Source organism: Sorex fumeus, unplaced genomic scaffold, assembly GCF_029834395.1.
Source record: "Sorex fumeus unplaced genomic scaffold, SorFum_2.1 ptg000122l, whole genome shotgun sequence".
Classification (NCBI taxonomy): Eukaryota; Metazoa; Chordata; class Mammalia; order Eulipotyphla; family Soricidae; genus Sorex; species Sorex fumeus.
Window position 1 is genome coordinate 48235391 of NW_026606179.1, and position 72089 is coordinate 48307479.

General features: G+C 44.3%; 2 protein-coding genes across 2 annotated transcripts; one reads left to right on the forward strand and one right to left on the reverse strand.

Moving 5' to 3' along the window:
• Positions 1-21707: 21707 nt before the first annotated feature.
• Positions 21708-22990, forward strand: LOC130044370 (ly-6/neurotoxin-like protein 1). Its single transcript, XM_056137089.1, has 3 exons — positions 21708-21822; positions 22016-22117; positions 22554-22990. Exons 1-3 carry the CDS (start codon positions 21762-21764, stop codon positions 22802-22804), a joined length of 414 nt encoding a protein of 137 aa, XP_055993064.1. The 5' UTR covers positions 21708-21761; the 3' UTR covers positions 22805-22990.
• Positions 22991-38131: 15141 nt separating this feature from the next.
• Positions 38132-39177, reverse strand: LOC130043704 (lymphocyte antigen 6B-like). Its single transcript, XM_056136120.1, has 3 exons — positions 39129-39177; positions 38827-38928; positions 38132-38434 (listed from the first exon to the last, which is right to left on the reverse strand). The coding sequence occupies exons 1-3, from the start codon at positions 39175-39177 to the stop codon at positions 38202-38204; spliced, it is 384 nt and encodes a 127-aa protein (XP_055992095.1). The 3' UTR covers positions 38132-38201.
• Between the last annotated feature and the right edge of the window lie 32912 nt (positions 39178-72089).

Here is a 72089-nt window from a genome sequence, read left to right on the forward strand (position 1 = left end):
CTGAACCAATGCAATGGAATATTATTAAAGGGTTATGTTTTAACACTAGTGAGAACCATCTTCCATGGGGAGGAACTGAACAGCAAGTAAGATAGAAGTAATTCAGAACTGTGCTTTCTGTGCCATTAATGAACCTAGTGGAAATCCTGAGCCTCCTCTCCTAACACCTGTTCAGCATCAAGGAACTTAGAGGTGAATCGGCAGCTTGACCTTATACAAATGATCAAATGTTCATATGTTCAAGGTATAAATATATGTTGGTTCTCATTGATAGCTTCAGTATATGGGCAGAAGCTTTTCCAGTCTGTACTGAGAAAGCCAGAGAATGGCTTGGTGTTTCTGTGACCATTAGAAAAATCTGAACACAGGAAGTTATATTATCAACCAAACCTGTTTGTAGAGTTAATCCTTTTCATTGTTTTAATGATAGAGATGGGTATGGCATTATGTTGCTTTGGTTTCTGTTGCTTTAACTCTTTTTAAGACCTCATCGAGAAATCTCTCACATCCCTGTTCGAGATAGTCTCCCAAAACCTGAGAGGACTCGACCTTCGACCTGTTGTTCCTCAAGAACAGAGGGCTTTGCTCTGATCTGGTGGAGGGATGCTGTTTCTACGCAGACCACACTGAGGTTGTCAGAGACTCTATAGCCAAGCTACGGGAAGGCCTTGAACGACGTCGGAGAAGCCTGGGAGAATTGGTTTGAGTCTTGAAGATCCTCCTAATTCGGGGCAACAATACCGGACTCTACCCACTGAGGGAAGCTACTCTTAACCACGGGTCCTTGAATTAGGCCCCGACCCCCCCACGATCTCTAGGATTAGAGATGCTCATGAAAAGAAGTGGGGAATGAAAGAATCCATATTAGGGCATCAAATTTTTGTGTACTTTAGCTAACTTGCAACATTGCTTTCTGTAAAACTGCTTGGCTGCTTTGCACCTGGGGGAGAGGGGACTTGGAAAGTGAACAGGGCATAACTTCTTTCTACAAGATTCAGGTGTATTTACTGTCCCTGAAATGTATTGTCTCAGTAAAGCACCCTGCAGATTTGGGTAAAGGCTAACTCAGGATGCTGGTGGTTGGGGGAAATTGCCCTTTCCTGGAATGTATTGTCTCACTAAAGCACCCTGCAGACTTGGGTAACACAAAACGAGGATGGTCAAGGGAGATTACCTAAGGCTTAATGATTCCAGCTATAACCTTGCTTGTGCTGACAATCGATGTACGTAAATGCTGATCTTTGAATCTATAGGCTAAGGAGTGAGGTACTTTTAAATGGATTGGTTAAGAAAGTATATGTTGTTACAAATCTATTGGCTATGAAATGCGCGGGCTTTGCTGTAACGGCCAGTGAAGGCCTATATAAGATCCCCTTTGAAGAAGTTCGGGGCTCTCAGCCACTGCCCATTTTTGGGGTATGCTGCGGAGCCCCAGCATGCTGGTCTAAATAAACCCCGTTTTTACTCCTGCAGGAATTGTGTCTATCTGGTCTCTCCGTGCCTCCCAGGGCCAGGGAACTCCCGATCCCAACACCAGGAGTTCACTCTGTGTCTTGGAGGCCAGCCACACATGCTGGGGGAGAAGAGGGGAGCACCAAGTAAAGGGTGTTGAGAGCATCCTCCAAGGATGAGAGATTCATGCTGAAAGTAGACTATAGACCGAACATAAATGCCATTCAATGCCTCTTTTGCAAACCACAGCACCCAAAAGGAGAGAACAAAAGGTAATGCCCTGTCATAGGAGTAGGGTGGGATGGGGGAGGGGGGTGGGATGCTAGGAGCATTGCAGGTAGGGAATTGTGTAAACACACAAAAAAGGGACTGGCAAAGGGACAGCAGTGGCCTGTCTCTCCCGCCACCTGCGTTCAGTAGTCTCAGGCCGTTTTCCCACTGCAGGGAGGTCGATGGCGATGGTCAGGCAAAGGAGGGAATCGAGGGCCAAGCTCGTTGGTCTTAGTAGCAATTTATTACGTGGAAGAAATGTATGTCATGGAGGCCCCAGAATCTCTCAAACACGTGCTCTTTGTTCTCTCAGCTTCTGTCCCATTCTCTCAGCCTGTGTTACCCATCCTCTCAGGCACCTGTTCCCAGGTTCTCTAAGGCATGTGTTCCCCCAGAGAGCCCTAAAATCTCCCTTACATAGATCATGGTACCCCTAAAGGGAGCAATATAGTGATGTCATCAAAGGGAGTTACAGAAAGAACACTGAGGCAGCAAAACATACATTGTTTCTTTACATCTGCAGGACAGTAATCTTGGCCTCACCTTTCACAAGCTATGAGCACTTAGATTTGCATACCAAAGACCAGTCTGCTAGAGCTTGGAATCTACATCTCAAAGACTAGCCTGCCTAGAGCCAAGCATCTATATCCCCAAGATCAGGCCTGGCTAGCACCTGAGATCTGCATATCTAAGACCAGCTAGGTTTCTGTGAGATAAGGGAAGCTGCCTCTAACAATATACTGAAATTACTGAAGCAGTTTGAAGGGGAGAAATGTTCAGTCTCATCCAAACTAGTCAGGAAACACGGAAAAGCTGCTTCTAGGACAGATTCTCATTTTAGCAGATCAATCCACACTAGAACAGAATTCCCTGGGTGTGTTTCTCTTCTCCTTGTCCAACAAACATATAAGCAGACATAATATAAATCATTTTGTATGGACACAGTAAGAAATACCTTAAGCTTATAGAATTGCTCTCCTAGGGCCATCTTGATCTCAGACTGCAGTGCTCAGGCCAGATATCTTTCCTACTCCTAGCAGCAGGGTCCTAGTCTTGTCGTTATTTTTGGATCATGACAGCATTTGCCTATGATCAAACTCTTAACCTATAGTTAAGAATCATGGCACCTTGGCCTGGCGCATCTCGATGCCAGGGTAGCACATAACTTACCGGCTTGCCCTGGTTCCATCCAGTCCCACGTCGGGCCCCTGCCTTTGGGGGCGCTAGGAAGTGAGGGCAACTGAGGCTTAAGTTGAGAAAGCAGAAGCCCGGGAATGAATAACATTCAAGGCCAATTAAATCCTAAGATATAAAGCATAATATTAATCGTCTTCCTGTATCTATACAAAAAGGACTTTGCGTTAAACTATTCAAAAGACTTAAGGAGAGGAGAAGGGCAATATTAACTTACAGTACAGCTTCAGTGTCTAAGAAGGATGAGACCGTACAAATTGGTTGGGGAGGAGAGCACAAAGAAGTAGCTACAAACATAGTAATGGTAATGACTCAGGAGCACAGTGATGGATGCAACCTGATAAACCTAAGATTATTGTACTCCAACAGGGAATGGGCACTGGTGGAGGGATGGGTACTCAATCATTATATAACTGAAACCCAAGCACAAAACTTTGTAAGTTTCCAACTGTACCTCATGGTGTTTCACTAATAAAAATTAAAAATAAAATGTTTTCCTTTTAGCATAAAAAAAACTATTACATCAGTCCTATAGATGTTTAGTTTACAATGCTCACAATTAAAGATCTTATAACATATATCTACATAGCAGGGAAACAGATATAAAAGAATTGAAATCTTCACAGAAAATAGGATGGCTATTTCATTTGAGCGTCACCACAGTTACTGGGGTGGCACAGGGCCATGCGCCTCACTCATGCACTTACCCATGTTCAGAAACCACTAAAGCCAAACGGGCTGTTCTTAGATGCTTGAATTTTAAAAATCACCCTTTTTTCTTTCTCTCACTCTCTCTCTAAAGCAAAAAGAGAGCTGGTCTGAAGCTCCAACAGGAAAGCATGATAATTTTAACTTTATCAAGGCACAATTCTGTGCTTTCAGTAGCTCCTGATATGTAGGTTACCAACAATCTCAGAAATCAAATAAAACACTGGTAGGGTAAAAATTTTGCAACCAATCTTATAACTTTAAGAACACACACTTTAACCCATTATTCTTTAAACTTGTTTTTATGTACCACAATAATTTCAACTCACATTCCAATAATCCAGTTCAAATATAAACAAATATATACATTAATATGCCAGCATAAGCTATAGCACAGCGTTAGGGCGTTTGCCTTGCACGCAGCCAACAAGGCCGACCCGAGTTTGATTCCTCTGTCCCTCTCGGAGAGCCCGGCAAGCTACCGAGAGTATCCGAGAGATACTACCTGGAGTATCTCGCCCGCATGGCAGAGCCTGGCAAGCTACCTGTGATGTATTCGATGTGCCAAACACAGTAACAATGAAGTCTCCAATGGAGATGTTACTGGGCCCACTCAAGCAAATCAATGAACAACGGGAAGACAGTGATTTGATGCCAGCATAAGAAAACTCTTAAACCATGAATGTTAGGAAACATAGAAAACCTCCTGTGATTTAGATTTAAAAGTTCTTAGTTATCTCAAATAGTAAGGATTTTACACCACACTCTTTTCACAATTTCACAATTCAAACATGCTTTTAGATACAGAAAGAGGACATTGATTTCTTCTTTGAGAATGTTTCTGTCCATTTCATCGCCCCATTTTTGGATGGGATTGGATGTTTTCTTTATGTAGAGTTCAACCAAAGTCTTGTATGTCCTTGATATTAACCCCTGTTCAGATGGGTATTGGGTGAATATACTTTCCCATACTGTAGACTGCCTTTGTATTCTGGATATTTTTTCTTTTGAGGTATAGAAGCTTCTTAGTTTAAGATAGTCCCAATTGTTTATCTCTGTTTCCACTTGCTTGGTCAGTGCCCTGTCATCTTTGAAGATACCTTTAGCTTCGATGTCATGGAAGGTTTTGCCAAGCTTTTCTTCAATGTACCTTATGAATTCTGGTCTGATGTTGAGGTCTTTAATCCATTTTGATCTGACTTTTGTACATGGTATTAGGTAGAGGTTTGAGCCCATTTTTTAACTTGTAGGTGTCCAGTTTTGCAAGCACCATTTGTTAAAGAAGATTTTCTTGCTCTACTTCACATTTCTTTCTCTCTTATCGAAGATTATATTGTGGTATATTTAAGGGTGGGTGATAGAATATTCAACCCTATTCCATTGGTCTGCAACTCAGCCTTTGTTCGATACAATGCTATTTTCATTATTACTGCTTTGTAGTAGAGTTTAAGTTTGGGAAACCTGATGCTTCCTATCTTCTTTTCCCCAAGAATTGCTTTAGCTATTCTTGGGGGGTTGTTGTTCCATATGAATTTCAGGAGTGTTTGATCCATTTCTTTGGAGAATATCATGGGTATCTGTATAGGTATACCACTGAATCTGTATAATGCTTTGGGGAGTATTTTCATTTTGACTATGTTAATTCTCCCAATCCATGAGCAGGGGATATGTTTCTATTTCCTCGTGTCCTCTTTTATTTCGTGGAGTAGCTTGTTGTAGTTTTCTTTGTACAGGTATTTTACCTCCTTAATTAAGCTGATTCCAAGGTACTTGATTTTCTGAGGCATTTTTGGGAATGGGATTGCTTTTCTTCTCTGTCATCACTCCCTTCTCGCTCATTATTTGCATTTAGGAAAGTCATGGACTTTGCAGTATTGATTTTATAGCCTGTGACTTTACTATACAAGTCTATAGTTTCTAGGAGCTTCTTGGAAGAGGCTTTAGGGTTTTCTAGATATAGTGTCATATCACCTACAAATAGTGAGAGTATGATTTCTTCCTTTCTCATCTGGATGCCCTTAATATATTTTTCTTGCCTAACTGCTATTGCAAGAACTACCAGTACTATCTTGAATACAAGTGGTGAGAGTGCATATTCTTCTCTAGTCCTTATCTTAGAGGGAAGACTCTTAATTTTTCCCCATTGAGGATAATGCTTGCCATACGCTTCTGGTAGATTGCTTTGACTATAATGAGGATAGTTCCTTCAATGCCCATTTTGGTGAGAGTTTTCATCATAAACGGGTGCTGAATCTTGTCAAATGCTTTCCTATTGCTATGATCAAATGAATTTTATCTTTTCCTTTGTCGGAGTGTTGGGATCGGGAGTTCCCTGGCCCTGGGAGGCGCGGAGAGACCAGATAGACACAATTCCTGCAGGAGTAAAAACGGGGTTTATTTAGACCAGCATGCTGGGGCTCCGCAGCATACCCCAAAAATGGGCAGTGGCTGAGAGCCTCGAACTTCTTCAAAGGGGATCTTATATAGGCCTTCACTGGCCGTTACAGCAAAGCCCGCGCATTTCATAGCCAATAGATTTGTAACATATACTTTCTTAACCAATCCATTTAAAAGTACCTCACTCCTTAGCCTATAGATTCAAAGATCAGCATTTACGTACATCGATTGTCAGCACAAGCAAGGTTATAGCTGGAATCATTAAGCCTTAGGTAATCTCCCTTGACCATCCTCTTTTGTGTTACCCAAGTCTGCAGGGTGCTTTAGTGAGACAATACACTCCAGGAAAGGGCAATTTCCCCCAACCACCCGCATCCTGAGTTATCCTTTACCCAAATCTGCAGGGTGCTTTACTGAGACAATACATTTCAGGGACAGTAAATACACCTGAATCTTGTAGAAAGAAGTTATGCCCTGTTCACTTTGCAAGTCCCCTCTCCCCCAGGTGCAAAGCAGCCAAGCAGTTTTACAGAAAGCATTGTTGCAAGTTAGCTGAAGTACACAAAAATTTGATGCCCTAATGTGGATTCTTTCAGGAGCGATAGCACAGCGGTAGGGCGTTCGCCTTACAAGCGGCCAACATGGCCGACCCAAGTTCGATTCCTCCACCCCTCTCGGAGAGCCCGGCAAGCTACAGAGAGTATTCGATATGCCAGACACAGTAACAACAAAGTCTCCAATGGAGACGTTACTGGGCCCGCTCGAGCAAATCGCCGATCAACGGGAGGGCCTCTTGTCAATATGATGGATTATGTTGATTGATTTACAAATGTTAAACCATCCTTGCATCCCTGAGATGAATCCTACTTGGTCGTGGTCTATGATCCTTTTGACAAGTTGTTGGATTCTATTCGCTAATATTTTGTTGATGATCTTCACATCTATTTTCATCAGGAATATCAGCCTGTGTTTTTCTTTTTAGTGGTGTCTGTTTGCTTTTGGTACTAGCCAGATATGTGCCTCATAGGAACTGTTTGGGAGAGTTTCCGTTTCTTCAGTTTCCTGGAAAAGCTTTAGAAGGATTGGCAATAGGTCCTCTTTAAATGTTTGGAAAAATTTGCTAGTGAATCCATCTGGACCTGTGCTCTTGTTTTTGGGAAGACTTTTGATTACAGTTTCAATTTCCTTGATAGTAATTGATCTGTTCAGGTATTTGGCAGGTGAGTTGTTACACACTCCTTTATTAAACTAAGTAGGCAAATTTTATGTCTGCACTGTTTCACAACACTCTTGTTTTTAACCAGGCAGGAGGTCTCTCAACCAGTTCCTGCCAGCCCTGGATGTAAGGGATCTGGTCCGGGTATCCTCCCGGTCCTGGAAAGAAAACCTTACCTTTAACTTTTTAGAATGGTCCCCAGATCAAAAGTATCTTCCACTAGCCAGCTAACATTGAAGACTGGCCATTCTTCAAAACAAAGAGTTATTATCAGTGTTCTTTTCTTCATGTGTACTGAGAGGCTGCAGCTCCTGAACCTGAAATCGCCGAAATGGTAGGCACAAGGGAAAGCGGAGATGACTGGTTCTGACCCACGACTAAGTGATGAAAAAGAGGACCAAAAACCCAGAGACTGAGATAAAGGTGACTGACACAAAAGCTGACTAGATAAACAGGAAATGATGAAGCCAAAAACAAATTGTCTGACAGCATCCCTCCTTGTGCCCCTGCCTTTCTGTGTTTTCTCACCTATCAGCACTTGATAGTCCTGTCATGACTTATCTGGCCATCATCCAACACCCTCGATTTGACAACTTGGGGGAAGTGGGAACGTCTCCCACACACCCCGACCAGCGACCCTTCAGTGTGTCCACCTAGGTCCTTTGCTGGTCCTCTGTTCTGGGCTCTACTCCAAGACCCTGCATCAGTCTGTTTCTCCTGATCAGGAGCCAGGGCCACTTCCTGTGGCCAGTCTCACTGGTTGATTCCTAATCAACCCGGCTGCCTAGGTCCTATTCACTGATCAAACTGTGGATGGAAATTTCAGGGGGACAAGACCCCAAATGTTATAACGGGTTTTGGGTTTTTTCTTCACAGAGACCATTTCCACAAGTAAGAATGCAAAAGCAAAGGAACCTTTATTACTATCTTGAGCCATTTCTAGCTTAAGCTAGGGTCCAAGTCTCATCCAGCCCAGTGGAGTATTGACAAGGACCCCAACTCCAATTCTCAGGAGTTTTATATATGTTTTGGTTACATAAGCATTGCAACGTCTGTTACAGAACAGTTTTTCTAAGAACTAACAGGTTTTTTCTAACGTGGCTGTGTGCCGGGTGTGGGGTGCTTGCTGATTAGTCCCAACCACCTACCAGACTGGGAGACTTCTACCTAGGTTTGTTGAGATCGGGAGTCCCCTGGCCCTGGGAGGTGCGGAGAGACCAGACAGACACAATTCCTGCAGGAGTAAAAATGGGGTTTATTCAGACCAGCATGCTAGGGCTCCACAGCATACCCCAGAGTGGGCAGTGGCTGAGAGCCCCGAGCTTCTTCAAAGGGGATCTTATATAGGCCTTCACTGGCCATTACAGCAAGGCCCGCACATTTCATAGCCAATAGATTTGTAACAACATATACTTTCTTAACCAATCCATTTAAAAGTACCTCACTCCTTAGCCTATAGATTCAAAGATAAGCATTTACGTACATGGATTGTCAGCACAAGCAAGGTTATAGCTGGAATCATTAAACCTTAGGTAATCTCCCTTGACCATCCACATTTTGAGTTATCCTTTACCCAAGTCTGCAGGGTGCTATAGTGAGACAATACACTCCAGGAAAGGACAATTTCCCCCAACCACTGCATCCTGAGTTATCCTTTACCCAAGTCTGCAGGGTGCTTTACTGAGACAATACATTTCAGGAACAGTAAATACACCTGAATCCTGTCACACTTGGTTTAGAAAGAAGTTATGCCCTGTTCACTTTCCAAGTCCCCTCTCCCCCAGGTGCAAAGCAGCCAAGCAGTTTTACAGAAAGCAATGTTGCAAGTTAGCTGAAGCACACAAAAATTTGATGCTCTAATATGGATTCTTTCATTCCCCACTTCTTTTAATGAGCATCTCTAATCCTAGAGATCGTGGGGGGATTGGGGCCTTATTCAAGAACCCGTGGTTAAGAGTACCTTTCCTCAGTGGGTAGAGTCCGGTATTGTTGCCCAGAATTAGGAGGATCTTCAAGACTCAAACCAATTCTCCCAGGCCTCCCTTTCTCTCCAGCGTCGTTCAAGGCCTTCCCGTAGCTTGGCCATAGAGTCTCTGACAACCTCAGTGTGGTCTGCATAGAAACAGCATCCCTCCACCAGATCAGAGCAGAGCCCTCTGTTCTTGAGGAACAACAGGTCGAAGGTCGAGTCCGCTCAAGTTTTGGGAGACTATCTGGGACAGGGATGTGAGAAGTTTCTCGATGAGGTCTTAAAAAGAGTTAAAGCAACAGAAACCAAAGCAACATAATTCCATACCTATCTCTATCATTAAAACAATGAAAAGGATTAACTCTACAAACAGGTTTGGCTGATAATATGACTTCCTGTGTCCAGAATTTTCTAATGGACACAGAAACACCAAGCCATTCTCTGACTTTCTCAGTACAGATTGGAAAAGTTTCTGCCCATACACTGAAGCTATCAATGAGAACCAACAAATATTTATACCTTGAACATATGAACATTTGATCATTTGCATAAGGTCAAGTTGCCGATTCATCTCTAAGTTCCTTGATGCTGAACAGGTGTTAGGAGAGGAGGCTCAGGATTTCAACTAGGTTCATTAATGGCACAGAAAGCACAGTTCTGAATTACTTCTACCTTACTTGCTGTTCAGTTCCTCCTCATGGAAGATGGTTCTCACTAGTGTTAAAACATAACCCTGAGTCTAAGAGAAGGACCACATGGAGGGTGCGGGAACCACAGATCCCGGAGGGGAAAAAAAAAAAAAAACAGGTTCCAAAAAGAGCCGAGGTCACCGGCAAGTTCCAGATGGAGTAGGTGCCGCATCCCGCCTCCCCCAGATGGAACCCCAGTGACCAGAAGCCTCTACAAACACAGCTCGAGTATGCGGGAACGAGGACTTTTTCTCAAATCTGCCGGACTACACCTCCCAGGTAACCTCTGATTCCGGAAGTAACACCCACAGCCCGCCCCCCAGCGCCATCTTTGAAGCGTTCAGTCTAAGAGAAGGACCACATGGAGGGTGCGGGAACCACAGATCCCGGGGGGAAAAAAAAAAAACAGGTTCCAAAAAGAGCCGAGATCACCGGCAAGTTCCAGATGGAGTAGGTGCCGCATCCCGCCTCTCTCTATATACAAAGTGATCAATGAGAAGTAAACCACCCAATCTTTCTCCCTGAAAATCAGAGTTAAGTTAAGTTAAGTTCCAGATGGAGTAGGTGCCGCATCCCGACATCTCTCTATATACAAAGTGATCAATGAGAAGTAAACCACCCAATCTTTCTCCCTGAAATTCAGAGTTAAGTTTGGAGCACGGCCACAGCCCCAGAAACACAAGGACTTAATGCAGAACCCAGCAGCTTAGAGCAGAAAAGTGAATGGACGATGCGTTAACCCAGGCCATCATTTCTGCCCAGAGGGGAAAGGGTGTTGCCCCATTCGCCCTCTCTTCTCTGGAAAGAAGGATGGCGGCCGCATGGGAGCCTTGTGGACAGCAGGTATGAGCCGGGGGTATGGGGGCGACTAAATCCTCATGGGAAGGGGGGCGTTCCGGTCCGTCCTTCACGCCCTACCGAGGTCACCAGTTGCCCCCCGCGAGCGGCTCTCCAGCACGGCCACAGCCCCAGAAGCACAAGGACTTAATGCAGAACCCAGCAGCTTGGAGCAGAAAAGTGAAAGGACTATGCGTTAATCCAGGCAATCATTTCTGCCCAGAGGGGAAAGGGTGTTGCTCCCTTCCGCCCTCCTCCCTCTGGAAAGAAAGATGGCGGCCACATGGGAGCCTTGTGGACAGCAGGTATGAGCCGGGGGAGTGGGGGCGACTAAAACCTCATGGGTCGGGGGGCGTTCCGGTCCATCCTTCACGCCCTACCGAGGTCACCAGTCGCCCCCCACGAGCGGCTCTCCAGCACGGCCATGGCCCCAGAAGCACAAGGACTTAATGCAGAACCCAGCAGCTTGGAGCAGAAAAGTGAACGGACTATGCGTTGATCCAGGCCATCAAGTCTGCCGGAGGGGAAAGGGTGTTGCCCCATTCGCCCTCTCCTCTCTGGAAAGAAAGATGGCGGCCACATGGGAGCCTTGTGGACAGCAGGTATGAGCCAGGAGTGTGGGGGCGACTAAAACCTCATGGGAAGGGGGGCGTTTCGGACCGCCCTTCACGCCCTACCGAGGCCACCAGTTGCCCCCACGAGCGGCTCTCCAGCACGGCCACAGCCCCAGAAGCACAATGACCTAATGCAGAACCCAGCAGCTTGGAGCAGAAAAGTGAAAGGACTATGCATTAATCCAGGCAATCATTTCTGCCCAGAGGGGAAAGGGTGTTGCTCCCTTCCGCCCTCCTCCCTCTGGAAAGAAAGATGGCGGCCACATGGGAGCCTTGTGGACAGCAGGTATGAGCCGGGGGAGTGGGGGCGACTAAAACCTCATGGGTCGGGGGGCGTTCCGGTCCGTCCTTCACGCCCTACCGAGGTTACCAGTCGCCCCCCCGCGAGCGGCTCTCCAGCACGGCCATGGCCCCAGAAGCACAAGGACTTAATGCAGAACCCAGCAGCTTGGAGCAGAAAAGTGAACGGACTATGCGTTGATCCAGGCCATCAAGTCTGCCGGAGGGGAAAGGGTGTTGCCCCATTCGCCCTCTCCTCTCTGGAAAGAAAGATGGCGGCCACATGGGAGCCTTGTGGACAGCAGGTATGAGCCAGGAGTGTGGGGGCGACTAAAACCTCATGGGAAGGGGGGCATTTCGCTCCGCCCTTCACGCCCTACCGAGGCCACCGGTTGCCCCCCGCGAGCGGCTCTCCAGCACGGCCACGACTCCAGAACACAGAAACCAATTTCTTAACTATCTGACTTTCAGTAGAAATACCTCCAGGGTCAATAGGTAAAATAGCAGAAATCCAAAACCAACATTTAATTCTTGAACCCAGCTGTAGAAAGCAAATCACTTCACAATGCTTTTTCAGCATGTCTGAATTGGGGGGGGGGGGGGGTAATCTCTAAAAAATAGTGGTGAATCTTTTATTGAAACAATGAATCTAATCAAAGCAGATAGAGTGTTAACTAGAATTCATCTGCCTCACAGGGACGGGGAGGGGTGGGGGGTGGGGCTTTATTGGGGTTCTTCATGGTAAAAAATAAGTATTGGTAAAGGAAATGTGTTTGATATTTGCATGACTGAGACATAAACCTGAAAGCTTTGTAACCTTTCCCACAGTGATTCAATCAATCAATCAATAAATAAATAAATAAGAAAAAAGTAAAAAAAAAAAAAAAGAAAAAAAACATAACCCTTTAATAATATTCCATTGCATTGGTCCAGGAGTTAGCAACTTTCCTTGTTGGCTAAATCCATCCATCAACGTCCTTTTGGAAACCTCCAATGTCCATCGTTCCTCTTCTGCAGAGCATTCTGGTTTAGAGGAAATATTCTCTGGTGTTAATCCCATGATGCAACAGAAATTAAGAGCTGATAATATTCTTGTTCTCTCCAAATGACTATTCACAGAAAATGAGATGCAATAAAGTATAGAAAGAAAATTCACAGTAGTTTAGAACTAGATATTAATCTATTCTAATTTAACCAGTTTAGATGCCCTTTCTTGACACTTTGGCCAATTCACAGACTAGGGGAAAGCAATTCTGCACTTTGAGATGAGCTTCACCCTACTAAAGCTCTGGCTTCCAGTGCTCTGATCAGACTAGTGACAGCATGTACAACATTGAGTTCCTTTATAGATTAAGTTGTTTGCCTACAGCCAGTAAACCAAGTTTTATCTAAATTTCCCAAATGAGGCGGTACCTTTTAGATCAAGATTAGGATACATTTAATTAACCACTTCTGTAGAATTAGAATCTGATTCTTACAAAAAACAAGTTACAGAAACATGGTTTTTCTCTCCACCTTCATTTTAAAACTTTGCAAGATAGCTTAACAAATCTGGCTTGTTCTTTTGCATAAACACAGTAAGATTAGAGAACTCTCCACTTGGGATACCCCATTATTTACTGAGAAGTCCTGGGGATCGACTAAAGACTGGAGACACAGCAATAGTGGCATTAATCTTATCTGACACGTCATAGCTACCCAGGCCTGGCCAGAATATGTCCCGCGATGAACTGGATGGATGGCCTCGAGCCTTCAGGTCGAGCTGGATGTGGCTTTGGGCCTCATTTTCCACAGAGATGTCCTGGCAGAAAGGAGTCCATCCCATCCCTTCTTCAGGGCTGGGAGAGATCCTGGTTTCGAGGTTTTTCCTTGATTCTGAGAGTATGCCCAGACTAAGTTAGTCATTGCAGAGTCCTAGATTCCTCATTCTCCATAGCAGTGATGATTTCCAGTCTTTTCTCGAGCCAGCATGCCTCTAGGGTCGCCCTGAGGTTTGTAGGGTACTTGAAACAGTACCTGTTAAATCCCTGCTCCTGTCATTTAGACAGATCCCCTGACTTTTCCCTGGAAGAGGGCTTTGGGGTCCCATAGTTGGTTTTTCCTGTCTGCATGAGGAGTAGACCCTAATACAGAGAGGAAAGACTTATCTGGTTTTATGCAAACCAACATAGTGCCATGAAACATCAAAAACATACTGAAGGTACAAAAGAAGAGAAAAGCAAGCATTTACTTTACTCACAGAGATGTAATATACCTGTTTGCTGTGGGTCCTAGTCAGAGAAGCTAAAATCTGTAGAGATAAAGCATACCGTTCGTTTAAAATGTTTTCAATCCCATGTCAAAACCCTTGATTTCCTGCAACTTTTGAAAAATTCAATGATCTTAAGAGCACTGTAACAGGAGTCCAGATAATCCATCAATCATCTTTTCCATAGATCTTACCAAAAAGGCACTAGAACAATTCTGCAGGTTTACTTTAAAGTTTCTTATAATAATACAGTTTGATTAGTCCCTTTTCTTAAAACACAACCTCAAATCTTCTGCACATTCCTTAACATTCATTCTGTCCTGTAACATTCCTTCATCTCGTTTCAAAATCATCTTCACTTTAACAGGATCCCTTTCCTTTTTCCCACTGACGATATCTCCATCCATTATCTTTCTGACTTATGACATACATCTATAGTGTGAGGGACAGACCCAAAATGGACTACCACCAGAATTAATTTAGCTTAGCTTAATAGGAACCTGCATTGCAAAATAACTTGTTTTTCAAGGAACAGGTCTACATAAGCTTTTTCAGATCTGCTTTATAGGAGCCTGCACTGCAAAATAGCTGGTTTTTCTGCCCCTGAGCAAGGAATTCAGATACAGGTATTCGAAGGGTGGGGGTCAGACCAGATAACCGGAAGTCTCTCACAAGACCCATGTTGCAAGACCCAGGACTGCCTTAAAAACCTGTCAGTTCCAAAGCACTGACGCAAAATGCTGATCTTTAAACTATAGGCTAAGAAGTGATGTACCCTTAATTGGATTGGTTAAGAAAGCATATGTTGTTACAAATCTATTGGCTATGAAATGCGCGGGCTTTGCTGTAACGGCCAGTGAAGGCCTATATGATCCCCTTTGAAGAAGTTCGGGGTCTTGCCTCACCTAACTGACCTGCTTGTCTGTGTAGGCGGCTTGACCCTGGCTAGCCAGTCTTACAATAAACCTTGCTTGCTGTTTGCAGTCTCTGGAGTCTCTTTGTCGTCGTTAAAGGAAGATCACGATCCGCGCCCTAACAATACTAGTACAATGTACAATGTGATCTCCCAAATTTAGACACAAGTTACCAACCATCTCACTTAACATAACAAAACTGTACTCTGCAGTGCTATTTCAAAAGCATTAGATCAGTTCTATAGATATTCAAAAAGCCTTAAAAATGCTCACAATTAAAGCTCTTACAAGGTATATCCACTGGGCAAAAGATCACTTTACATAAGAAATTAACCAGGAGATATCTTAAAATTCTGATTTACAGGAAAACACAAATACAAAAAGATTAAAACACTCATAGATTATCATGAAACAGAAAGCATTTCACACTTAGGTACAAAGTTCTCAGGTCAGATACCTAGTGGTTGATACCTGAAGACAAAGCTTGGCATGAAATAAAATTATCAAAATAATACCATGCACTTTTAAGCAATAGACAGGCTGATTAACAACATAGTAAAATTTCCCACATTTTCCATGCAATTCTCCATTCTCAGAAAGTATTACAGAAGGCTGACATCTGAGGTGAACCCATTTTATAACTCTTAGTAGTTCTAGAAATTTTAGTTACCAAGAGTCTCAGAGATCATATAGAGCACTGGTAGGACAAACTTTGCAACCAATTTTATAACTCTAGAAACTCATGTTTAAACTAAACCATTACTTTTCGAACCTGTTTTCATGTGTCATAGTTATTTTAACTCCTTCTAGGTCAAATATTCTAATCCAATGCAGATACAAATATGTACATTAACATAACAGCATAAGACCTATAAACAATCAATTTTTATAAAACATGATAAAACCTTCTTTGGCTTAATTTCAATAATTCTTGTACCTTAATTATTTAAAATCATGAGCTTTCTACACCAGATACTTTTAACAATTCCATGAGAATACAAACATGCTTTCAGAAACAGAAAAAGCCCTTTGGATTTTTTGTTTTTTAACCAAACTTTGATATTAGCATAAGAAAATACTTAAACCTTTCAGAAGTACTTTCACAAGCTACAAGCACTTGGGACCAGTCTGCTAGAGCTTGGAAACTACATCCCAAAGACAAGTATCTGAGCTTTGTATACCAAAGACTAGCCTGGCTAGAGCTGCAAATCTACATCCCAAAGATAGGGCCTGGCTAGCACCTGAAATCTGCATATCTAAGACCAGCTAGGTTTCTGTGAGAAAAGGGAACTGCCTCTTACAAATTTTTCATAAAAGTTAACTGAGGCTTGTAAGATAAGTTCTTGCTTTCTCTGAACTCTATTTCAGTTTAGTTTCAGGCTCTAGTTCCATAGCTCTTCTAGATAGCACAGATTCTTAAGTTCAAAAAGGTTTTCAACTGTTAATAATATAATCATCAATGTTCTTCTAACAAGAAATTTAGATTGAGAATTCTGCTTTCTCTGTAGGCTCAACCTTCTGATAAGGATTAACCCTTGTTTAACAGGTTCCTAAAACAACTGCATTTCTTAAATCACTGGGTTGCATGTCACTAACTTCTCTAAAATTTCTACTTCTGATTTCAGCCTGGTTCCAACACTCGAGTGTTCCACATAGACACAGAGACAGACAGACAGACACAGTCAGACAGACAGACACAGACAGTGAACTGATGAAAACACCACACGTATATGTGCACACATCTGTAGTTGATCGATCAATCTGACCCTTCAAAAAATGGCAGGGAGAAACTGATGGACTGAGAAAGGAAAGGACAGTCCCCAGGGCGAAGAAACCTTATCGGCTGATTGGGAACTCTGCTCCTCATTTCCCAGCCTAACCAGCCAGTCTCCCACCTGTTAAAAATGGGTCAAGAAAGCTCTTTTGTTGATATAAGCCGGCAAAATAAACTATGACAAAGATGTTACCATATTTTCGCCAAGGCTAATTCTGAGGCAGGGAGCTAGTATCTTCTTATCAGACATGGGGATAGGCTTCTTTGTTTCTGATGTTTCCTGCCTCCTCTGCTTTGATACTCTCCTATTTCTTTTGTTACCTGCAAAGATCTGACTGCAAAATGATCTGGTAATGCAAACTGCCATTCACTGGCTATCTTTCCCCCACTATACTCAGGCCACATGGTGTTACAGAGGTCAATAAGATCTCCTTATCTAAAACTACCTAGTTGGAAGCTCCTCAGATGCGTTCCTAATTGCAAGCAATAATCTATGACAAAGGATGGTTCCTTGGCAAAACTTTTCTCCAGGTCTATCACTTTGGCCTCTCCTAAGGGAACTCTAACCTCCCTTAAATTGGCCTTTATTCAGAGGCTCATCTCCACCTGGGTGGGCCTGGCGTTGGGCAGACCCACAGCTGTGTGCCCGAGCCGAACTTAGTGCTGTGGTCTTAAAAACTCTGCTCCTTAAAAAAAAAAACAGTTCTGCCTTTCTTAGCTTTCTACTTTTCCCACTTTTTGCTGGCTTGCAGCTTCTCTCCGTTTACCCTTTATTTTTTTTCGGCCTTACATCTGAACTGCCTTTTTTAACATTTCAATTGACCTCTCTGCCTGGAAATTGATCTGCCTTCGTTTCCCAGTCTTCTCACTAGTGGGCTTTCCTCCCGTCCCTCCCATAGTGGACTGTGACACAAAACAGACAAAGGAGGGGTGCCTCTTTGCAGAGACCATTCAGATGCTTGCCTGGCCAGTGGAGAACTTAGCCTTAGAAGTTCAGCGTTGTGACTTGCGACCAGCAACTATGCCAGTGCCACCATTGACCATATGTTCTCCGTGGAGTCGCAGGCAGCCCACTCGAGCTCCATGACTTTAGAGGGACTTTAAGAGTGCCAGGTCGTGGAGCTACAAAATCACGCCCGATAGGAGGACCTATCAGGGTGCTCATACACACACGCATTCACACAGAGGTTATCACATTCCTCCCCCAGTCCCCCTAGAGATTTCCAAGGGAGCATACCTTCACAGCAGATCTTCCACAGATTACCTCCTTTATCTGAGCCACAAGGTTTGGAGAGATGGAACCTCGTGGGGGCCAATCCACACCGAAGGAAGGCCATTCTGATGAACAAAAAGTGTCAAATTTAGTTTTCTTGATCATCAAGCCCAGATCCTGAGCTTTCCTGTGGATCTCAGAGAAGTGATCAATTCTGACCTGCATTAAACAATCTTAATAAACGGAATTAGGAGAAAGATAATAAATACACACACTATGGACACACGCACAGATCACACTCCTGCACTCGCTCAGACCGGTCCACTCTTTCACATAGGTGCGCACCACAGTCACCAGTCACCCTGGGACTCCCGAATATGCCCAAAGGGCGTGCACATGATTTTTCACTTTCGGAGGGTTTAGTTCTTCCAAGTGAAGAGATCGGAAGTAGGGAAAGGCCAGTGCTGGCCCAGGAGTGGCATTAGAGAGTTTGGGGTTCAGGGGCAGAGGAGGAGCAGAGTCGTCTCAGTGGGGGCCCCTTCTCCCACCCGGGACTCCCGCCTAAGGCTCCTGGTCCGGGTGCCCTCGGGGAGCAGACTGGTAGATGACTCCCTTGACCTGGAAGATAAGCGGTGAGTGGAATGATCCCTCAGGGGGGCAACCAACCTGGAATGTAGGCCATCCTGCAGAGCAAAAGGTCTGCCATTTAGGCTTTTTTTAATGATCAGAGAAAGATTCTGAGCACGAGAAAGGACCTCTGACCAGTGGGAGAGAGTGAGTGAGAGAGGAGTGGACGGATATTGTCCCATGGTTCCAAAGACGGTGTCTTGGAAGAGAAAAAGGACGAGCGTGATACAACCTACAAAAAAGAATGACGCAAGCGCAAGGCCTTTTGGAGAGGAAAGAAGAATAGAGAAGTAATAGAGCAGCCGATGATTCCTTCTTTGACTCACCAGATGTAGCCTCTCCGAGGCTACCACATACCACAAAAGAGGCCTCCAGGCATCCCTGGTCCTCACCCGCCTCCAGGGCATCCCCCAGGGCTGCGGCCAGTGTCTATTCCGGACATGTCTGTCAGACACAAGGCTCACACACACACAACAGTGCCACCCAATCGGGTACCAAAGTGAAACGGTACCAGAGAAGCAAAGAGAGAGAAAGAGGCGCCTTAACTTACCCCGCGGCTCAATCCGGCGTCCCTGGGGCAGGATCCTCGGATATCTCGGTGGAACCTCCAAATGTTGGGATCGGGAGTCCCCTGGCCCTGGGAGGCGCAAAGAGACCAGACAGACACAATTCCTGCAGGAGTAAAAACAGGGTTTATTTAGACCAGCATGCTAGGGCTCCACAGCATACCCCAGAGTGGGCAGTGGCTGAGAGCCCCGAGCTTCTTCAAAGGGGATCTTATATAGGCCTTCACTGGCCATTACAGCAAGGCCCGCACATTTCATAGCCAATAGATTTGTAACAACATATACTTTCTTAACCAATCCATTTAAAAGTACCTCACTCCTTAGCCTATAGATTCAAAGATAAGCATTTACGTACATGGATTGTCAGCACAAGCAAGGTTATAGCTGGAATCATTAAGCCTTAGGTAATCTCCCTTGACCATCCACATTTTGAGTTATCCTTTACCCAAGTCTGCAGGGTGCTATAGTGAGACAATACACTCCAGGAAAGGGCAATTTCCCCCACCCACTGCATCCTGAGTTATCCTTTACCCAAGTCTGCAGGGTGCTTTACTGAGACAATACATTTCAGGAACAGTAAATACACCTGAATCCTGTCACACTTGGTTTAGAAAGAAGTTATACCCTGTTCACTTTCCAAGTCCCCTCTCCCCCAGGTGCAAAGCAGCCAAGCAGTTTTACAGAAAGCAATGTTGCAAGTTAGCTGAAGCACGCAAAAATTTGATGCGCTAATATGGATTCCTTCAGGTTGTGGTTGGATGCCCTTGCCTGTGGTTTTGGGGTGTTACTTTCATTGGTACCAGTCCTCCTCCCCTGGGAAACTGAAACTTAAGCTTTGGGTTACCAGTTTCCTGTTAGTTTCCTGTTAGTTTCTTAGCATGACAAGAGCATGTTTTGGCATTTCTCTTGTCCTCACAGGGGAAGATGCTGTGTGTAAACACACATAAAGGACGGGCAAATGGATGGCAGCGGCCTATCTCTCCCACTACCCTCGTTCAATAGTCTCAGGCCTTTTCTGGAAACAAGGGCCAGGCTGGTTGGTCTTACTAGCAATTTATTACGTGGAAGAAATGTACATCATGGAGGTCCCAAGATCTCTCAAGCACATGCTCCCACATTCTCTCAGCTTCTTTCCCCATTCTCTCGGTCCCATCTTCCCAGGTTCTCTAAAGCATATGTTCCCCAGATTCTCTCAGCCTGTGTTCCCCATTATCTCAGGCATGTGTTCCCTCAGAGAGGAATCTCCTTTATATAGATCGTGGTACCTCTAAAGGGCACAATACAGTGAGGTCATCAAAAGGAGTTTCAGAAAGAACATTGAGGAGGCAAAATATATATTGTTTCTTTACATCTGCAGGCCAGTCATTTTGGCCTCAGGAAAGAAGATACAAAACCAATACTGAAACCTTTCACAAGCACTTTCACAAGCTACAAGCCCTTGCATTTGCATCCCAAAGACCAGTCTGCTAGAGCTTGGAATCTACATCCCAAAGATCAGGCCTGGCTAGCATCTGAGATTACTGAGAGAAAAGGGAAACTGCCTCTTACAATGTACTGAAATTATTTACTGAAGGCAGTTTGAAGTGGAGAAATGTTCAGTCTCATCCAAGCTAGTCAGGACACACAGGAAAGCTGCTTCTAGGACAGATTCTCATTTAGCAGATCAACCCACACTAGAACGGATTTCCCTGGGTGTGTTTCTCCTCCCCTTGTACAACCAACATATAAGCATACATAATATAAATCATTTTGATGGACACAGTAAGAAATACTTTAAGCTTATAGAATTGCTCTCCTAGGACCATCTAAATTTCAAACTACAGTGCTCAGGCCAGATAGTCTTTCCTATTCCTAGCAGGGTCCTAGTCTCGTCGTTATTTTTGGATCATGACAGCATTTGCCTATGATCAAACTCTTAACCTATAGTTAAGAATCGTGGCACCTTGGTCTGGTCCATCTCGATGCCAGGGTAGCACATAACTTACCGGCTTGCCCTGGTTCTTCCATCCAGTCCCTCATCGGGACCCTGCCCTTAGGGTGCTAGGAAGTGAGGACAACTGAGGCTTAAGTTGAGAAAGCAGATGCCCGGGAGTGAATAATATTCAAAGCCAATTAAATCCTAAGTTACAAAGCATAATATTAATTGTCTTCCTGTATTTATACAAAAAGGACATTGCATTAAAGTAAGCTATTCAAAAGACATAAGGAGAGGAGAAAGGCAATATTAACTTACAATAAAAGTTCAGTGTCCTAGAAGGATTGGACCTTACAAATTGGTTGGGGAAGAGAGCACAAAGAAGTAGTTACAGAAAAACAAAGTAATGGGAATGACTTGCAGGCACTGTGATGGGTGCAACCTGATAAACCTAAGATCCTTGTACTCCAACAATCCTGCTTCAAGGTCACCTGAAATCAGGGATCTCACTCAACCAATGTGAGTTGCCAACACAATCACATGAGGTGGGGATGAGAGGAGACTATGCAGACCCTACATGGAGTTGGCCCTGGGCTCAGCGACCCCCGCAGGGCAATGCTTCGGTCCCAGCCCTAGCCCAATTCCAGTGGAAAACTTGAAGGAAAACCTGCCAATTCCCTTCTGATCTCTATTTCTGGAAACCTCTGAATCTGGATGAGTTCAGAATGGGGCAGATGACAAGAAGCTATTTTGGACAGGGGAAATTCAAAGCTTAAGTTTCAGTTTCTCAGTGGGAAATGTTACAGGAAGAGAGGGAGGGGCCTGCAGGCAGATACTTAAGGCCTGAATCAAACTCTCTGTGTTCCCCCAGGCTGATTGATGGGCAGGATGAGGACTGTGGCACTGCTGTTGCTGCTGGCCTTTCAATGCCTAGACGGAGGTGAGTAGGGGGTAAAGGGGATGCAGAGGGGCTGTGGTGGACCTTCCCAGTTGCAACTCTCTCCTCCCAACCCACTAGCACCAGAGTAGCTTCCAGCCACAATTCTCCTGACTCTGGTGCTGAGTCCACGCTCCTTCTTGGTTGTCGGGTGGGGCCTGAATCTCCTGTTTTGTGTTTCTCTCCAACCCTCTAGTCTGGGCCTTGAAATGTCACACTTGCCGTGCTGACTCTGAAACATGTGCTGGCCCAATGCAATGTGCCTCCGAGGATAAAGCCTGCTTCCAGCAGAAACATAGTAAGTAACCTGCTCCAGGAGAAGCCAAGAGGTTGGAGAGGTGGGGTGTGGGGCAGGAAGCCGGGAGGGTGGGGGGAGGCAATACTTCCTGCCAAGGAAAGCAGGGTCTTCCCTTGCTCTATGAGCAACCGAAATGGAAAAGGGGTCCCGGGGAACTTCCCTACAAATGGCTTCTGTGGGTGAACTAGATGCCAGCCATCATTCTAAGTGTCAGTTATTCTACGTGACCACTGTGGTCAGGGATGCTCCTCCAGGTTCCTAAAGGCCAGCACCCTGCTCAGAACTGCTGTAGAGGTTGAGGGGATGTAGACACTCCTGACATTGGGGGCAAAGACACAGAGTATCACAGGGCACTGAGTCCAAGGAGGGTTCACCCTGGGCCAGGTTAGGTGAGCCTCCCCTCAGGACACCAACACTGTGTCTTTTCCCATGACAGCTATCGTAGAGAACCAAGCAAAGAGCAGCCACACAAAAGTGGTAAAGACGTGTGTGCCATCCTGCGAAAATCCTGGTCCTATTTCAACCGGCTTGATGCATCGCTTTGGTCTTCTGGAGTTCAGCTTGCGTACCTCTTGCTGCACCACTGACCTGTGCAACGCAGCACCAAGCCAGGGGATTGGGGCCGCCACGGTAGGGATGATGCTCTTGGCCCCAGTGCTAGCCGCACTCCTGGGGGACTTCCTCTGACTGTTGAGCCTTAAGAACACAAAGGAGGCTCTGACAGCTGCCTTCAGTGATGTACTCAGGTGTTGAGTTGCCCACGACTTGTGTGGGGTATGGGGTGCCCCTCCCTGAGCCAGGGAGTAGCAAGTATTCCACTGATGCCAGATGGTCCCGGTCTGCCCTCACCCCCAACTCTAAAATAAAACTCGTTTGCCCATCTGGGAGCTGCTGTCTTTGTGCTGTTACAGTGTCGTGCTGGTGGGGGTGCAGGGCACCAAAGTGGAGTCTCAAGGGACCAAAAGGCTACAGAAAATACTGAGTGGCCCTACATGGACAGGATGGCCACAAGCAAGGGCATCAGATAGCCTGTCAGCCTCCACCTACTCAGGTCCAATATTAAAGTCTTGTTCACTGTTCAGACAGCTCCCTGGGAGTCCCAAGCAGAGCTGCTTCCTATCTACAGCCCCAGGCCACACTCAGGTATCACTCCCCGGCTGAGCAGGGTGAATAATCTGAGGGTCCCACAGTGACGCCTGGCCCTCCTGGGGGTGGGATGAGGAAGAACTTCTCAAAGACTATGAGAAGCAACGAAAGACCTTCCTTCAGGAGAAGACCCCGCTGGGCTGGAGAGAGCAGGCAAGGACACAGTCTACACATGGATGCCAGGATGGAGGTCAGAGGAATGGATGCCACTGGCTCCCTGTGTCCTCACATGGGTGTTTCTGTGTCTGGTCCTGATCTCCTGACCTGAATCACTGCAGTGAAGTGTCCAGCTCCGAGCACATCCAGGTCTCAGACCCGGGACAAGGTTATATAAACAGATTGAGGGGACTTAAACTCAATCCAAGCAAAGGACAACCAAGGAGGAATGCTGGTGCCAAAATTAGGACATGGGGGGAATAGATTAGAGACAGCCACTGAATTCCAAGGCCAAAGCTCTTCAGTAGACAAATCTCAAAACCTACTTCTGGGTTTTGAGCATGCTGGAGTCCTGCTCCCCAGGGGTGCTTATTATCACCAAGATCAAGGGTCATGGTCCTGTTACACCCACACCCAGCTGCCCTGTGTTAGCACAAGGGGAGGGGAGTGCAGTGCACAAGGGGATAGGAAGGACTCGTGCAATCACAAATCAGGGGTCCTGTGTTGGGTAACATTGCTTTGTCCTTCAACAAGAAGCTTAGGTTTTATCTGGTTACACCCATCAATCTGGTTACACCCATCACAGTGCTCCAGAGGCACTTCCACTTCCATTGTGTTTACATGTAAACATGTAAACAGTCTTCCCTACATTCTCCTTCCCACCCAGTTAATCAGCTTTCCCCTTAATCAGACTTTGTTAATCTGTAAGATCAGTTTCCCAGAAATCTATGATTTTATATGTATAAGTGAAATATTGCCTTTTTCCTCTCCTTATGCCTTATGAACAGTTTACTTTAAAGTAATATCCTTTTTGTATAGATACAGAAAGACCGTTAACATTATGCTTTGTAACTTAGGATTTGATTGGCCTTGAATATTATTCACTCCCGGGCATCTGCTTTCTCGACTTAAACCTCAGTTGCCCTTAGTTCCTAACACCCCAAAAGCAGTGTCCCGACGAGGGACTGAATGGACCCAGGGCAAGCGGTGAGCTACCCTGGTAGCGAAATGGGCCAGGCCAAAGTGCCATGATTCTTAACTATAAGTTAAGAGTTTGATCATAGACAAATGCTGTCATGATCCAAAGGTGACGACAAGACTAGGATCCTGCTAGGGGTGGGAAAGACTATCTGGCCTGAGCACTGTAGTCTGAGATCGAGATGGCCCTAGGAGAGCAATTCTATAAGTTTAAGATATTTCATACTGTATCAATACAAAATGATTTATATTATATTCTCATTCTTATATGCTTGTCGGACAAGGAGAGGAGAGGCACGCCCATGGGATTATGCTCTAGGGTGGTTCCTCCCGCTGAGGAAGGATCTGTCCTAGGGACGGTAGATTGGGCGGGGGTGGGGGGGGGAGCAGAGACAGAAGGAGAGATGAGGAGAGAATCAGAATAAACTACGACTAATACCTACCAGCCTGGCCCTCGTTCCTTCCTCTGCCTGACCATCGCCATCAACCTCTCTGGGGTGGGAGAAGGGTGAGACTACCGAACGCGGGCGGCGGGAGAGATAGAGCCACCGCCGCTGTGGGTGCCGAGCCCACTTTGTGTGAGCTTACACATCTGGCGTCCCTGGGCCGGCGCGAGCCTCCAAGCAGTGCACAACTAAAGGTAAGAATAGCGTTCGGTACACCCCGACTCTAAAAAGTTTGGTGAAAGAACTAAGATTTTGTGGTGCGGTGAATTAAACTGCTAGCCGTACTCCCCACTAACATGGGACAAAAACAGTGTCGAGTGAAGTCCTTTCAAAATGTTTCGCACCAAAGTGAACGTGACCAGTTTTTCACTGAATTGATTAAGCATTTTGCAAAGAGAACTGGACATCGTGTTTCTCGGGACCAACTCCGGTCCTGCCTAAAAACTGTTTATAAATATCATCCTTGGTTTCCAGATAAAGGTACTTTGGAACCTAAGGTTTGGGAAAAGATTAAGAGTAATGTCTTCAAGGAATTTAAAGAAGGGGCTCAGATCCCCAAACAGTTCTGGGTAACTTGGGAAATTGTTAACTCCATTCTTAAGGCTTTGGAAGATACCTCGGAGGAGGAGGATGTTAGATATACTATGGGAGGCTTTCCTCCGGAGTTAAACAGAGAGGATTTTAAGATCAAGGATGAAATTAAGAACGTTCCTACTACTGAGAGAGCCATACCTTCAGCTCCTCCCATGCCCAAGCCTAGAAAGAAGCCTGATGCGCAATGCTTGACTGCTCCTATACCCAAGCCCCGAAAGCAGCTCAAGGCGTTTCCAGTACAAACACGTTCTCAGAGCCAAAATCTCTCTGTCACTAATGAATTAACTTTCCCTACTGGTATCATGCCAGAGAGACCTCCACCTCCACCTCCTCTGTACGACTCTACTGCTAGTACGTCAGAGGAAAGTGATGCATATGATGAGCTAGCTACCATTTCCTCAGATTTTGAGTCTGAGAGTCACTTGGTACAGGAGGCTTCTCACAGGAGCCGCCGCTAAGCCAAGAGGCCTCCAGGCCGCTCAGGACACGCTCCCGATAGAAGCTTACAGCTGAAAGCTCTCGACCGTAAGTGGTCAATCCCACCCAGACCCCATGAGCTCCGTCTTTTTTTCCCATCCAGCTGGAGGAGAATCAGTCTCCATCTTATGAAGGGTTAAGAATGGATTCACTCAGTAATTTCAAAAAGGCCTGTGCCTTGTACGGACCTACATCTCCATACTGCAAGGAGTATCTTACAGGCTGGAGTAATAAGGCTCATTGGGTACCTCAAGATTTTCATGTGGTTGCTAAGATGTGCTTAAGCCCTTCTCAGCACATCCAGTGGAGGATGTGGTTCAGTGATGAGGCCAAGGCAAAACTTCAGAGCCTAGGCCATGCTGGACGAAAATTTTCAGGGATTAAATTGACTTACGAGATGTTAATAGGTGAAGGGAAATGGCACGACCCTAAGAAGCAAGTCACCTTGCCTCATGCTGTTTTTGCTCATGTCCGTGATGCCACCCTGTGGGCCTGGGAGAGGATTGATGCAGATGCTGAATTTAAGGGAAGCTACGCAAAGATTATTCAGGGTGCCACAGAACCATATGCAGATTTCATAGGGAGGTTGATGGAAGCCATTGAAAGACAGGTTAAGGGTAAGGAAACCCAGGAACATTTGACTAAACAGTTGGCTGTTGAAAATGCTAACGAGGATTGTCAGGCCATCCATCCTGCGTCCCATTAAGGAGAAGGAGGACATAATGGGGTACTTGAAGGCATGTCGGAATGTTGGTTCTATCAAATATCAGGCACGCATTAATGTTGCCGAGGCCTATGCCATACAGAGACAAAATCAGGGCAAATGTTTTAATTGTGGGAAATCAGGCCACTTCCGTAAGGATTGCAGGGCACCTCCCAAACGTGCAACTGTGAGGCCACCACCTGGACCTTGTCCACGATGCCATAATGGAAACCACTGGGCCAGAGATTGCCCCTTCAATCTTGGTGTAGCTGGTGACCCTAATTCGGGAAACTTGCAGTGGGGCCAGCCCCAGGCCCCGTAAAATCAGGGGACATTCCCAGCTGCAGCTCTTCTCCCCAGTGTGGAGCTTCAGAGCTCCAGTCAGTAGATTCACTGCAACCAGCCACGGCAGGGAACGCCGCCTTGGATATTCCCTGCTCTGATACAGTTAGTATTTCTCTCACCCAGAGTCCCTGCAGATTACATTCTGGTGCAAAGGGACAAGATTTGAACCCCCAGGTAGAAAGGGAGTTTGTCAAGCAAACGGTACAAGCAGCACATCAGGTTTTCATGGTTGTCTGGAAGACTTCCTGACAGTGCAAGGAAAGGCATCTCCTATCCCTGACTCTGTTCCTCATGGAGCGCATCTAGAGTCTCACCGACAAGCGGTTGAGTTCAGGGAAGAAGCTATCCCGTGTATGGGACATGCGGAGCTGAGTTCTGCACCTAACGTGCATCAGGTTTTGAGCCAGGACAAAACTGAGAAACTCTGGGATCAAAGCGTTGTGTCTATTGGTGAATTTGCACTGGCAAACCAAGCAGAACTTTGTGTAAAAGGGCTCAGCTACCCTGAGATCCCTCCGTCAGGTCAGAGGTGGAGAAAGCCTTCTCTAGTTTCTAGTCTTGGTTCCCAAGAACATCTGCCAGGAACTCAGTCTGGACAACCGACTCTCAGGTTTTTTATCAGAACCAATGGTGAAGTGCTAGTTCCAAGGAAGGTTATTCAAAGACTCAGGCTGGTACAGTTTAATTTTTGGAGAAGTGAACTTCTTCTAGTTCATGAGATGCCACCTCTGGGAAAACGGCTTCAAGGCCAGTGGGTACGTGGTTATTCTCCCACTCAGCCATTGCTTATTGACCCAGGAGGCACAGAGACGCCTCATTCCTGGGTGCTCACCCACTCAGCCATTACAGACGCTGAGTCTGGTGAGGGACAAAAGGCATTGTCACTAGGATACTTCTGCTTGTGTGTGTGTTTATGGTTATGAAGCTAATTATTTCTGATATCAGAAAGGGCTTCCAATGAAGGCTACAACTTATTGCCACATTGGTTTTTTCACTCGCCCATGTGCCAGGGCCTGCTAGTAATATCTCAGAATCAGCATGTTGTTGGTCTCTTCCCTGGTATTGTGACTGAGTTTCTAAATACATCAAATGTTATATAGCTCAACAATTGCTTCAGCAGCAACAGGCTCTTTTACAAAAGTGTTCTGAACTTGTTTTTATTACTGATATTAGATCTCATTCTGGTCTTTCTGTACCTATGAATCGGGCATAGTTTTAAAAAAAAAGGAGGTATGCCCCGTTTGACTCCTTGTCCTTGACATTGTTTTCTTTAAAAATTTTTGAATTTATTTCAAGGGGAATCATATACAGCAGCTGAAAAGCATTTTCAGGAAGATGCAGAAGCTCAGAAAACTATTAATTCTTCTATTTTGATTAAAATTGACAGAGACTGGGCAGCAGGGAGATACCTTATTCGAGGAAAAGGCTATATTTTTCTTTCAACAGATAACCCCACCAAGAAACTTTGGGTCCCATTGCATTTCATCAGGAGCCGAATTCATCTGCCTGCATTAACTTTCAGACCTTTGCAGTCTTACAACTCTCTAAATTCCAGCTCCAAGCCATCACCAAGCTGATTTCAAGCTGATTTCAGCTGGAATTCACAGGTAAATCAGAGAAGCCAGCATCAGAAGGCCTGCAGCAAAGGCTTCCAGCTCCTTCAACATATCATGAGATCAAATTAAGAGCATTCCTTATTCCCTTCTCTTACAGGTTATGGATTGAGCAACTCCAGAACCCTATATTTTGGATTAACAATTCTTTACTTTTACCCTCTCCTTAGAATTCACAGGTGTCTCAGCTCTCAAAGGAGAAAGGAATGACTTTTAATAGGAACACCTTTTAATTTTTCTCTAGGAGAACTGTCTGAGTTCCCCCCTGTCTCTTTCTCTACCCACAGGCATGGAGATGTACCAAACCCCAATGGTTGAAGCATCTGATAACTTTTAAAAAGTGTTTTTTCCAAACATAAGCTAGGTTGCACATATATGACTGCCAGTGAACCTGACCAGAGAATGACTGCATTCCCCTGCTGAAGAGCTCCTGACAGAAATTGTGATGCTCCTGTTCCAGTGCTCACTGCCTGATCCAGTGCTCCCTGAAGTTCATCAGACTCCTATAGCTGCTCCCCGGGGACTCAATTGCTGTGACCACTACTACTCTTCAAATTGTGATCCGGACACTTCATTTCTTCAACATGTGACTAAATGACTCTGATCACCCTTGAACAGTGCAGGACCATTGGACACTTTGCAACAAGCACTGCTCTGGGTTCAGGGGTGGACTGAAGTTTTACCACAACAAATGAGGCTTTTGTGTTTGTAATTGTTACTCTTTCTATTTCAAATTTTGTGTTTTGTAAACAGAAAAGGAGGAGATGTTGGGTAACATTGCTTTGTCCTTCAACAAGAAGCTTAGATTTATCTGGTTACACCCATTAATCTGGTTACACACATCAATCTGGTTACACACCCACCACAGTGCTCCAGAGGCACTTCCACTTCCATTGTGTTTACATGTAAACATGTAAACAGTCTTCCCTACATTCTCCTTCCCACCCAGTTAATCAGCTTTCCCCTTAATCAGACTTTGTTAATTTATAAGATCAGTTTCCCAGAAATCTATGATTTTATATGTATGAGTGAAATATTGCCTTTTTCCTCTCCTTATGCCTTATGAACAGTTTACTTTAAAGTAATATCCTTTTTGTATAGATACAGGAAGACCGCTAACATTATGCTTTGTAACTTAGGATTTGATTGGCCTTGAATATTATTCACTCCCAGGCATCTGCTTTCTCAACTTAAGCCTCAGTTGCCCTTAGTTCCTAACACCCCAAAAGCAGGGTCCTGACGAGGGACTGAACGGACCCAGGACAATCAGTGAGCTACCCTGGCAGCGAAATGGGCCAGGCCAAAGTGCCACGATTCTTAACTATAAGTTAAGAGTTATAAGTTAAGTTATAACTTAACTATAAGTTAAGAGGGCTTTGTCCCTCTGCCAGTACCTTCAGGTGTGCGGAGAGTGGTCTCAGCATGGTGGTGGCTGGTCCTGGAGGTCTCCGGCTGCCGTAGCCCTGGCCGGGGCGGGGAGGAAAGCTCAACCCGCTCCCCTCCAAGGGACTCCGGGAAGGAACACCGAGGCGCGGGGGCAGAGACTGCACTGCTCTCGTCCGGGATCTGGATTTTATAGTCTCTGAGTCTTGGCCGCTGATGGGATTACACGGCACCAGGGGGCCAGGTGGTGGGTGTGACCCCCGCCTACTGGAATTTGGAGGATCTGGGTGGAAGATGCTCGACTCCAATTCGAGTAGGCTTGGAGGTCTCGGCCCCGGAACCCGCGTGGCTTTGTCCCTCTGCCAGTACCTTCAGGTGTGCGGAGAGTGGTCTCAGCATGGTGGTGGCTGGTCCTGGAGGTCTCCGGCTGCCGTAGCCCTGGCCGGGGCGGGGAGGAAAGCTCAACCCGCTCCCCTCCAAGGGACTCCGGGAAGGAACACCGAGGCGCGGGGGCAGAGACTGCACTGCTCTCGTCCGGGATCTGGACGATAATCTTATTATCTCATTTCTACTTTGGACAAACTTGCAGGCTGTCGAATGTAGCCTGCCCACAGGGCAGAGTCTGGCAAACTCCCCGTGGCCTACCAAATATGCCAAATACCAGTAACAATGATGGGTCTCATTCTCCTAAAGAGCCCTGAATATAATCTCAGGGCTAGGATAAAAGAGACGTTACTGGGGCCTGCTCGAGGCAATCGACGATTAACAGGATGATGAAATGAAATGAAATGAAAGTTAAGAGTTTGATCATAGACAAATGCTGTCATGATCCAAAGGTAACGATGAGACTAGGATCCTGCTAGGGGTGGGAAAGACTATCTGGCCTGAGCACCGTAGTCTGAGATCGAGATGGCCCTAGGAGAGCAATTCTATAAGTTTAAGATATTTCTTACTGTATCCATACAAAATAATTTATATTATATTCTTGTATGCTTGTCGGACAAGGAGAGGAGAGGCACGCCCATGGGATTATGCTCTAGGGTGGGTCCTCCTGCTGAGGAAGGATCTGTCCTAGGAGCAGTCTTCCCTGAGGCTAAGATTTCTACCCCTGTTGATCTCTACCCCTATTGATTGTGACCGCACCTATGTAATTGTTTTCCCCAATTCCTCTTGGAGGGAGATATAAGGAGATGGTAGATTGGGCAGGGGGGGCAGAGACAGAAGGAGAGATGAGGAGAGAATCAGAATAAACTACGACTAATACCTACCAGCCTGGCCCTTGTTCTTTCCTCTGCCTGACCATCGCCATCGACCTCTCCGGGGTGGGAGAAGGGTGAGACTACCGAACGGGGGTGGTGGGAGAGATAGAGCCACCGCCGCTGTGGGTGCCGTGCCCCCTATTTTGTGTGAGTTTACACATCTGGCGTCCCTGGGTGGGCATGCTGACCCTGATGTATCCCACCACAATCATCTTTGTGGCTGGTGAGCATGTGTGGAACGAATCACCACAACAAAGGAGTGAAAACTTCAGTGAACCAGTTGTGTGAGCACAATTACCAGCTGGGTGAATCCTGGTGGGCACCATTGAAAAAAACTGCCCTGCAAGCCATCGAGAGTATCTCGCCCGCAAGGAAAAGCCTGGCAAGCTACTCGTAAAGTATTCAATATGCCAAACACAGTAACAATGAGTCTCACAACGGAGATGCTACTGGGCCCCGCTCAAGCAAATGGATGAACAATGGGAGGATAGTGCTACAGTGCCACAGACCATCATAGCCATGGCCTGGAGGCATGCACTCAAACTGCAGTCACTGAAATGGCAACAAAGAAGAAGGAAGGAAGGTGAGGAAATGAAATTAAATATAAACACACACACACACACACACACTTATGGGTACTCCAGACATGCACACACACATACACATGTATACCTGCACATGCAGATACTTTGCACAGACCCACATGGGACTCCACAGACCATTGACAAGAACAAGTAAGAGCAGAGATAGTACATAGTTCAGGTACCGACCTGGCACCTGGTCAATCTGTGTTCAGTCCCCATCACTGTATATGGTACCCTAGGCACAGCCAAGAGTAATCCCTGAGCAAAAAGCTAGGAGTAAGCCCTGAGCACAGCCATTGTGGCACCAAAAAAAAAAAAGCAGACAAAACAAAGTTTCCTGTTTCAACAAAAGCAGTTTCCATGCTAAGATTTGAAAAGTCCACTTGAAGTGGGAGTGACGATAACCAAGTTTCCTGTTTCAACAAAAGCAGTTTCCATGCTAAGTTTCAAAAAGTCCATTTGAAGTGGGAGTAACCATCAGGGATGTAGGGTAACCCAGCCAAGGGCATGACTCACACAGAAGAGGATCATTGCACGGGCTAAGGAGGGAAGCAGGAAATCCAAACACAAATGGAGAAAGCTGCTCTATCTGCATGGAAACTGTGTTCCTTAGGTCCTTCTACTCCACTTCTGCAGATAAAAGGACACCTCAATTACCCTCTGATAGGATTTGTGTCCTTGCCAATAAAAGGGTAAGGGAAACATGGGAAACTCACCATAGGAGACATCCCCACACAGGCAGCTAGAGAAGCAAGTAGGGTAGCTGCACAGGATACAGATGTGGTGTTGGGGGGGAGGGGTTGAAGTGGGTTGTTTGCAGGAGGGGTGTCTTTAAGGCTGTGGTGTAGTGGAGGTGTGCTGGCTGAATCCAAGACAAACATAGGGTTTCCAATCATCATCCTTGGGGCAAGTTCCTGCCTGTTTAGTGAAAGAAAAAGAGAAAATAGTGGGGAACAAAGGGACAAAGTACCATCAGAAATTAGGTAAACCAGGAAGGCCATTCCTAAGAACAGAGGACTTGGCGAGACAGTTCACAGATCACAGTTCACAGTTCACAGTTATCCATTAAATTTTCCCCGGCCTGGGGAGGGTGTTTGCCATCACACATCCGATCCGGGTTCCATTCCCAGCATCCCATATGGTCCCCTGAGCACCACAATTGGTAATTCCTGAGTGCAGAGCCAGGAGTAGCCCATGTGTATCGCTGGGTGTGACCCAAAAAGAAAAAAAATTTCCCCAGCCCACAATAACTCTATTCACCACCATGGTCTCTTCCGACTATCTGCTCCACCCACCTACCACTGCCCATCACCCCACGTTTGGGCCATCCCCTGGCTTTCAGCAGTTCATAATGCTGAGCACACATCTCCCATTCATGTTCCAACACACCTCATACCCAGCCCAGTTCCACTGACTGGTCAACATGCTAAGGCACATTCAAAAAGACATATGCTCAGGTCCAGGGAAAGAGCACAGATCAGTAGAGAATCTGCCCTGTACATGTATGGTTATGAGTTAAAACCCCCAGTCACACACACAGACACAAAGCAGCTCTGCCATTAGTGCCAGCGTCAGCTCTGTGGCTGTGATCTCCGGAACCATGAGAGTTTTCTGGCTACACTGCAGCCAGGTGTGTGCACACACCACAAAAAGGGCGCAACCCTTGGTGAGCACCACTGTACCACTTTAGCACTGTCCTCCCATTGTTCATAGATTTGAGCGCGCCCAGTAACGTCTCCATTGTGAAACATGTTGTTACTGTTTTTGGCATATTGAATATGTATCACGAGTACCTTGCCAGGCTTTTTGGGGGCAAGATACACTGGGTAGCTTGCCCGGCTCTCCAAGAGGGGTGGAGGAATCAAACCCAGGTCGGCCAAGTCAGCTGCGAGCAAGGCAAACACCTTACCGCTGTGCTATCACTGCAAGCACCAAGGTCAGAAAATGTAAACTCTGGTGAGCACATGTGTGAGAACTACAGCGACCCTGGTGTGTGCCACAACCATAATTTATGTGGCTAGTGAGCATGTGTGCAACCACCACAATAATGGAGCGAAAACTTCAGTGAGCACCGATGCCAGTTGTGTGATCACCACCACCTGTTGTGTGAATTCTAGTAGCCACCATTGCTAAAACCTGTGACCATCACAGCCACAGGCCGAGGCTTCTATTCAATCCCAGTCACTGACATGACAACAAAAAGAAACAAAAGGGTGAGGGAATGAAATGAATAAATAAACTCTCATGGGTGCTGCACACAGGCTCACATGCACACACACACACACACACACACACACACACACACACACATCCATGTACCTGTACTCATAGAAACTGGGCACAAGTCGACTCAATACCTCAAACTGATAAACCAGGCTGAGATTTCCCCAGAGAAATCACACAAAGACAAGTTGTGATCCAACAAGCAAAGGGTCTTTATTGGCTAGTTGGGCTAGCTCAAGCTAGGGCACTCATTTGGCTCACAGACACTGTGGCAGTCTTCTTGGAACAAGCAGCCCTGAGTCTTGGCATATAAGTGAGAGGTATATAAATGAGGTATATAAGTGAGAGGCTTATATACCATAACATTTTATAACAGGGATTTTCAGCGGACCACCCTTTTGGCCACAATCTGAGGGGCTTTCCACTACTTGTACTTACCCTCAGTTCTCTGTCCCTTCCTATAAAAACCCCTCCAAGTGACCAGGCACATGGGATCATGCCTGTGAGAACATGAATCTGCCTTGTTCCAACCTGCCACATGTTACCCATAAAGCTCTTCCTCCACCTACCCCCATGTCTCCAGTTTGAATGAACTCTAAGTGGTAGAAACCGCACTTATGGTAACTGGGGGTCAGGCCTGCCCCTACAGGCATGAACCCACCATCTCCTGGGGCCACACCTCCAGCACCCATTCAGTAAGTTCCTGGACATGGGCAGGTAATCAGAGGCTCTCTTTGACACAATTGATACCAAAGGTGAGAAATAAATAAGAATATGACTCACCCTTAGAAAGCAAAGAAAATGCTTCCCATGATCAAAACAAATAGCTTAGCCAAGTCTAGCTGTGTCCCTACACCTCCTTCATACTAGTCATTCTGTGATAAATAATAAATGACAGAGGCAAAAGGAAAAAGGAGGGCTGAGTTGAATGGTATTTCCAAACCAGACGAGCCCCAGCATCCCTCTGCAAGCCTACCCTCATTCTCTCTACCTCCCTGATTCCTCAGTTTGAGAAGAGAAAATGGTTGCATCCAGCATTCTTATTTTTTTTTTCAATTTTTCAATACTACACTAAATTTTATTTTATACTTGGATCTCATTATGGTAATTATCATGTCTTACCTCGTGCAGTCCAGGACGGTGTTGAGCCAGTGGGCTATGGTGAGGATGGTGCAGTCGTGGAACTGCGTCCCGATACTGGACGGGGTGAGGTCATCTGTCTCCAGGTTCCCGGCAGCCATGGCTTTGTGGCTGCCGGGAGAGAGGAGCAGGGGTGCCGGGGGTCATCCTGGCTCGGGGGTGGGTACTCGGCACCGCACGAACCCCTCCTGCGGACGCTCCAGCATGCACCCCTTCTCCCCCCCCCACCAGCTAGAGGCTCAGCACAGCTCAGCGGGGGCATTCAGAAGCCCCCACCTCCGGACAGAGCTATAGGATAGCGACAGGGGACTGGCCTTGTAGGCAGCATCCTCACACCCCTCAGGGTCCCCCCCACGGCTGCCGGGAATGACCTCTGAGTGCAGAGCCAGAGTCAACCCTGAGCATTGCCGGGTTTGAAAACAAAGCCACCTTGACCCCCAGTTACCATAAGTGCGGTTTCTACCACTTGGGGTTCATTCAAACCAGAGACATGAGGGTAGGTGGAGAAAGAGCTTTATGGGTAACATGTGGCAGGTTGGAACAAGGCAGATTCATGTTCTCACAGGCATAATCCTATGTGCCTGGTCACTCAGAGGGGTTTTTATAGGAAGGGACAGAGAACTGAGGGTAAGTACAAGTAGTGGAAAGCCCCTCAGATTGTGGCCAAAAGGATGTCCACTGAAAATCCCTATTATAAAATGTTATGGAATAAAAGCCTCTCTCTTTTGAGACTCAGGGCTGCTTGTTCCAAGAAGGCTGCCACAGTGTCTGTGAGCCAGATGAGTGCCCTAGCTTGAGCTAGCCCAACTAGCCAATAAAGACCCTTTGCTTGTTGGATCACAACTTGTCTCTGTGTGATTTCTCTGGGGAGATCTTGGCCTCGTTTAACAGTTTGAGGTGTTGTGTCACTTGTGCCGAGTTTCTGTGAGTACAGGTACATGGATGTGTGTGTGTGTGTGTGTGTGTGTGTGTGTTTGCATGTGAGCCTGTGTGCAGCACCCATAAGAGTTTACTTATTCATATCATCCCCTCACCCTTTCGTTCCTTTTTGTTGTCATGTCAGTGACTGGGATTGAATAGATGCCTCGGCCTGTGGCTGTGATGGTCACAGGTTTAAGCAATGGTGGCCACTAGAATTCATACAACAGGTGGTGGTGCTCACACAACTGGCGTCGGTGCTCACTGAAGTTTTCACTTCATTATTGTGGTGGTTGCACACATGCTCACCAGCCACATAACTTATGGTTGTGGCACACACCAGGGTTACTGTAGTTCTCACCAGAGTTTACATTTTCTGGCTTTGGTGCTCACACATCCTAGTGCTGGTGCTCACCAAGGGTCATGCCCTTTGTGTGGTGCGTACACACACCTGGCTGCAATGTAGCCAGAAAACTCTCATGGTTCCTGAAATCACAGCCACAGAGCTGACGCAGGCACTAATGGCAGAGCTGCTTTGTGTCTGTGGGACACTGGGGGTTTTAACTCATAACCATTCACATACAGGGCAGATTTTCTACTGCTCTGTGCTCTTTCCCTGGACCTGGGCATATGTCTTTGTGAATATGCTTTAGCATGTTGACCAGTCAGTGGAACTGGGCTGGGTATGAGGTGTGTTGGAACATGAATGGGAGATGTGTATTTGGCATCATGAACTGCTGAAAGCCAGGGGATGACCCAAACATGGGATGATGGGCAGCGGTGGTTGGGTGGAGCAGATAGTCAGAGGGAACTCTCAGAAGTTCATCACATTGGGGTCCCAAAGCTCACCCTGGAGCCACGCACAGGTGCCTGTATTTTTCATATTTCACTATGCAGACTAGCCACTAGCAGTACTTGGGAGTAGTCTATGCTGTTATGGCTCTCTGTCCTGGGGTGTATTGAAGGCTCTGTTGTTCTGAATGTAAGTCCCACCTGATCCCCTGTGTTCTTGCTCCCCTACCCCTTGTTCTGACATGGGGCAGCCAGATGAGGGTACAGTAGGACCATGACTCTGGATCTCAGTGACCCTGAGCCCCTCTGGGAGCTGAACCCCAGCACACTCAGGCTCCATGGGTGGGGTGCAGAGCCCAGGCCCGGCCACTACTCCAATACCTTGGCCTTGTGTCTAGGTGGCTGCCCCTAATCTGTGCCCTGTGAGACATGATCCTGCTGCCAGTACCATGACTCAGCCCTTGCCTCTCCCTGGCTATTGTTGGCTCAGGTCCAGTTAGTCCCCTCATCCATGTGCATAGTCCTGGGTCAGAGCCCCAGATGTGCTTGGAGTTGGAGCCTTCAACCAGGATATTGGGGTCTGATTTCTGAAGTGGATCCTAGTCCCATAGGACTATTGTCTCTATAAGGTGACCCGGATGCAGACATAGGGGTGATTGCCTCTGAAGATATAGAGAGCTTCCTGGGGGGCCGGCAGCATCTGGATCTCAGACCGTACCCCGGGGTCAGTTTGTAAGTACCCCAGACTGTAGATCAGCCCCCACCTACCCTCCCCACTGCCTTTCTCTCCCCACTGTGGCTCCTTCCACAAAGACATGTCCTGCCTCGCTTTGGATGGCCTTTGAGAATGTCCTCCCACACACCCCAGCTGCATCGGGGCAGTTGTGGGGCCTACATCCTTCCAGCCTGGCTCCAAGGCCAGAGACATCTGTGCTCTGCCTGGGCTGAGGGTAGGGGTGCGCCTTCCATGTGTCCCAGGACAGTAGAGGCAGCCCCCAGGACTTTGTGCAAGGTTGCCTGGCACTTCCTGTTCAGCCCTTCGGTCCTCATAAGACATGCCCCTCACCCACCATGGTGCCTAGCTTCCTCTACCCATCCATGGAGCAATGACACCCAGACAGCGGCTCCCAGACGGTCACCTGAGTTTTATTCAAAGCTGTAGGTAAAGGCAGAGTCTGTATGGCCATGGGTCTCCACTTGCTGGCCACTTGCTGGCTGAACGAGGGGCACCCTGTCCCCTCCCAAAGGGTTAGGGTAGGTTTGGGGCCCCAGTGCATTATTCAGGACAGTTATAGTGAGCCTCCTTCACACCTGTGTGGCTTGACAATCACAGAAAATCTCCCAGGAGTGTGACCAGCACTGGAACCAGGAGCATCATCCCCACAGTGGCAGCCCCCAGACCCCGGCCAGGTGCCGCGTTGCACAGGTCAGTGGTGCAGCAGTGAACATATGCCTCCAACTCCTGGATGCCTTCTTTCTTCTGGGTGGGGAGGGGATACTCACAGGATGGCACACACATCTTTGTCACCACGCTGGTCTGGTTGAATTGTTCTTTGATACCTATTATGGAAAAAACTGCGGTGGTGGTGGGCTCTGTGGTGGTGGTGAGGGGGAAGGCACATGTCTTAGCCCGGGTTGGAGCTTCTGGCACCCATCCGGGGCTGTAGGACCCTGGAGTAGCATCCCTGCCCACAGCAGGCAGCTGGGGTAACTGGACGCCAGAGGTGATTGCTGGCATCTGGCTCATCTACAGAAGCCACATGTGTATGGTGATGCCCAGATAGCCCTTTCCATCTTGGTTTTTTATAGAGCAAAGTGAGCCACACCCCACCCCACCCCCATCACCAGGTGTGCACACATACACACACCCCTTCCCTAGGCAGGAAGCAGTGCCTCCCCCTCCCCCTCCAGTCTCTGGTGCCAACCCCACCGTTCCAGCACCAGTCACTTACTTGCTCTCACTAGAATGCAGGCTTTCATATTGGCGGAACAATTTGCCGGTTTTGAGCATGTGTCATCCAGGGTAAAGCACTCATGACATTTCAAGGTCCAGACTAGAGGAGTGGAGGGTGGGAGCAACATGAGACAAAGAATCAGGCTCTAGCCCACAGCCGGGAAGGAGCCTGGACTCAGCACTCAGAGCCAGGAGAGATGTGACTGGAAGCTGCTCTGGTGCTGGTGGGTTGGGAGGAAAGAGTTGCATCTGGGAAGGCCCACCACAGCCCCTCTGCATCCCTTCTACCCCCCTACTCACCTCTGTCCAGGCACTGAAGGGCCAGCAGCAGCAGCACCACAGTCTTCATCCTTCATCAGTCTGGGGACCAGTGAGCGTGGGACTCATGCCTTAAGTAGCTGCCAGCCATCCCCTCCCTCTCTTCCTGTAATAGTTCCTACCCACCCCTTCCTGCCACCTCACCCAGGTTCAGAGTTCCCTGCCCACCTCATCCAAGATTGTACGGGTACTTGGCAGGCTTCTCCTGCTTCCCACCCAAGGAGAGAAACAATGTCCCTGAACTTGGGTCTTTCTACACACGGCACAGGGTTGGTACCAGCTTGGGTAGCCCCTATATCAGAACCTTCACTGCAGTGAGATCCCCGGGGCTGGCAGGAAAATCACAACTTGAGAGCTCTTTCTGAGATCTCTTTTCTGTGGATTTGTTGCTATTGTTTCGGGGCCACACCTGGTGCTGCTCTGGAGCTGTGGTGGCAAGGTGCAGTGCAGGGAACTGAACCTGGGCCTGCTTTGCTTTATTTTATATTTTGTGGAGGGTGCTCCAAGCAGAGCTCAGGGGCCAATTCAAGGTGAGGGCGCTGCTCTGTGCTACTGAACAACACTTTTCTTTCTAAACGGTCAGAATTGATTTCCCAGCTTGCAGCAAAAAGTCCCATCTGATGTGGAAACAGTGACAGCGGGTCTCTGTGCTGGTCCACAGTTCCCAGGTTCTTCAATATATTTTTCAAGAATGAGAATGTTGAATATTAAAGATGCTCAAACTCAGAGTTGGAAATAGAAAGGTTTATTGGAAAGTAGAAGGGATAAGAAAAAAAAAAACTTCCAACCTGGGGAGGAACTTAGCCTTGGACTAAGTTAAGTGTGGTTTGGTTTGTGGGTTTTTTTTAAAAATAGGAAAATAGGGTCTTTTGTTACTTATCAAGTGACAAGAGTGATTATAGTAAATGTGAGTATTAATGTTTTTGGAGCCAAATTTTATTTTATTTTTATAAAGTTGATCGCAATAATTCATTACATCTAATATGCAAACACCAATCCCGCCACCAATGGCACTTTCCCACCACCATTTCAAATGTTTCCACCCCAAAATCCCAAACTGTGCCTCCCAAAGCAGAACCAAAACAATTAACTTTGTATTGCTTAAATGGTTCAATAAAGTTTCCTTAGAGGAAACTGTGTGAAGATTGTTGTATTTCATCCTGGAGCCATTAAGCCCTTGTATAAGATATTACCAACATATTTGTTACAATCAAATGTTGTGTGCTACTCTTGGTACACCAGTGGTTAAGAGTATGAGAGGACCAAGAACTCTGAAATTTAGAATACTGTTATAAAGCAGATTTACTCATGGGTAAGGCCTATCTTGCTCTCTTCTGGGAGCTTTATTTCTGAGTCTCTAGATCATGGCCGTTGATGAGATTGTATGGTACCAGGGGCAGTTGTAAGTATTATACAGGGTAGTCTGGCTAGTTTCCGGTCTTTTGGATTCTCTTTTTGGCTATTGGTTCTTATTTATTACCCTTTGTCTCAGTATTCATAAACCTAATTTAACAGAAAGAGCCCAGGAACTTACAGGAATATTAACAATGTAGGATGGGGGCAGTCTAAAATAGCACTGCTCACAGCAGCTGGCCAGGGGAAACGGAGGCATCCTCTTTCAGTGTCCGAGAGGGAGAGCCTCATTTTGGGCGTGTCTGCTTGTCTAAGAATCTCCAGCCCAGTATTGGCCACATTAGTTCCAGCTGTCCAAACCTCATCAGCTCAGAGGCAATGGAGCAGGATGGTGGGGCTGTAATAGTGGAGGGAGCCCCCCATTTCCACCTGACTCCCCACAGTCACAACTGTGGGTTGGGGAGGGGCAGGCCAGTGAAGTGGGGATGGAATTGGGTGGCATGGCTTTCTGCCATTCAGCTTCAGGTGACCCCTCTGTGTTCAAGCTAGCAGAAACATGCGTGGGTGGGGACACATCTCCCTTCTTTTTGGGTCCTTCCCCAGGGTTTTGTATCAAACGCCATCAAATACATCAAGATCTACAGGTTACAGAGTCATTTGGATACTGATCTGAACAAAGGACCCCCTGCAGGCTGGCCAGCCAGCAGACGCAGAAGACAGAGCTTTGGGCCATGACTCAACTCCTTTTCCAGGACAATGAACCCCAATACCAGGACATAGTAAGGAAGTCTGTGCTGCTGCCTATGCCCTCAGTAATGAGGGTGGTCAGGGTGTGGCTGTTGCTGGGAAAGCAGGTGAACATGGTCACACCCAAGATCTTGGTGTAAGAACATGTGGAAAGACACTGGGGCTCTGTTAACATCCGTCAGGTAGAAAGGGGCAAAATGAGGAGCAGAGGAGCTAGAAGGCTGGTTTAGCCAGCCTGGCTGGCATAACTGACCCTGTACGTGATGGTTGTGACTGCCATTGTTGATGTGTGACTGGTGACAACATGCCAGTAGGTCAGAAGATGGTAAATGGATGTGCTCAGAGCCACTATCCTGTCCACAAGCTAAATAGAAGGGATTGTTGTTTTAAATGAAGTAACTGTAATTTACAGGCATTCAAAGTTGAGTTTGAATTTTAGGTATACTGTGCTCTAACTCACAGTCCTACCCCAGTGTCGACTTCCATCCATCAGTGTTCCAGTTTTCCTCCCTGGATCCCTTCAAATGACAGAGAAGCTAGGGTGCACTGCAGACCCCTGGGGCAGAATGAACCATGAATTACCTTCCTGAGCTGGTCCCCTGAAACACTGCTTTACCTGCTAACCTAAACAAGGAAGAGACTTTGGGGAGGGGGAAAAGTAACAAGATAAGTTGCCTTTAGGGTGTGGGTTTTCCTTGGTCTATACTGTTCTTTGGCCCAGTTTCATTTACAACTGTCAGTTCTTACCTCCATTTCTATGGAAGTTGGGGTTCAATCAAAACTTCATACTTTCTGCTGAAATAGCCCATTATTCTTCTTCTCCTAGGGGTTCTTGCACAAGGGGAAGCATCTTTTCTGTAAAGTATTTCCTTTTGAAGCTCTTTCTTTTGGTCCCCACCATCAGGTAGTCAAAGAAACGATGTGGACAGAGATCTGGACATTTCCTGCTGAAAAGAATCATTGTGGGCTGGGGAAAATTTAATGAACAACTGTCTCGCCTAGTCCTCTGTTCTTAGGATGTCCTTCCTAGTTTCCCTAATTCCTGATGGTACTTTTTCCCTTTGTTCCCCACTCTTTTCTCTTTTTCTTTCACTAAACAGGCAGGAACTTGCCCCAAGGATGATGATTGGAAACCACATGTTTGTCTTGGATTCACCCACCACACCTCCATTACACCACAGCCTTAAAGACACCCCTCCTGCAAACAACCCACTTCAACCCACACCCCCCAACACCACATCTGTATCCTGTGCAGCTACCCTGCTTGCCTCTCTAGCTGCCTGTGTGGGGATGTCTCCTATGGTGAGTTTCCCATGTTTCCCTTATCCTTTTGTTTTCAGGGACACAAATCCTATCAGAGGGTAATTGAGGTGTCCTTTTGTCTGCAGAAGTGGAGTAGAAGGACCTAAGGAACACAGTTTCCATGCAGATAGAGCAGCTTTCTCCATTTGTGTTTGAATTTCCTGCTCCCTTCTTTAGCCCATGCAATGATTCTCTTCTGTATGAGCCATGCCCTTGGCTGGGTTACCCTACATCCCTGATCATCACTCCCACTTCAAATGGGCTTTTCGAATCTTAGCATGGAAACTGCTTTTTATGGAACAGAGGAAATTTGATTTTGTCTGCTTGGGTTTTTTTTTGGGGGGGGGGCTTTTTTGTTTGTTTGTTTGTTTGTTTGTTTTGGTGCCACAATGGCTGTGCTCAGGGTTTACTCCTATCTTTGTGCTCAGGGATTACTCTTGGCTGTGCCTGGGGGACCATATACAGTGATGGGGATTTAACTAAGATTGGCCAGGTGCCCGGCAAGCTACCGAGAGTATTCGATATGCCAGACACAGTAACAACAAAGTCTCCAATGGAGACGTTACTGGGCCTGCTCGAGCAAATCGATGATCAACAGGAGGGCCTGGCCAGGTGCCAGGTCGGTACCTGAACTGTGTACTATCTCTGCTCTTACCTGTTCTTGACAATGGTCTGTGGAGTCCCACGTGGGTCTGTGCCCAGTGTCTGCATGTGCAGGTACATGGACATGTGTATACATGTATACGTGTGTATGTGTCTGTCCGTCTGTGTGTCTGTGCATCCATGTGTCTGTGCATCCATGTGTCTGTGCGTCCATATATAGTATAGTTTATAGATGAAGGAACAGAAGATCACAACATATTAACTTCCCAAAAGAAAATAAGAATGCTCTGACCAAAAGGAGAAGTCAGTGCTAGAAAGGGGTGGGGGTTGGGGGAGGGGAAATCTTGTTGCTGGGAATCTGAACTATGGGTAGCTGCTCCTTAATATATAGACAAGATGACCAATTAGGCAAGGAAAAACACCTTGTCCACCTGTCACTGTACTTGTGTCTCATTGCAGTTGTTTCAACAGAAACAGGAGCTCTTCCTTTACATAAGGTAATTCAGTTCAGGAACTTTGTTACTTGATTAGGCCCATATAACCATCAAATGGTCAAATCCATGATCAAGGAGAGTTTAGGATCAGATAGGACAGATAGGGTGGAAATAACATAACATTTTCTTTGTATTACAGTTTTTACCTAAGTAGATACTCTGAGTGCAAGAGTGATCTTTAGCATCAGTAGGAAAACCCCTGCACAACTTAGGAAACTTCTTCCTCCCAACTCCATGATTTATGGAGTAGAGGCACAGGCAGGTGAAAGTGATACACGTATCTTCCATCTTTCGCCCAACAAAGCAAAAGCATGAAATTGAAGGCCATGTCTCACATCAATGCTTTTCCATTTAGCCAACATGCTCAGCAATACTGACTCGACATCTAACACGTCTCTATGGAGATAAGTCTGAGGCAGGAACGTTGTGGTGAGTGAAACAGGATGGATGGGCCACATCCCATCAGGGAACAGTGATAACCTGAATGGCAGCAAAGCAAAAATCCAAGAACAACCCTGGCTCTGGACTGAGGGTTGAGGTGTGAATCTCTGTGTGTCAGGGCACTGGGGAGAGAAGGTGCAGAGAAGATTCTCAGCCACGCTGGTCTGGCAGCCTTGTTTATCTGGTCTCTTAGTGTGTCCATCCATCCATGGATAGACACACCTTGAGACCCACAGGCAAACCACAGGATACATATTGGAACTCTGCCTCTGTCAGCCAGAGAGAAAGATCAACTGCTGAGTACATACCTTGAATGCAGGAGACCCAGATTACATCTCCAGCACCACGTGGTCCCCTGAGCATCACCGAGAGCAATGCTTGAGCACAGAGCCAGGAGTAGCCCCTGAACATTTCCAGGTATGATCTGAAAAACTAAACAAATGAAAAGAAACAGGTCACTCACTTTTTCTTTCACCAAGACATCCTGAAACATTTACAAACCTGCAGTCCCTTGGCAGGGTATTTTGTTTTGTTTGGAGTTTTTGGTTTTTATTTTGTTCTTTTTGGTCCCACAAGCAGTGCTCAGGGGTATCGGTGCTGTTGTCCATGACATTCAGCCAATCAAGCCTTGTGGGTAAGGATTCAACCTGAGGATGCAGAGCTGCTTGGGCCCTACAGTGTTGGGGACCACTGGGGCTATTCTGACAGAACTGTGGGTGGGAGTGGGGGGTGCTCCTTAGGACTATACCTGGTAGTGCTTTGGAGTTGGGTCCCAGTCAGTGCTCATATTTAAACTTGGGTCCCAGTGCATGTGAAAACTGTGTCCCCAATCACTGTGCCATTTCCCCAGTCTTCACGGTGCAGGATTTTAAGTGCTTCTTTGCCAAGCGTGCCGACTGGGTCATATTCCTTGAGAAAATTTCTGCCAAATTGTGTGAATTCTTGAGCCTTGAGTCCATTATATACATAGCATACTTTTGGTGGGATATTTTTTTTGGAGGGGGTGGTGCTCCATTATACTACTGTATCCAGTGGTACTCAGACATTATTCCTAACTCTGCACACAGAGATCATTCCTGGAAGATTCAGGGGACCATGTGGGGTGCCAGAGACCAAACCAGGTCAGCCACGTACAAGGCAAGCACCCTACTTGCTATTCAGTCTCTTAGGCCCCAATGTAGAGCAATTTTTGAGAGTAAACATGTCCCTCAGATGCCAGGGGGTGACAGAAACTTCAAGGCAAATCACCACCACTCCCCAATTCAAAAGAATAGAGTGTCACTCCAAGAATTTCAAGGTTTAAAAAAATTTTTTAATAATAAGTGGGTAATCCATCCACAGTTGGCTCCTCTGTAGATCTAAGAAAAAGATATTGCTGGGGGTGCAATGTCGAAACATTGTATGCATGAAACCCAATCATTAACAGTATCGTAAATCATGAAGCCACAAAAAGAAAAAAATTATTTTAAAGAATTTGCCTTTCTCCCATTCTCAGGGAGATTAAATAAAACCTAGTCTGGCAGGCAGACCCCAGAAATTCCATCCATGTCTGCACGGCTGAGGCATGAACCTTTTGTCAAACACACAGCACCCTAACTATTGCAGGCACCTCTGTTGGCAATCTGTGGATTCTGAGTGAGCATGGAAATGGGAGGGAAATCTGAAAGTTGAGAACCTTCATCTGCAAAGAGACCAAAGTTCAAAGTGATCCCCAGGGAAGAGACAGAATGCTGCAGCAATCCAGAGAGGGAACAGAGAAGGCGAAAGAGCCAGCTCACCAGTGAAAGCACAAGCACACGCAACGTGCTTCCACAAGCGAGGAGCATGGGGTCACAGAGAAGTCTGATGCATGTCAAGCTGTGCTAAGGGCCCAGATTCAGCAGGATCAGGGAGATGTGTGCTGCAGTGGGAACCACTTTCCAAACCTAACAGGCCTATTCTGTGTTGCAGAATGCTGGGCTCTTGGCTATCAGACTGTATCTTTCACCTCTCACAGTATCACAAGGAGAAAGTAGGGTGGTAGCAGTGGGAAATCTTGCTTCTGAGTCTAGAATATGTGCCCTGCTGTATAAAGGCATCTTCAGGTCACTGCAAAATCCCCATTCTTCTGCAAAATCCCCATTCCTCGGGCAAGCATCGGAGGAAAGCTGGGGAGAGAGAGAAAACTGGTCTTAGTGGGACATCAGCTTTTGGCCAGACACTGTTTATGCTTGTTTCTCTATCACTAATAACAAGTTACCCCAAACTAAGATGCTTGCTCACATTTCTTTTTCTCAGTTTCTGAAGAGACCTAGTGAGGAGACAGTGTGAGTCTCGGCTCTATGTGTCACCAAGTACCACTCAAGGGACCAACAGTTTGCAATTCCCTTGGACTCCACAGGGGAAGATCTGGTTCAAGTTCACTCCCACAATTGTTGGCAGGCCTCCAGCATGTGCTGGCTGTCAGTGGGAGGCATCAAATCCCTGCCACGTGGGCCTCCTCATAGGCTAGCTCCCATGGCCAGTGCCAGTCACTGGCTTCCTTCTGAGCCAGCCAGCCAGGCTAAGAGGGAATCTGGGAGCCTAAGGTAGAATCATCCTTTTTTTTTTTAACTTCATCTTAGAAGGGCATCCCATCTCCTCTGCCCTAGTACAGTCAGAAGTTACTCACCATGCCTGGCTCACATTATAGAAGAGGGGGACCACAAAGACATGAACATCAGGGATATGGAGGAACCAGATTATAAACTGCCAGCCACACACAGGACCAGACTTTCTATATGTGCTCATTAGGTCTAAGAAAAAATGTGATGGAAAAAATTTTGTTGCCTCTTCAAACAGACTTTGTAGCTGAGGCCACAGAGTTTGACTGAGGGAAACATTATAGTTTCATGGCAGAGGATTCAGACCAAAGAATCCAGCTCACCTCACAATGGTAGAATAGGACGCCAAAATCTACCCAGGGTAGATTTTTATCCTCTTGTGCTTCAGAATTTCTTCTTTACCATGAAGAAAAACAATATTGTAAAAGGGCAAATTAAAGTCTAGGGTAGCATGATAGTTTCCTGCAGATGTGCTGATTTCATTGGCTGTAGAAATTCTTCAGCTATTTGGCAAGATATCTAAAATAAACATTTAAAAACCTACCTGATCCAAGTCAGTCTGCAGGTGGGTAAGTGAGAAGGAGTGGGCCTGGGGCAGGTCTCTGTATTCTCAGTCTGTCTCTCTCTCTCTCTGTCCCACAATAGGTGGGTTTGAAAGGACACCAGTGCTGTCGAAACAGCCATAATTCTAAGCTTTCAGAACCAGAAAAAAAAATCACCAACCAGAGGAGAAATATAAGGCAGATCTCTTCTCCAGCCTAGCTCTGTTTCCTTGTAGACAACTGTGGGTGATGGTCATTCCTGCCCCACCTGTCTCTCCATCAAAAGAGACTGATGCCAGAGTTAATGGCTGTGGGCTAATCCATGAAAATGCTACTAATGCTAGTTTATGTTCCATATGGAAGAATGATTACGCACCCAGGTGTTCCAGGTCTTCTGAGAAAATAATAAAAAAATAAAAAACAAGAGTCTCAAGTATCAGACAAAAGGAATACTATGAAACACAAAGTTTCAGACAATATTAAATCTTACACAGCAGGAATGAATGAGATGCTGGCATTCGACCTATGCTTGCCAAGTCATTAACAATAAAGCTGGAGGAAATACTCTACATCACTAATTTCAGGTATAGAGAGCAGATTGAGGGCGTGGGGACCATGGTCACCTGACCTTTCACATTATGACATCTGGAGAAGGGGCTGACAGGAAGAAGGAATCAAAAGAGAATGAGAGGAGCTGGAGCGATAGCACAGCAGGTAGGGCTTTTGCCTTGCACGCGGCAGACCCGGGTTCGATTCCCAGCATCCCATATGGTGCCAGGAGTAATTACTGAGTGCAAAGCCAGGAGTAACCCCTGTGCAGTAACCGGGTGTGACCCAAAAAGGAAAAAAAAAGAGAATAAGATGTCCCATTGATATAAGATGACAAAAACAAGCTTTGGAGGTGACGAGATATCTTAAACGTATGGGTTTAGATAAATTTCTTCCTCTAGGAAAGAGGCTCAAAGGAGAAACGCTCCACAAATGTGCACAGGAGGCCTCTGGAGATGCTAGCTGGGTGCATAAGGAAGGACTTGGGTAACTCTAGCAGCCCCTGCTGGGTGAATGAAATTCCCTGGGATTACTCAGAGTTGAGTGATGGTGAGGTGGAGAGTTTGTTCAATGCTGTGAACACTCAGCTGAGACCAGAGGGGGCACCCCTTAAAAATAGGGAACTTTTCACTATCACACCACTCCAGTGAGTATTATTTTAAAGCCAGGAGTGAGTTAAGAGAAGGAAGAAAATTTACTTTCTACTGGGATAACACACAGCACTGAAACAAAGACATTAAAATGTAGATGTCCAGGAACTTTGGCTTCATAAAGTTCAGCATACAATAAAAAAACGTAATCTAGGCATGCAAAGAAGCATAAAATGAGATGCATAGCAAAAAGGAAATCAGCCAGTAGAAACAGACTCTAAAAAGGCAGAGTAGAATTCACAGACAAGGACTTTAAAATATCTCTCAAATTCAAGGACTTAAAGGAAACAAGGTTATATAAAACAATTAGAAAATCTCAATTGAGTAATGAAAGCAATCAAAAAAATTAGCACAGCACATATCTATTAAAATGGCAAAAATCCAGAACAATAGTTGAAAATTTCTGGTTTGAGGATATATAGCCATTTTTGGCAAACCACTGGGCAGTTTCTTTAATAGCTAACTGAGCTGGCCCTATGACCAGATATTATTCTCCTAGGCATTTATAAAAATAAAGTCCAAAACTGATGTCCACACAAAAACCTTCACATGAGTGTATTTTAGCAGCTTTGCTTATCATGGTCCAAGCTTAAAAGCATATGTCCTTCCACAAATAATTAAGTAAACAAACAGCAGTACCTCCATAAAATGGGCTATCATACAGGAATCTGGATATACCATCTACTGGGCCATAAAAAGACAAGGAGGAACTTTCTATGCATTTGGCTGAAAGAAAGATCCTTCTGAAAAGACTATATTCTTTATGATTCCAAATACATACCGAGATCAGTGGTTGAGAGGGGATTTGAGGATGTGAGTAAAAAGAGATGAATCAGTGCACCACAAAGAATTTTAAGGTGGTACAACTATTCTTTATGTTATATAATTGTGGACACCTGCCTTTAGAATTTATCAAACCCATGGAGTCCCAACAGAAACAGTGAGCCCTGATGCAGAATGGGGACTTAGTAATGTGTGGATATTGGTTTGTTATTTACAACAAATGTGTCTCACAAAGCTGGGTGTTAATAGTAGAGAAACTGTGTGGAGGGAAGGATGACTTATTAGAAACCACATCTTACTGCATAATTGTGCTGTATCTCTAAAATTGCTCTGAAAATCAGCTAATTTAAAAAGGAACGAAGGAAACTGTGAAATTAATACAGTGTCTGAACATTTGAAAATCTACTGAAGGAGCCAAGAAGCAGAGTAGAACCCCTTTTAACAGTACAGATTGGTAAACTTGTCAACGAAAAAGAAAGAGTAGAACTGAAGCATAAAAGGGTAAACATGTTCAGTAAAATGCAGCATTTAAACTATAAGACATAATCACATTGTCTAATGCTCATAAAATAAAAGTCCCCAGAAAAGGGAGAAAGATTGGGACTAGGGAAATATTCAGAGACGCTATGACTGTAATGTTTCTACATTTAAAAAGAAACACTAATGCACAGATTAGAATCACAATGAACCACAAGAATGATAAAGATATACGCACTAAATCATTAAATAATCACGATAAAAATCTTACAGTTCAGCCAGAAGAAGCACATAATATATACTGGGGGGAGGGGGAGAATAATAGTTTCAGTTGACTTTTCAGTAGAAATAATGCAACTCTGAGAATAATAGAATAGTGTCTTTAAAGCACTGAAACAGAGGTCAGAGATAAAACTGGGTATAAAGTATTTGCCCTGCATGCATCTGAACCTAGTTTTGTCCCCAACAACCATACATGGTTCCCAAAGCACCCCCAAGAATGATCCCTGAGCATAGAGCTGGGAGCAAGCCTAGAGCATCAACAGGTATGCACTCCCCTACCCCCCAAAAATGCAAACTATAAAGTGCTAAAATAAAAATATTGACTGCGTATGTGTCCAAAGTAAACAGCCTTTAAAATAATGTGAAAATAGCCCATAGAAATAGAAAAAAATAGAACATGGGTCAGTGGTAGAGTATCTTTCTGGCACAATAACAAAGTGATAACAAAATAAGGAACTTGTAAGATAGATAATACGTTTTAATCATCATAGGTAGGAAAGCTATTTTATATGAAAGAAATGTTGGAACTAGGATGTGGCTCAGTGGTAAAACACGTGCCATGCATGCATGAGATCTTAGTAGTTCAACCTCTGCTACCACAAAAATGAATTTAGAAACTTTGTGATTGTCTTAAAATAGATATTAAAGGAAAATTTTCCGGGTAAAAACGAAACAATACCAGATAAAAGTTTGAATTTACACAAAGAACTAAAGGAATCACAACAAGCACTGGGAGATGGCCTAACAGACTGAGCGTGTGCATTGCACGCAGGAAACCATGGCTCAGTCCCGAAACCACCAGAAGCAATCCCCTGTTGCCACCTAAGCACAGAGCTGGAATCTCTGGCACCAATGGGTGTGGCCCAAAAACAAAAATAAAGAGCCCCACAATAGAAAAATGAATTCATTAAAAAAAATACTTTTACTCTCATTTTTATTTATAAAGATGATTGACTAAATCTAAAGAGTAGAAAAACCTGGGTTCAATGCCCCAACAGTGCATATGGGCCTCTTCTTTTTCGCCCCCAATGCTCTGCTGGTCTTCTTCCCCACCCAGGTCAGTTTGCCCGCCAGTATTCAAACCCGGGATTCAGCCTTTACCCCCGGCCACACACACACACCAGGTTCCCGTGGGGCATGGCCTCTTCGGAAGTGGGCGTGGCTTCCATAGAAGTGGGCGTGGCCTGTTTTAGGCACGCTTTACACAGCCACAGGTAGTTTAATCATATCAAGAAATCTACTGTAACATCACAGTTCACATACCTACACAACAACATGAAGAAACAACAAAAATCCCCACCACGTGGTGACGAAGATGAAGAGTCCAGAAGCCTGAGTAAGTGCTCCTCACCTAAAGGACCTCTCTGAGAAAGAATTCAGATATGAAATCATGAAGATGTTCAATAAACTCAATGAAACGGTCAGACAGATATCCAGTAAATTCAAGGAGGACATGAAAGATACAATGCATAGGACAATCGAGAAAATCCAGAAAGAAATGAGTGAGAATTGGAAAGCTATGCACAGACATGTCACAAATTAAAGATTCCATAGATGAAATAAAAAACTCAGTCTGTGCCCTCAACAGTAGAATGACCACAACTGAAGACAAATCAGTGAACTGGAAGATCAGCTGCGCCAAGCCAAGAGGCAACAACAAACAATGGCAATAGACCTCAAAATAGCTCTAGAGCAAATCAGAGTTCTAGAAGATGATTCCAAGAGGAACAACATTAGAATCATTGGAGTACCAGAAGCTCAGGGAAACAATCCCAATGAAAAAGCCACAGTAAAACAAATCACTGCTGAACAATTCCCAGAGCTCCACAATTCAGCCATTCAGATCCAAGGAGCTCGAAGGGTGCCAGCTAAAAGAGACCCTAACAAAAACACTCCAAGACACCATAGTTAGAATGATCGATGCAGCCGATTGAGACACAATACTGCAATCAGCACGGTCAAAAAGGGAAATCACATATGAAGGAGCACCCCTTAGATTCACAGCAGACCTATCAGAGGAAACCCTCCAAGCCCGAAGGCAATGGTGGGATATAGTGAAAAACTCATTGAAATGAATGCTTCATCAAGAATACTCTATCCGGCTAAACTCTCACTCAAACTCGAAGGAACAGTACACTATTTTCTAGATAAATAGCAGCTCAGGAACTTCATATACTCAAAACCAAACCTAAAAGAAGGGCTAAAGGGGCTACTATAGGACAAACCCTACAAGTACAACAGATCCCTACATAAAGATGACCAAAAAAACCCATAGCAATAATCTCTCTCACCATCAATGGTCTAAATTCACCAATTAAGAGACAAGAGTGGCAAATGGGATCGAAGACAGAACCCAACACTCTGCTGCCTACAAGAAACTCATCTGAACAGTCAGAGCAAACACAGACTCAAAGTCAAAGGATGGAAAACAATCCTGCAAGCAAACAGCTCCCTCAAAAAAGCTGGGGTGGCCATACTAGTATCTGACAACATCAATTTCAGGTTGAAAAAAATTAGAAGGGACAGTGAAGGCTATTTTCTATTTATTAAGGGATATATACAACAGGAAGAAATTATACGCACCTAATGAAAGAACACCTAAATATTTAAAACAACTGCTAACGGTGTTTAAGGAGGACATTGCTAGCAAAACAATAATAGCCGGGGACTTCAATGTCACCATATCACCTCTGGATAGATCAACAAGAACAAAACTCAGCAAGGAAACATTGGCGTTAAAAGAAGAAATAGAAGAGAAAGGGCTTATAGAACTATACAGTCTTTTACACCCCAAAAAGAAAGAGTACACCTTCTTCTCCAGTGCACACGGAACATTTTCCAAAATAGACCATGTGCTAGGACACAAAGAATACCTCAATAGATTCAGGAAGATAGAAATAGTATCAACAATCTTTTCAGACCACGATGTACTGAGAATAGAAGTAAATCGCACACAGACACAGAGAACTGAATCAAACACCTGGAAATTTAACAACTCAAAGTTAAACAACTAGTGGGTCAGGAAGGAAGTCAAGGACAAAATCAAAAGATACCTGGAAACAAATGAGAATGAAGACATGAGCTACCAGAACCTATGGGATGCAGTGAAAGCCGTGTTAAGGGGAAAATTTATACCTCTGCAAGCATTTCTCAGGAAGAAAGGACCCACATACACAACTTGACTTCACAGCTCAAGATCTTAGAAAAGGATAACAAAAGGAGCCCAAATCAGGCAGAAGGAAAGAGATCATAATACTTAAAGCAGAAATCAACGACATGGAAACCAAAGAAACAATCCAAAAGATCAATGAAACCAAGAGCTGGTTCTTCGAGAAAATAGATAAGATAGATAAAATACTAGTAACACTCACAAAGAAAGAGAGAGAACCCTAATAAACTAAATCAGAAATTAGAAGGGGGATATCACAACAGAATCCAAAGAAATTCAAAAGATTATCAGAGACTACTTTGAAAGTCTGTATGCCACAAAACAAGAGAACCTAGAAGAAATGGATAAATTCCTGGATTCCTATAATCTTCCATGGCTGAATCAAGAAGATCTAGAGTACCTGAATAGACCTATTAAAATTAAGAAAATTGAAACTGTAATCAAAAGTCTTCCCAAAAACAAAAGCCCAGGTCCAGATGGATTCACTAGCAAATATATCCAAACATTTAAAGAGAACCTATTGCCAGTTATTCTCAAGCTTTTCCAGGAAATTGAAGAAACAGATACTCTCCCAAACAGTTTCTATGAAGCCCATATCTCTCTCATACCAAAAGGAAACAAAGACACCACAAGAAAAGGAAACTACAGGCCAATACCCCTGATGAACACGGATGTAAAGATTCTCAACAAAATACTAGCAAATACAATTCAACAACTCATCAAATGGATCATATACCATGACCAAGTGGGATTTATCCCGGGGATGCAAGGATGGTTGAATATTCGGAAATCAATCAACATAATCCATCATATCAGCGAAAGGATAAAAACCATATGATCATATCAATAGATGCAGAGAAAGCATTTGACAAGAGCCTGCACTCGTTTATGATGAAAACCCTTGCCAAAATAGGGATAGAGGTGACTTTCCTCAATATAGCTAAAGCCATCTACAATAAGCCTACAGCAAGCATCATCCTCAATGGGGAAAAACTGAGACCCTTCCCCCTAAGACCAGGGATGAGACAAGGATGTCCACTCTCTCCACTGCTGTTCAATATAATACTGGAAATACTTGCAGTAGCGATTAGGCAAGAAAAATATGTTAAGGGCATCCAGGTAGGAAAGGACGAAATCAAGCTCTCACTCTTCGCAGATGATATGATACTATACTTAGAGAACACTAAAAGCTCTACCAATAAACACCTAGAAACAATAGACTTGTACAGTAAAGTTGCAGGCTATAAAATCAATATCCAAAAGTCTATGGCTTTTCTATAGGCAAATAGTGAGAGAGAAGAAAGTGACATGAAAAAAAAAATCCCATTCACAATTGTGCACCAGAAAATCAGCTACCTAGGAATTAGTTTAACTAATGAAGTAAAGGACCTGTACAAAGAAAACTACAAAACGCTACTTCAGGAAATAAAAGAGGACACGAGGAAATGGAAAAATATCCCCTGTTCATAGATCGGGAGAATCAACATTGTCAAAATGGCAATACTTCCCAAACCACTGTACAAATTCAATGTGATCCCCATCATGATACCCATGACATTCTTCAAAGAAATGGAGCAAACGCTCCTGAAATTTATATGGAACATTAAGCTCCCACAAATAGCTAAAGCAATTTCTGGGAAAAAGAAAATGGGAGGAATCAACGTCCCTAACTTCAAACTCTACTACAAAGCAGTAATAATTAAAACAGCATGGTACTGGAACAAAGGCAGAGCCACAGACCAATGGAACAGGTTGAATATACTGACATCTCCCCCCAAGTATATAATCATCTAATCTTTGATAAGGGAGCAAGAAATGCGAAGTGGAGCAAGGAGATCCTCTTTATAAAAGTGTGCTGGCAAAACTGGACAGCTACATGCAAAAAACTGGGCTCAGATCTTTGCCTAACACCATGTACACAAGTAAGATCAAAATGGATTAAAGACCTCAACATCAGACCAGAATCTATAAGGTACATTGAAGACAATGTTGGCAAAATCCTCCACAACGTTGAAGCTAATGGTGTCTTCAAAGATGACATGCCACTGTCATGGCATGAAAGCAAGTGAAAACAGATAGACCAATGGGACTATCTTAAACTAAGAAGCTTCTGTACCTCAAAAGAAACACTAACCAAAATACAAAGAGAGTCTATAGAATAGGAAAGGATATTAGCCCAATACACATCTGACAAGGGGTTGATATCAAGGATATACAAAGTACTGGTTGAACTCCACAAGAAGAAAACAACCAACCCCATCAAAAAATGGGGCGACGAAATGAACAGAAACTTTCTCAAAGAAGAAATCCGAATGGAAAAAAGGCACATGAGAAAATGTTCTACATCATTAATCATCAATCATCAGGGAGATGCAGATCAAAACAACAATGAGATATCATCTTACACCACAGAGACTGGCCCACACCCAAAAGAACAAAAGCAATCGGTTTTGGCGTGAATGTGGTGAGAAAGGGACCCTCCTTCATTGCTGGTGGGAATGCCGACTGGTTCAGCCCTTTTGGAAAACAGTATAAACGATTCTCAAAAAATTAGAAATTGAGCTCCCATTTGACCCAGCAATACCACTCCTGGGAATATATCCTGGAAAGGCAAAAAAGTACAGTCGAAATGACATCTGCACTTCTATGTTCATTGCTGCACTGTTCACAGTAGCCAAAATCTGGAAACAACCTAAGTGCCCGAGAACAGATGACTGGTTAAAGAAACTTTGGTACATCTACACAATGGAGTACTATTTAGCTGTTAGAAAAGAGAAAGTCATGAAATTTATATTCAGGTGGTACTACATGGAAAGTATCATACTAAGCAAAATGAGTCAGAAATAGGGGGACAGACATAGAAAGATTGCATTCAACTGGGGAACATAAAGTAGCAAAATATGAGACTAACACCCAAGAATAGCCGATATAAGTATCAGGAGGTTTACTCCATGACTTGGAGGCCAGCCACAAATGCTAGGGGGAAAGGCAACTCAGATAGAGAAGGGAGCACCAATTAAAGGGTGTTGAGAGGATCCTCCCAGGATGCATGCTGAGAGTAGACTATGGACCGAACATGATTGCCACTCAATGACTCTTTTGCAAATCACAGCACCCAAAAGGAGAGAGAGAACAAAAGGGAATGCCCTGCTACAGAGGCAGGGTGGAATGGGGGGGATGGGGGGTGGGAGGGATACTGGGATCAGTGGTGTTGGAGAATGGGCACTGGTGGAGGGATGGGTGTTTGATCATTATAACTGAAACCCAAGCACAAAAGTTTGTAAGTCTACAACTGTACCTCACGGTGTTTCACTAATACAAATTAAAAGAAAAATATTGCATATGGTCTCTTGGACACTACATGCAGGCCCCCAAGCACTGCCAGAAGTGATTCCTGAGTACCAGCCAAAATGAGAAAGCCCTGCACCTCCACCTGGTGTGGCCCAAAAACAAAACAAAAGAGTAACAAAGTAGGCTGTATTTCAAGCAGAGTAAAAATACTTAATCACTTAATCACTTAACTTCCCATTAGTCGTCGATTTGCTCAAGCGGGCGTCAGTAACGTCTCCTGTCCCTGTCACGTGCCAGTGTAGCCCAATGGCATCTGTTCGCTCTGGGAACATGAAGAGCCTCAAACCAATCATTCATGATCTTGATGAAGAAGTCTGACTATCTGGTAGGTGGGCGGCCACGCGGTCTTTTGACATCCCATGCGATCCAGTTGGTAACAGCTCTAGTCCAGTGGTCATCTTTAAATCTCATTACGTGACCAGCCCATCTGATTTTTGACACCTTGGCAAACGAGACAGCGTCCCTGATTCTTGATCGTCGACGGATGTCAGAACTCTGGATTCTTTCTCTCATTTGAGTGAAACGTGATATTCCAAGCATAGCTCTTTCAGTTCCTCTTTGAGAGACCTGAATAGCAATCTCATCCTGTTTACATAGGGCCCAGGTCTCTGAGGCATATGTTAATGCAGGAAGAACAGTGGAATCAAAGAGATGTGCCCGGAGCCGGAGGTTCTTCGTCCTCTTAGCTATTTCTTTGACGTTCTTGAAGGAGACGGTGGTCCGATCCTGTTTGGAATTTTGGGACAACAGCGACATCGATCAGGCAAAACCGTCGATTGAATATGATGTGGTCTATTTCGTTGTGGAATCGTCCACCGGGAGACTCCCATGTCCAAAGTTTAGATTCTGCCTTCTGGAACTGTGAGTTACCATGGATGGTCTTGGTCGACATGATGAACTCAGACAATCTCTCACCCCGTTCGTTCTATTCTAGGCCATGGATCCCAATGTGAAGTTCTTCAGCTGATCTTCTCGGTCCTATCTTGGCATTAAAATCACCCACAATAATCTTGTAGAAGGTGTGGTCTTCTTTATAGAACTTCTCCAGCTCCATGTAGAACTTCTAAATTTCTCTTTCATCATAATGAGATGTTGGTGTGTAGACAACGAAGATAGAAACTTCAGGCAGTGAGCCACATCTATTCAAATGTAAACGTTGGATTCGGGTTATTAGGCATTCGAATGAATCAATGCTCATGGCCAAGTTTGTGTTGACAAGGACACCGACGCCTCCGACACCTCTTTTATCGCATGTTCCGAGGAACAATTCTTCTCTAGTGTCGAAAACGGCATGGTGAGATTCGTGCCTTCTTGTCTCAGTCAGATCAATGATGTCATTCATTGATCATTCGCACTTGTACCATCAGGTCCTCGATGGATGCATCTGATGCTAGCATACGTGCATTGAAAGTACAGACGATCATTTTTGTCTTCCTTCATTGTGGCAGCCTAGTTCGGCCTTGAGATTTTATCGGCCTCTCCTTTCTCATCCTTCTCAGTGCTGTCATGTCGGTGAAGCCTTCAGGGTCAGGTGAATGAGACCAGTTGTAGTTACTGGTTTTGGCATATCGAATACACAACGGATAGCTTGCCAGGTTCTTCCGTGCAGGCGGAATACTCTCAGTAGCTTGCCAGTCTTTCCGAGAGGGATAGAGGCTTTTGGGGTGACCTCTAATCGCCCTTGTAGGTGTTACCATATTTGAATCCTATCAAATATGGTATGACAATTCCGGAAGATGGGTATTTAGTGTCTTATGATGTGTCGCGCCACTGCTTTGCGGCCGCGCGGGTCCGGAAAGCGTCCTGGAGTGTGGTGGCGGCTGGGTAGTGGAGGTAGTGTTGGTAGTGTCTGCCAGTGGTGTATTTATCTGGTCCCAGTAGGGGTAGGGTGGTCTGTGCGCAATCCGATCCCTGGGTGGTTGGTGGAAGCAGACAGGGCAGGGTAGGGTGGGGCTCCTGATTAGAATCCCTTTGTCACCTGTGGTTGGTGGGAGCAAGCAGAGGATCTCTGTCCCTGGGTCTGCTGAGCCTGGAGTCCAATGTCTCAGAGAGTTCCGCTTATCTTGTTCTGTGGATCTTCAGTCATGCATGAGTCTCCGCTGGAGCTGCCACGCGGGTCCGGAAAGCGTCCTGGAGTGTGGTGGCAGCTGGGTAGTGGAGGTAGTGTCGGTAGTGTCTGCCAGTGTGGTATTTATCAAGCAGAGTAAAAGTACAAAAAGTATTTCAAGCAGAGTAAAAGTACAAAAGAATAATATAATAGCACCAAAAAATGGAGAAAAAATAGCACTTCACTAATGTTTTTATCAAATGCAAAATATTGAAGTTAAAGTTATAAGTTAAAGATATTGTGAGACCAGAGTAAACACTGTAAATATACAACAAAAGTTTATAGCTACTAAATCAATTAAGGACAAGTAATAAATTACTAGAATCTGTTTAACTAATTCAAAAATAAACAAAGGTAAAAACAAGATAATAGACATATATCAAAACACATTGATAATTATGTTAAATGTAAGTACTCCAAAGGCAACATTTATGATATTCAGTTAATAGGACATATCACATTCTATCACTATCAAATGTGCAAGTGCACAACTTAGAAGTAAAATGATTGAAAGCCACCTTATAGATGTTAGAGATCTCCAGTAGCTATATTACTATCAGACCTTAACACAAGTACTACTAGATATAAAAAGGAACATTTAATAAGGACAAAAGTGTTGTTCATTATGAAACTACACAAAATATACTTGTATAAGATTGAAGTCAAAAGCAACAGAGAGGAAAAATGATAAATTTGCGATTGTAAATATTTATCTTATTTATCTTTATCTTATATTTATTTTTATATTTTATATATTTTATGTTTATATTTATCTTATCTCATTCCTTGATAGAATAAGTGCGTAATGCATGTGAGCAACTATAGTCTGGATGACTAATAAAAAAACTGACATATGTTTCCCTGTGTCTCCAAATGGCAGACAAGAGGGTTAATTTTCAGAAAGACACTGACCCCATCAGGGGTTTGTACTCGAGACCTAATTAATCATCTGCCAAAGGCCCACACCTCCAAATACCATCACAATAAGTGTTAGAATTACAACATAAATTTGTAGGACACAAAACCATTCAGTTGATAGTATAGGTAAAAGAAGAAAGATATATACATACAAAATGCATCCACCATAGGCATCTACTCAATCTAATTAAGATGACCCCAGTGTAAATAGAAGTTAAACCAAGATCAATCATGTTCTGGACCATAAAACAAATTTTATGGTTTTTGTTTTATTTCTTGAGTCACACCTGGCAATGCAAAGGGATTACTCCTGGCTCTGCACTCAGGAATCACTCCTGGCCATGCTCAGGGAACAATATGGGATGCTGGGAATCGAACCTGGGTTAGCCGCGTGCAAGGCAAACACCCTACCCGCTGTGCTATCACTCCAGCCCCCACAAATTTCATGTTTAAGAGGATCCATATCAGATCCTTGGTGCCAGAGTGATACTATACGAGGTAAGGCATTTGGCTTGCATGTGGTCAACCTAGGTTCAATCCCCATTACCCCATATGGTACTCCAAACCTGGTCAAAAGTGAGCCCTGAGCCAGAGCCAGGAGTAAGCTATACAATTCTAAATAACCCATAAATCAACAGAAAAATTATGAAAGGGAATGAAAAAATATTTTCTACTATAAAACATAAAACTATAACAAAACAAAATTTGTGAGTATAACTAAAGCAGCTTTTAGAAGTAAACTTACAGCTCCAGAAGGTTTATGTTACATATACATATGCATATGCATAATCAATTAAATTAAATTCTTTAAGATTTTAATGAAGAAGTTATGCTAAAATATGCAGAGGTTAAGAATTAGGAGGTAAAAAAAGAAAGAGGGGATGGTAAAATTCAAGGAAAAATTACAAAGTTGGGTTTCTTTAAATGTTTAACAAAATTATTACAAGTCTATTTAGACTGAAGAAGCAAAATGAATGAAACACAAAACTATTAATATCAGAAATGAAAGAGAACATTTCTTTCATTAACAACCAAATTAATAACCAGAAAAAATCTTAGCAACTTTATTTTTATAATTTGAAAATAAATTCCTTATAACACACAATTTAACTACTATTCACATTCTTAAATAGTTATATGTCCATTAAAGAACATGAATTTGTCATTAAACATCTGACAAAGAAAACTTTCAGTGTAGGTGTATTTCATGGTGATTCTATCAGAGAATTAAGGAAGATACAATAACAATCCTAAACAAGTTATTTTTAAAAACTGGGGGCTGGAGCGATAGCACAGCGGGTAGGGCGTTTGCACGCGGCTGACCTGGTCCACCCGAATTTGATTCCTTCGCCTCTCTCGGAGAGTCCAGCAAGCTACCGAGGGTATCTCGCCTGCACGGCAAAGCCTGGCAAGCTACCTGTGATGTATTCGATATGCCAAACACAGTAACAAGTCTCACAATGTGACTGGGCCCGCTCGAGCAAATCGATGAACAACGGGAGGACAGTGAAGGTGACAGTGACAGGAGGATGGAATTATAATTCTAACATCATTAGACAGCTCCATTAAATTTCACAAAAGGACTAAAACATTAAAGGAAAAGACAATAGCAAACCAAGATACATCATGAATATATACCATTCAAGAAAAATTGTCATGACAAATCCTTAAAAAAGTTAGTAAAGTAAACCCAAGAAAATATAAAACAACATGGCCAGCCAGAATTTATCACTAGAATGCAAGTTTGGTTATCATTCAAATTTAGACTCATAGAACAGAGCATCTTAATAGACTAAGGGGGGGGGGGGGGCAATCTCAGCATGTGCTTAGAAAACACCGCAACTCAGTGCCCATCCATCACTGTATTACTGTCCTCCTGTTATTCATTGATTTGCTCGAGCAGGCCCAGTAACATTGTGAGACTTGTTACTGTGTTTGGCATATCAAATACTTCACAGGTAGCTTGCCAGGCTTTGCCATTCGGGAGAGATACTTTCAAAGTAGCTTGCCGGGCTCTCCGAGAGGGGTGGAGGAATCAAACTCGGGTCGGCCATGTTGGCTGCATGCAAGGCAAACACCCTACCTGCTGTGCTATCGCCCCAGCCCATCATGATTTACAAAAATTTAAAAAACTCTATCAAAGTTAGAATAGAAGACATCTTAAACCTATGAGTATTATCTAGGAAAAACGTTCAAGTAACATAACATTTAATGCTGTCTAGTTAGATTTTTTTTAAGTCTCTGGAATGTCAACTTCTACCATTTCTATTAAATAATGTACTAGAGCAAGGCTTCTTAAACTTTTTTCCACTTGTAACTCTTTTTCACCCAAGAAATACAGTACACATGAGCACTGCCAGAAATACTTTGGATAGACTATGCTTCTGTGTTTGAATACATTTTTGGTCATTGCATATTCAGAAAACTCTTTGTGCTGCCAATTTTTTCATGATCCTCACATTCATGAAAATGGGGTCAAGACCCACAGTTTAAAGATCTAGGTACTAGAGAAGCAAAATTTTAAAGAGAAATGAAAATGAACCTATGGAAGTAATGTTGCCTTTATTTGTAGGCAACATGTTAATGTATAAAGAAAATCCCAAGGAATTTTAAATGAACAAGAATTTTGTCAAGCAAGTAAATGATTCTTTAAAAGTCATAGGCTACACAGATCTAAACAAAAAAGCTTAAACTATGAAAAATTTAGAGAAAAAAACAATACTTTTGTAAACTTGGACTAGACTAAATTTCTTTGCAACAATAACTTTTGTGCAAAGTTTGATTTTATCAAATTGTCTTTTTACAAAATATTCTGCCTATCATAAAACACTGTTAATAAGCAGGCTAAAAATAGGAAAAATATTCATAATATATATCTAACAATGGACAATGATGCACATATAATTCATTAAATAAACTTTTGTTAATAAATAATAAAAACCAAATGACACTATAAACAGGCAAATATTTTTTTTTTTATTTATTTATTGAATCACTGTGGGAAAGGTTACAAAGCTTTCAGGTTTATGTCTCAGTCATGCAAATATCAAACACATTTCCCTTTACCAATACTTATTTTTTACCATGAAGAACCCCAATAAAACCCCACCCCCCACCCCTCCCCGTCCCTGTGAAGCAGATGAATTCTAGTTAACACTCTATCTGCTTTGATTAGATTCATTGTTTCAATAAAAGATTCACCACTATTATTTAGAGTTTACCCCCCCCCCCCCCATCAGACATGCTGAAAAAGCATTGTGAAGTGATTTGCTTTCTACGGCTGGGTTCAAGAATTAAATGTTGGTTTTGGATTTCTGCTCTTTTACCTATTGACCCTGGAAGTATTTCTACTGAAAGTCAGATAGTTAAGAAATTGGTTTCTGTGTTCTGGAGTCCTGGCCGTGCTGGAGAGCCGCTCGCGGGGGGCAACCGGTGGCCTCGGTAGGGCGTGAAGGGCCGACCGAAACGCCCCCCTAAACAGGCAAATATTTGAATAGACATTTCACAAAAGAATACATATGCATGTAAAATTTTACTTAACATATTTATCCATGAGGAAGTAAAAATTACAACTACAGTTAGATTTTATGACTCCTTAAATAGCTAAAACACACCCAACATTTTTATGAAGATATTTACATTCAAAGTTCTTATATATTGTGGATGAGATTGTAAAATAGCATAAACACTCTGTAAAGAATTCTGATCATTTCTTAAAGAGTTAAACATATATTTAGTCTATAAACAGAAATCTCCCCCACAAAGTATTCACCTAAGTAAAATGAAAGCACTTATCCAGAAATGTCTTATATAACCTTACAGCAACTGTGTTGGATTATAGTTCTAAGCATTTTAAGAAGTAACATTGGTTTGTGCTTTCTCCCCAGAAGGGAATTTAGGTTTATTGAGTCACACCCACCACAGTGTTCCCAAGGCATACTCAATCCCACAGGGGCACTCCCAATCCTCTGTGTTTATCTTTAACCTCTCCTTGGTGCTCTTTGTGCCCTATCTGTTTATCACTTTTACCCCTAAATCAGATTCTGTAACCTGCAAGCCATATTCTTCTGAAGGCTCTGGATTGCATTTATTTTTCCTTTATGTCCTTTGTATAGTTTTAGAGCAATGTCCTTTTTGTACAGATACAGGAAGACATTAATGCTATGCTTTTGTAACAATTAATAGAGTTAATTGACTCTGAATAACATTTACTCCTGGGCATCCATCATATTTACTTGACTTAAACCTCAGTTGTCCTTAGTTCCTAACACCCCAAAAGGGGATCCCAGCAAGGAAATTGGATGGACCCAGGACAAGCCGTAAGCTACCCTGGCATAGAAAAGGGAGAGGCTAAGCGCCACAGAAGTATAATAAATTAAGAGCACGGTCATGGAACAAACTCTGCCATCACCCAAAAAGAAGAGACTGAATAAGGACCATGCTGGGGTTAGGAAACACTAACCTGGACTGAGGACTGTAGTCTGGGATATATAGTGAGATGTCCCCAGGAAGAGCCATCCTTTTAGCTAAATATATCTTTTACTGTGTTCATACAAAATTACTAGAAATATTATTAAGACTAGCTAAAGAAAGGAGAAAGCAATATATGCTCCAGGGGGAAATTCACCCTTGGGTGACTCTCCTAGGAGAACTTTCCCTGAAGGAAGGGTTTTTACACCTGTTCATTGTTTAAGATAACCACATCTGTGTGTAATTGCTACCTCCAACCCTTCATGATTTCTCTATAACTCTGTGACGCTTGAATAAAGGGCCACTGATTACCAACCAGCCTGTGGTCCCTGTTCCTTTGTTTATCCATGTCAGTCGCTGGGGGAACCCTCAGGTCACTGAAAAGTGGCAACATCCCAAAACAATGACACAACTGTGTCAATAACAGCCCCAAACTGGTATCAACCCAGGTGTACATAAAGAAGCAAAAGGATGAATCAATTGTGGCACATTAACAAATAAACCAACCACCTGGAGATAAAGCAAATGTGTTCTGAAAGGATATCCATTCCTTGTGCATGCAAAGAATGGGGATGCAAAGAATTAAGCTGTATGCAAAGAGGAGTGCATGCAACTTGATTGCATTAACAGGAAGTTCTAGAACAAGCTAAACTAATCCTGCGCAATAGAAATTCTAATGGTGGTTATTTCTTGGAAATCAAAATGACTAAGAACAGGCACAATAAAGCTTTCTGGGGTTATTGACATATGTATATAGATGTTCTGTTTATCAGAACAGATGGAACTATGCTTTAAGTCCATACATTTCAACTCTATTTAAACCCAGACTTTCAGACTCTTGAACCTTATGTGTAGAAAATAAGATTATTTTTAATGAAGATGCATAGACTCTAGAAAAGTTAAACAATGTTTTAAAAAAGTAAAATGATAAGATTTATGCCGCCAAGATTTAAGATGTAATAAAAAGTAATCAAGACACAATATGGCTTAATAAAAGACTTGTATATTAGTAGAATAGTAGAGCTCAAAGCACAGCGGGGCTGGAGCGATAGCACAGCGGGTAGGGCGTCTGCCTTGCACGCAGCCAACATGGCCGACCCGAGTTCGATTCCTCCGCCCCTCTCGGAGAGCCCGGCAAGCTACCGAGAGTATTCGATATGCCAGACACAGTAACAACAAAGTCTCCAATGGAGACGTTACTGGGCCCGCTCGAGCAAATCGACGATCAACGGGAGGGCCTTTACTTTACTTTTACTAGTAGAGCTCAGAAGAATCCACAATTATATTATCAATTGATTTGCAGTCACAGAAGCTAAGCAATTCAAAACCTGAGGGGTGGAATCATTTTACAACTAATTCTATTGGATCTAAGAGTCATGTTGAAGATGTAAGAAGAGGATGGAGAAATAGAATAGGAGGGAAGGCCCTTGCCTTGCATGCAGCCAAACCTGGTTTGAAACCAGGCTCTTCATATGGTCCTCTGAGCACTTCCAAGTGTGAACCCTGCGCACACAGCCAGGATTATGCCCTGAGCACTACTGTGGCCAAAATCCCCTTCCCCTCAAAAAAAAAAGCACCTGTAAGACAGAATAAAACTTCAACTCATGCCTCATACGCAAAAATCAATTAAATATGGATCATATATATAGAAGTATAAAAGCTTAAAACAATAAAACTCCCAGAAGAAAACCATAGGAAGGAATTTTTGCAACCATGAAGAAGACCTAGAATTCTTAGTCAAAAATAACAAAGCATTAATACTACAAATGGAGAGATTTTGATACATTAGACTATCAATATTTATTTTTTGCTATTGTCGTTGCTTTAGGGGCCACACTGGATGGTGCTCAGAGGTTACTCCAGGGCTATGCAATCAGGAATTACTCTTAGTGGTATTCAGGGGACCATATAGGTTGCCAGAGATCAAAACCAGTTCAGCCGCATGCAAGGCAAGTGCTCTACCCACTGCTCTATCACTCCATTCCCAACATTTAATAGTTTTGATGAAAAAACATCATGCTCTTCATCCCCAATGCTGTGCCGGTCTTCTTCCCCATTCAGGTCAGTTTATCCACCAGTATTCGAACCTGGGACTTGGCTTCATCCATGCAAGCGCCCCAGGCATCCTCTAGGACCCTGGGACAGAAGCAGTTCTGAGCCTCTTCTTCTTCATCCCCAACACTGTGCCGGTCTTCCCGACCCAGCCTTTACCCTCCCCACACACCAAGTTCCTGTGGGGGCGTGGCCTCTTCGGAAGTGGGCGTGGCTTCGGTAGAAGTGGGTGCGGTCTAATTTTAGGAAGGCGTTTTGTGGCGGAGGTAGTTTAGTCATACCAATAAATCTAGTGCAACATCACAGTCCCCATACCTACACAACAACATGAAGAAACAACAAAAATCCCCACCACGTGGGGATGAAGATGAAGAGTCCAGAAGCGTCAGTAGGTGCTACTCACCTAAGGGACCTCTCTGAGAAAGAATTCAGATATGAAGTCACGAAGATGTTCAATGAACTCAAAGAAACAGTCAGACAGATATCCAGTAAATTCAAGGAGGACATGAAAGATACAATGCATAGACAATCGAGAAAATCCAGGAAGAAATGAGAGCAGAAATTGGAAAGCTACGCACAGAAATGTCATGAATTAAAGATTCCATAGATGATATAAAAAACTTAGTCTGTGCCCTCAACAATAGAATGACCACTGCTGAAGACAGAATTAGTGAGCTGGATGATCAGCTGCACCAAACCAACCAACAGACAACAACAAACAATGGCAAGAGACCTCAAAATAGCTCTAGAGCGAATCAGAGTCCTAGGAGATGATTCCAAGAGGAACAAGATTAGAATCATTGGAGTACCAGAAGCTCAGGGAAACAATCCCAATGAAAAAGCCACAGTAAAACAAATCACTGCTGAAAAATTCCCAAAGCTCCACAATTCAGCCATTCAAATGCAAGGAGCCAGAAGGCTGACAGCTAAAAGAGACCCTAACAAAAACACTCCAAGATATATCATAGTTAGAATGATCGATGCTGCCGGATAGAGACACAATACTGCAATCAGCAAGGTCAAAGAAGGAAATCTCATACAAAGGAGCACCCCTTAGATTCACAGCAAGCCTATCAGAGAAAACCCTCCAAGCCCGAAGGCAATGGTGGGATATAGTGAAAAACTCACTGAAATGAATGCTTCACCAAGAATACTCTATCCGGCTAAACTCTCACTCAAACTCGAAGGAATGGTACACTATTTTCTGGATAAACAGCAGCTCAGGAACTTCATAGACTCAAAACCAAACCTAAAAGAAGGGCTAAAGGGGCTACTATAAGATAAGACAAACCCTACAAGCACAACAGACCCCTACAGAAAGATGACACAAAACTCCATAGCAACAATCTTTCGCAACGTCAACAGTCTAAATTCACCAATTAAGAGACACAGAGTGGCAAAATGGATTCGGAGACAGAACCCAACATTCTGCTGCCTACAAGAAACTCATCTGAACAGTCAGAGCAAACACAGACTCAAAGTCAAAGGATGGAAAACAATCCTGCAAGCAAACAGCTCCCTCAAAAAAGCTGGGTGGCCATACTAGTATCCAACAACATCCATTTCAGGTTGAAAAAAATTAGAGGGGACAGCGAAGGCTATTTTCTATTCATCAAGGGATATGTACAACAGGAAGAAATCACACTCTTAAATGTATATGCATCTAATGAGGGAACATCTAAATATTTAAAACAACGGCTAACGGTTTTTAAGGAGGACATTGCTGGCAACATAATAGTGGCTGGAGACTTCAACATTGCCTTATCACCTATGGATATAACAACAAGAACAAAACTCAGCAAGGAAACATTGGCTTTAAAAGAAGAAATAGAAGAGAAAAGGCTTATAGACCTATACAATGCTGTATACCCTAAAAAGAAAGAATACGCATTCTTCTCCAGTTTTCACGGAACATTTTCCAAAATAGACCATGTGCTAGGACACAAAACATACCTCACTAGAATCAGGAAGATAGAAATAGTATCAAAAATCTTTTCAGACCACGACCCAGCAATACCACTCCTGGGAATATATCCCATAGAGGCAAAAAAGTATAGTCGAAGTGACACCTGCACTTGTCTGTTCATTGCAGCACTGTTTACAATAGCTAGAATCTGGGAAAAAACCTGAGTGCCCGAGAACTAATGACTGGTTAAAGAAACTTTGGTACATCTACACAATTGAGTACTATGTAGCTGTTAGAAAGGATGAACTACATGGAAAGTATCATGCTAAGTGAAATGAGTCAGAAAGAGAGGGACAGACATAGAGAGATTGCATTTATCTGGGGAACATAAAGTAGCAAAATAGGTGACTAACACCCAAGAATAGCTGAGATAAGTACCAGGAGGTTCAATTCATGGCTTGGAGGCCAGACACACGTGGTAGGGGCAAAGGTAGCTCAGATCGAGAAGAGAACACCAAGTAAAGGGTGTTGGGAGGATCCTCCCATGATGGGAGATGCATGCTGAAAGTAGACTGTAGACCGAACATGATTGCCACTCAATGCCTCTTTTGCAAACCACAGCACCCAAAAGGAGAGAGAGAACAAAAGGGAATGCCCTGCCACAGAGGCTGGGTGGGATGGGAGAGATGAGATGGGGGGCGTGGGAGGGATACTGGGATCATTGCTGGTGGAGAATGGGCACTGGTGAAGGGATGGGTACTCCATCATTGTATAACTGAAACCCAAGAACAAAAATTTGTATGTCTACAACTGTATTTCATGGTGTTTCACTAATAAAAATTAAAACTAATAAATAAATTGATGTTTTCAAAAAACTAAGGAAAAGAAAAGAAAAACAGCTCACAAAAATATCACAGGTGAAAGGCCAATAAACAGGAAATGGAGTCCCAACAGTATTTGTCATCAGAGAAAAGCAATTAAAAGTTTTTCCTGCTCTTAGGTTTATTTATACAAATAGCTCTGGAGGACCACACAGGAAACAGCCCAGAGGTCTCACCAGTCCTCTTATGCTCACATTGGCAGAGAGGAGCCTCTTACAGTGCCTTGGTGGGCCCCTTTGGGAGCATGAGCTGTTGCAGGATCTGCAACCAGAATCTGGGTCTTACTTTGGGCCTTGGCTTTAGACTTGGTTTGATCCTTAATTTTAACTTTCGTCTTGGGCCAGCAGAACCTGAGACCTTTAGTAATACAGACTTGAGCCCTTTTTCCCAAGCCTGGGTATGCAATAGACACAAGCCACCTAAGCTTACAACTGCTATACTTTGTGATGAGGGCCTGGCCTGCTTGGGTTTCATGAGGACTTTAATAGCCTTAGCACAGGCACTGTTGGCCTACATTTTCAGGTCCATCTTAGTGTGCTTCTTGGCAAACCACATGTTCCGTAGGAATTTGGGGTCCTCCCCTTTAAGGAACTCTGTAACAAGGTTTCTTAAAGCCATTCCTGTGCCACTTTCAAGACTGGCTGTAAGTGGTGTGGTTTGGGGATTAGGCCATGTCTGCACCATAACCACGGTTTACCAAGCACCAGAACCAGAAGAGTGAAAAGCAGAAAAAAAAAAAGTAATGAGATTTAATTATACATACAATGATGACTGACAATGGGCTGGAACGATAGCACAGCGGTTAGGCGTTTGCTTGCACACAGCCAGCCTGACCTAGCCAAGTTCAATTCCTCCGCCCCCCTTAGAGAGTCCAGCAAGCTACCAAGAGTACCTCACCCGCTCGGCAAAGCCTGGCAAGCTACCCGTGACATATTTATTATTCCAAACACAGTAACAACAAGTCTCAAAATGGAGATGTTACTGGGCCCGCTCGAGCAAATCAATGAACAACGGGAGGACAGTGGACAGTGTGTACAATGATGACTGACATGAAAAAAACCAACAACACCAAATGCTGACATGGAGCAACCAGAGAGCTCTTAAATTAGCGTCAGCAATGCAAAGTCGCATGGTCACTTTGGTAACTTGTCAGATAGTTTCCTGTAAAGTTAAATATTCATCTGCCCATGACCCCCTTATTCCCCATACATATAGCTTCTTGACAAATAAAAAACACAAGGCATAAGTCCAGTTCAGGAATATTTGTATCAGCTTTATTAACCATAGTTCCAAATGAGAAATGACCCCAATATGCTTCAGCAAGTGAATGGACAAATAACAATCACACATGTTACTCACCAGTGAAGAGGAATGAATTACAGACACAGGCAAGCACACAAGTGAGCCTCAGAGACATTATGCCGGTGGAGGGGAGGGGGACGCATGAAAGAACCTTTCCTACACAATTCAATTTATATGGAATTGTAGAACAGGCAAAATTAATCTCTGTTGAAAGCAATCAGAGCAATGTTTTCCTGAGGGCCATGAGGAAAGGGTGCAGGATGAAGGGAAAGGAGCAGGAGGAATGTATTCGGGATTACATGAATGTGCCTGTCTTGACAGAGATGTAGGTTATAGGGTCACGTGCATTTATAAAAACTCATTAAACTGTACTCTAGATCCATGCATACCACTGCATATTAATTATATGCCAATTAAGATGTAAGAAGCTAACTTCTTTTAAGAAGGAGAGGAAATGGAGGAAAAGCATGTACAAGAGCCAGAGAAAAATATTAGGGCATAGTTAGCAGTGATTAATAACAGGTAGACATCAATGAAAGGCACCAAATCATGGTGAAATATTTGTTTCCTGTAAATTTGGTTCTTGCTAATGATTCATTTTTCAATGTTGTCTATGGTTATTTTAAGTAATTCCTTTTCCTTCCCTTTTTAAAACATGTTTAGTTGGAGAAATATGCTAATTTTCTAGTAAGGCTGCAACACTGTTCTTAAGTGTTTTCAGTTAGTTGGTCAAGCCATAAAGCTATAAACTAGCCTTTCCCACCTGCCAAGTATCAAGGTCACCTACCCTTGACTTGAATAGCCAAGAATAGATAGAAAAAACCCCAAATGCTGAGCGTGTAGGTGTGATAGGAAGCGCTAAACACAACCATGGCATAGACCATTCTAAACTCATTCTGGGACCTCACTCTCTTCCTTGCAACACAACAGACCCAATGTTTGGGATCTAGTTATCCCAAACCAATTTTCAGATGCTTCAAATATATGCTATGTAATAGGAGGCAATTAAGAAGTGTTCATCCATTTATTTAGAGGCGGCAAATTTTAACAAATTGTATACCATACATTAAAAATTATACAACCTATGGGCAGCAAGATAGTATAGCAAGTAAGGCATTTGCCTTGCCTGCCGCTGACACCACTTCAATCCCTAGCATCCTATATGGTCTCCAGAGCACCACCAGGAGTGATACCTGAGTGCAGAGCCAGGAGTAACCTCTGAATATCACAGGGTGTGGCCCCAAAACAAAGACAAACAAAAAAAAAACATATACTTAGAACATTATCTTAGAGAGAAAAGTCATTTCTCTCACAGGTGAAAGGGGCAAGCATATCTTCCTCCCTTCCCTAAGTTTGGAAAAATACAAACAGGACAACAGTATTTGCTGTGGCATCTCAAGCCAGAGACGAGACAAACCAGTTTTGCATAACAACTCTCAAAACTTACTTCCAGGAGACCCCTGTTATCTGGGGAAATGATTGACCCCGTGATGCTCCATCAGGGGAATCAGAAGTCCTGCCTCTCACTGCCTGCTCATTCTGAGTGAAGTAGGTGGACTGAATAAAATTGGTGGTGAAAAAGGCTGTAGTAACCAAGATGAGTGCTCTAGGACTAAAGGACAGAGTGACATGAGCTTTGAATCTCAGCGCAATACATTGATCCAAGAGTTGACCTCAAACACCCACAGCTGTTGGGGGGAGTGGTGCTCAGTGAAGTTAAGTGAGAAGTCACAGTCCATCCATCAGAGGAGGGTATCTGCCTCACAAAGCCTGGCCACACATCTACAACACACAGCTTGAGCTGGGAGTAAGTTCCAAACAGAGTACAGCCCACCACAGATCTTTCAAAATGCCAGTATTTTTACACAGTCTCAGTAGGACTTATATACACGTTGATATTTGAGAAATACTGGGCCGAGTTCTTTTGGGTTTATTGAATGAAACTAAATAGTTATGTGCCAGGCACTGTTCCCAGTGTTTTA

Coding starts and splice junctions, on each gene's coding strand:
- LOC130044370 (XM_056137089.1), top strand. CDS start 21,762: ATGGGCAGGATGAGGACTGTGGCACTGCTGTTGCTGCTGGCCTTTCAA. Junction 21,823..22,015: donor CTTTCAATGCCTAGACGGAG/GTGAGTAGGGGG, acceptor CCAACCCTCTAG/TCTGGGCCTTGAAATGTCAC. Junction 22,118..22,553: donor CTGCTTCCAGCAGAAACATA/GTAAGTAACCTG, acceptor TTCCCATGACAG/CTATCGTAGAGAACCAAGCA.
- LOC130043704 (XM_056136120.1), bottom strand. CDS start 39,177: ATGAAGACTGTGGTGCTGCTGCTGCTGGCCCTTCAGTGCCTGGACAGA. Junction 38,929..39,128: donor CCTTCAGTGCCTGGACAGAG/GTGAGTAGGGGG, acceptor CCACTCCTCTAG/TCTGGACCTTGAAATGTCAT. Junction 38,435..38,826: donor CTGCATTCTAGTGAGAGCAA/GTAAGTGACTGG, acceptor TTTCCATAATAG/GTATCAAAGAACAATTCAAC.